Source organism: Coregonus lavaretus (genome assembly GCF_964263955.1).
Source record: "Coregonus lavaretus genome assembly, chromosome: 16".
In the NCBI taxonomy this organism is placed as follows: domain Eukaryota; kingdom Metazoa; phylum Chordata; class Actinopteri; order Salmoniformes; family Salmonidae; genus Coregonus; species Coregonus lavaretus.
This window is the reverse complement of record NC_140003.1, coordinates 22,735,602-22,807,690: the sequence shown is the minus strand read 5'-3', so window position 1 is coordinate 22,807,690 and position 72,089 is coordinate 22,735,602. Positions and strand designations below refer to the sequence as shown.

General features: G+C 41.8%; 2 protein-coding genes across 4 annotated transcripts; both read left to right on the top strand.

Moving 5' to 3' along the window:
• Nucleotides 1-5,995: 5,995 nt before the first annotated feature.
• On the top strand, nt 5,996-6,876 carry LOC311144109 (gamma-crystallin M3-like; the record flags this gene model as incomplete). The annotated part of the gene is made up of 3 exons (XM_084180082.1): nt 5,996-6,025; nt 6,211-6,453; nt 6,577-6,876. The coding sequence occupies 3 exons, from the start codon at nt 5,996-5,998 to the stop codon at nt 6,874-6,876; spliced, it is 573 nt and encodes a 190-aa protein (XP_084036208.1).
• A 26,120-nt stretch (nt 6,877-32,996) lies between these two features.
• LOC311144103 (gamma-crystallin M3-like) lies at nt 32,997-63,407 on the top strand (the record flags this gene model as incomplete). 3 transcript variants are annotated; one of them, XM_084180075.1, is made up of 3 exons in its annotated part: nt 32,997-33,026; nt 33,212-33,454; nt 33,577-33,876. In XM_084180075.1, the coding sequence occupies 3 exons, from the start codon at nt 32,997-32,999 to the stop codon at nt 33,874-33,876; spliced, it is 573 nt and encodes a 190-aa protein (XP_084036201.1). The 3 variants fall into 3 exon arrangements, with proteins under 3 accessions (XP_084036201.1, XP_084036199.1, XP_084036200.1); XM_084180073.1 differs by lacking the exons at nt 32,997-33,026; nt 33,577-33,876 and adding exons at nt 62,743-62,985; nt 63,108-63,407 and having other exon boundaries at nt 33,332-33,454; XM_084180074.1 differs by lacking the exons at nt 32,997-33,026; nt 33,212-33,454; nt 33,577-33,876 and adding exons at nt 62,528-62,557; nt 62,743-62,985; nt 63,108-63,407.
• Between the last annotated feature and the right edge of the window lie 8,682 nt (nt 63,408-72,089).

The window sequence follows — 72,089 nt, the reverse complement described above, 5'->3', positions numbered from 1 at the left end:
ATATCACAAGATTTCAGCATAAGTGACGGATGTCATGACACCCGGAGAGCAGTGTCCTCGAATTGTAATGTCTGCTCTAACCTCTTCTTCGTCCAGCATATACTTATAAACAATGCAAAAATATGGGTTGCTCCCTCTGCTGTCCAATCACCTGTCTCCCCTGGGGCGTCACCCTACAAATGGCTACTTTTGAACTAAGATAAACATCCCCTCTTTGTTCCTCTAGAATAGTCATAATCTTAATACACTACACCAGTCTCCAGACCCTAATCCCATAGAAAATCTGTGGAGGGAGCTGAAGGTTCGAGTTGCCAAATGTCAGCCTCGAAACCTTAATGACTTGGAGAATATCTGCAAAGAGGAGTGGGACAAATCCCTCCTGAGATGTGTGCAAACCTGGTGGCCAACTACAAGAAACGTCTGACCTCTGTGATTGCCAACAAGGGTTTTGCCACCAAGTACTAAGTCATGTTTTGCAGAGGGGTCAAATACTTATTTCCCTCATTAAAATGCAAATCAATTCATAACATTTTTGACATGCATTTTCTGGATTTTTTAAAATGTATTCTGTCTCTCACTGTTCAAATAAACCTACCATTCAAATTATAGACTGATAATTTCTTTGTCAGTGGGCAAACGTAGAAAATCAGCAGGGGATCAAATACTTTTTTCCCTCACTGTATATACAGGGGGTACCGGTACAGAGTCAATGTGCGGGGACACCGGTTAGTCGAGGTAATTGAGGTAATATGTACATGTGGGTAGAGTTAAAGTGACTATGCATAGATAATAAACAGAGTAGCAGCAGCATAAAAGAGGGGGTGGGGGGGGTCAATGCAAATAGTCCAGGTAGCCATGATTAGCTGTTCAGGAGTCTTATAGCTTGGGGTAGAAGCTGTTAAGAAGCCTTTTGGACCTAGACTTGGCGCTCCGGTACCGCTTGCCGTGCGGTAGCAGAGAGAACAGTCTACGACTAGGGTGGCTGGAGTCTTTGACAATTTTGAGGGCCTTCCTCTGACACCACCTGGTATAGAGGTCCTGGATGGCAGGAAGCTTGGCCCCAGTGATGTACTGGACCATTCGCACTACCCTCTGCATGTTCATCTGCATGTTCATTTGAGAAGCAGAGTCTAAGGGGTTAAGCGGGCCATATCGGAGCTAGCCAACATTCTCTGCCTTGTCAACTATAATCATCCTGTAATGATGAAATGTCATAGTATTGTGAGGACAGAGGTAGAGTTACTATATAAGTGGTTTGGGGCCATGAAGTCTACATTCCATTATGTCAAAGGAGATTACTGATGTTTAGGATAGCATGATTGATGGACAGGATACTGACTTTGGGTAAAGAGTGATGAACATCAAAGACAGGGAGTGCCCATGGAGACTTACCAGAAGTATGCCAGTAAGAGGGTAATAAAGGGTATATAAGGTAGAGTGTCTTCTTTGTTCAAGTTAGTTCGTAACACCAAAGGGGCAAAGCTCTGGTCATTGTTGTAACGAACCCGGTACCGATCATTAAACATTTGCATTAACTGTCTATAAAGTGTCTAAGTACATCCTTACATTCGTAATCACTTGATACCTAGAAACTCATCATAACACATCCTCAGTGTGGTTAGGTTCAACCTAAAACGTATCGTTCTTACAGTATGTCTCGCTCATCATGTCAAGTAAATCTCATCTATGTGTTATAGTTGCACATAGGATTTCATAACTGTTTTTGTTTTCTTAAAAATAGCCTACGTTTCTTATTGTCCTCTTACTGTTTAGGGGCCTGCTTCTTGTTACTTTGTTAGCACTTACTCTTAGTTCAAAATAGTCTACGGCTTTGTTTACTTATTGTTATGATGATTTGTGATATAAGATTCATTAATGTATGTAAAACCCATAAGCTGTATGTGGGACAGAGGACAAGGACACGCCATGTGGTATTGGTGTCATGGGTTAGGGACAGAAGGTCAGTGTGCCAAGATAGATTGGGGGCCACTTGTGATAATCTTAGAAGGTGTACGTGATGGAATGGCCTGGCTAGGGTGCCACACGATACCAAGTAGGTGGATGATATGGTGGTAGATGAGTGACACTCAATGATGGTTGGCAGATGTTGGACAGAAGTAGATCCGGAGAGCATTATATAAACTGAGAGATTTTGTATGGAAGTCATTCAGATGGCAGGAGGCTATGTCCGTACCACCTGTCATTGAATCCATTATTGTAACCATTAAATAATGACTGAACCAAATCTCCATCTGTGTACCATACTCTCTTGCATCCTGAACTTCTCAATACCAGAAACTCATCATAACACTTATATAATAATGTCAGACACACACCGTATACTCTAATAATCTAATGCACGTGTAAAGGGAGGGGGAGCGGGAGCAGGCATGACAAATTGATTGATATCCAGTATTACTGGGTACCATGTGGTAGCAGGAAGTTCAGTTAAATTAAGGAAGTAGTAGAGTACCCAAATATAGTGCCACAATAATTTGTACTTAGATACAATACTGAACAAAAATATAAGCAAAACATGCACAAAAAAATGTATTTTACTGAGTTACAGTTCATATAAGGATATCGGTCAATTTAAATAAATTTATTAGGCCCTAATCTATGGATTTCACATGACTGGGAATACAGATATGCATCTGTGGGTCACAGATACCACAAAAAAAGGAAAGGGCATGGATCAGAAAACCAGTCAGAATCTGGTGTGGCCACCATTTCCCTTAGGCAGTGCGACGCATCTCCTTAGCATAGAGTTGATCAGGCTGTTGATTGTGGCCTGTGGAATGTTGTCCCACTCCTCTTCAACGGCTGTGCAAAGTTGCTGGATATTGTCGGGAACTGGAACACGCTGTCGTACACGTCGATCCAGAGCATCCCAAACATGCTCAATGGGTGACATGTCTGGTGAGTATGCAAGCCATGGAAGAACTGGGACGTTTTCAGCTTCCAGGAATTGTGTACTTATCCTTGCGACATGGGGCTGTGCATTATCATGCTGAAACATGAGGTAATGGCGACGGATGAATGGCACGACAATGGGCCTCAGGATCTCATCACAGTATCTCTGTGCATTCAAATTGCCATTGATCAAACGCAGTTGTGTTCGTTGTATGTAGCTTATGCCTGTCCATACCATAACCCCACTGCCACCATGGGGCACTCTGTTCACAAAATGACAACGGCAAACCGCTTTCCCACACAATGCCATACACACTGTCTGCCATCTGCCCGGTACAGCTGAAACCGGGATTCCTCAATAAAGAGCAAACTTCTCCAGCATGCCAGTAGCCATTGAAGGTGAGCGTTTGCCTACTGACGATGAGCATGCAGATGAGCTTCCCTGAGACGGTTTTTGACAGTTTGTGCAGAAATTCTTCAGATGTGCAAACACACAATTTCATCAGCTGTCCGAGTGGCTGGTCTCAAATGATCCCGCTGGTGAAGAAGCCGGATGTGGAGGTCCTGGGCTGGTGTGGTTAAACGTGGTCTGCGGTTGTGATTCTCTAAAACGATGTTGGAGGCAACTTATGATAGAGAAATTAACATTAATTTCTCTTGCAACAGCTCTGGTGGACATTCCATCAGTCAGCATGCCAATTGCACGCTCCCTCAAAACTTTAGACATCTGTGGCATTGTGTTCTGTGACAAAACTGCATATTTTAGAGTGGCCTTTTATTGTCCCCAGCACAAGGTGCACCTGTGTAATGATCATGCTGTTTAATCAGCTTCTTGATATGCCACACCTGTCAGGTGGATGGATTATCTTGGCAAAGGAGACATTTTTATTTTATCTTTATTTAACTAGGCAAGTCAGTTAAGAACAAATTCTTATTTACAATGACGGCCTATGTAACAGCACTCTTCTTGCATTGTGTACAATCAATGATCAACACGAACTCCATCTTGTAACACCAGTCATGGAGCTTTATTCTGATAGGAACAGCACAAAATTGCACGTCATGCAATGCACGGCTCACCATCCAACTCTGCACTCACGCACGCTGGTTTGGTGCTTGTTCACTGGGCATGTAGTTACCAAAATAATACAATTACAATATAATATCTTTAACAATGTACCTGATAGGAAAAGCACAAAATTGCACGTCATGCAATGCACGGCTCACCATCCAACTCTGCACTCACGCACTGCACAAAATATACAAACCCCCCACCAGACACAGTAAGTTGCTAGCTAGTATTAGCTGGAATTCTCTACAACAAAATGCACAACAAATATTCACCAAAAAACGCTGCATCTTATGTGTGATGTTCGAATAACATTTACAAACAAATGTATATAAATTATACATTCACATCATCACTTGGGAGTATAAAAATCACTTTTGATGTACAGTGCTTTGCAACCAACAACTTACCGCTGGTATGGTGCTTGTTCACTGTGACGATTCTGACTGAAACATCCTCCCTCGTAAGCAAGCTACGCCAACCAGCCAATAAGATGCCATGTTGAGTAGGTGAAGGCAAGACAAAACCAAAAACCCATTGGCTTAACAATAAAGTGGCAAGGGGAATCACCAATATAACCCTGTTACACCTACACCGGCCAAACCCGGACGATGCTGGGCCAATTGTGCGCCGCCCTATGGGACTCCCAATCACGGCCGGTTGTGATACAGCCTGGAATCGAACCAGGGGGTCTGTAGTGACACTTCAAGCACTGAGATGCAGTGCCTTAGACCGCTGCGCGACTCGGGAGCCCCACTAACAGGGATTTAAACACATTTGTGCGTAACATTTGAGAGAAATAAGCTTTTTGTGCGAATGGAAAATGTCTGGGATATTTTATTTCAGCTCACTTTACATGTTGCGTTCATATTTTTGTTCAGTATAATATGAATTCCTGGTCACACTTTACAATAACTTATCCCTAAGACAGTTACAGGTGGTGGTAACTGACCATATAAAAGCAATCTCTTTATTTGAAAGTTATAAACAATTTAACTACTTTACTTGCAATAACTACAGTCTATAAAGTATTATTAACTGTTATTAACCCTTTACAGACCATTTATAAACCCATTATAAAGGGTTATTTAAGTGTTACCAAATTTATTTTTATAACCTAAAGTGATGCTAGAAAGGTTTTGAATCATTTTTGCCAGTAGTTTTGAAAGTAGTGCTCACGAGCCAAAATGGGTCACCGAATATAGTGCACAATTATGTACAACGTTATCCATTTCATATGTTATATTACATATTGGATTTATAAAAAAATTTATCCTGCAATTCGTATGATATGTTACGAATTCCAATTCATACAACATGTTACGAATTTGTAAGGGCTTTAGACCCCTTTCAATCTTTTCAAGAGAAATTAACAAATTGAAAGATAATTGATGTATTTCAAATATATATTTTTTTCAAAATACAATTTAGAGTTTTGTAACAGTTTCTCTAGTATCATGGTTATGAACCACGAAGGTTAGTTAAGTAGCAACTCACTTTTGATTATGTATTCACTGGTTAGGAATGTCTGTATACGTTAAGTCAGCACACTGTGAACAAAAGATGAGTAATAACACATAGTTTAACCTAACAGGTTAACCCCAGATTTTCTGCTAAATGTCTTAAATCAAATGAGTTTACTGTAACATTGAGTCATGTTACCAATATTTAATAAAAGGCATCTTTCATATAAGATTACAAAACTTAGGAATCTATGGAGAACCTTCAATTCCAAGACTATTACTAGCTATTGTAAACTCTCAAAAGGCTTTATGTCACTTTGTTTGAGAAACATCCAATTGAGAAACAGTCTTTCTAAAGACTGAGGGACCCAGTCCCTGAAAATGTGGACGTAACCTCTGTAGCCTCGGTAGGCCTCTACAGCATGATGCTGATTCAGGGGTTTGAACAATTGAGCTAGAGATTCTTTGGGTTTGGTCAGGTATAAAAGAAAGGGTTAAACCAGGTAGGAAGTCAGTTCAGGAGCAGCAACCAGCAGCATAGTGAGCAAACATGTCCAACACCAGCATGAACATGGGCAGGGTAAGCACTGGCAAGGTTTCTTAGAAGTTTTTTATATATACTTTAAATTTCATAGAGCTCTAATGCTCTAGCACCCCAAACTATCACAATAACCTGGTTACCAGTAGTGTGACTGAATAGCAATTCTAAAATGTTTGTTTCATACAATTGTTTAATTCATAGAAATCTTTCCCTTTTATTTTCAGGCCACCTTCTACGAGGAGAGGAACTTCCAGGGCCGCTCTTATGAGTGCAGCTCCGACTGCCCTGACATGTCCTCCTACATGAGCAGGTGCCAATCCTGCAGAGTTCAGAGCGGCTGCTTCATGGTGTATGACCGCCCCAACTTCATGGGAAACCAGTTCTTCATGAGGAGGGGAGAGTACTCAGACTACCAGAGTATGATGGGAATTACCGATGGTATCAAGTCCTGTCGCATGATCCCAATGGTAGGATGAAAATATGTAATCTTAAAATAGACGTATCTTGTCATTGAAAATAAAACTCTCATATTACAAAAGTTTATACATAATTTCTCTGATCAATAAAACCTGTTATTTTACCGCTAACAGCACAGAGGAAACTTCAGGATGAGGATCTATGAGAGGGAGAACTTTGGAGGTCAGATGCATGAGATGATGGACGACTGTGACTCCATCATGGACCGTTTCCGCATGTCCGACTGCCAGTCCTGCAACGTGATGGACGGTCACTGGCTGATGTACGAGCAGCCCCACTACAGAGGCAGGCAGATGTACATGAGGCCCGGAGAGTACAGGAGCTTCAGAGAGATGGGCATGGGAATGGGAGGCATGAGCGGTGGCATGAGGTTCATGAGCATGAGGCGTATCATGGACAGCATGTCTATGTAATTTCCTCAAATGCTTTTTGTGATGATTTACTCAGGACACTTAATGTTTAAGCGTTTCACTATTTCACTCCCTACATCTTTAACATTTCAAAGTTTCTGTGTAGATAGGATTGTGTACAATAGCTGCATGCTGGATGTAAAGTAATATCCAATGATATCTCAGAGCTTTAATTTAGAAAAGATTACTGCCCTGCTATTTTGCAATGCACAATTTTAAGGATTTTCAAATAAACTCACTTTACAAATTAAGATAATAGAGTCATCTAAAACAATAATTATATGGTGAAATGAAGGTTAGCAACCATTCATTTGCATTGGCTTACAAATCTTATATTTTCACAACTAATTTACTTGATGGCACAAGCGGGGAGCCCAGCCAACAGCAAGTTGCAGTAGTCCTGACGGGAGATGACAAGTGCCTAGATTAGGACATGTGCCACTTCCTGTGTGAGGTAGGGTCGTACTCTACGGATGTTGTAGAGCATAAACCTGCAGGAGCGAGTCACTGCTTTGATGTTTGCAGAGAACAACAGGGTGTTGTCAAGGGTCACGCCAAGGTTCTTTGCACTCTGGTAGGGCGACACTGGAGTTGTCAACCGTGATAGAGAGGTCTTTGAGTGGGCAGGCCTTCCCCGGGAGAAAGAGCAGCTCCATCTTGTCAAGGTTGAGCTTGAGGTGGTGGGCCGACATACAAGCTGAGATATCTGCCAGGCACGCAGAGATGCGTGTCGCCAGAAGGGGACTGGCCACCCCTCAGAGCCTGGTTCCTCTCTAGGTTTCTTCCTAGGTTTCTGCCTTTATAGGGAGTTTTTCCTAGCCACCGTGCTTCTACATTTGCATTGCTTGCTGTTTGGGGTTTTAGGCTGGGTTTCTGTATAGCACTTTGTGACATTTGCTGATGTAAAAAGGGCTTTATAAATACATTTTATTGATTGATTGATTGATTGATCGATCTGGGTGTCAGAAGGGGGGGTAGGCGAAAAGTAGTTGAGCGTCATCCGCATAGCAATGATAGGAGAGACCATGTAAAGATATGACGGAGCCGAGTGACTTGGTGTATAAAAAGAAGAGGCGTGCGCCTAGAACTGAGCCTTGGGGGACACCAGTAGTGAGAGTATGTGGTGCAGACACAGATCATCTCCATGTCACCTGGTAGAAGGGATACAGTTCTATAGTTTTTGACTGACATTTTTTAAGTCAGAGGGGATGCAGCCAGTGGTCAGGGATGAGTTGATGAGTGAAGTGAGGAATGGGAGAAGGTCTCCAGAGATGGTCTGGAGAAGCGAGGAGGGGATTGGGTTGAGCGGGCAGGTTGTCGGGCGGCCAGACCTCAGTCGCAGGATTTAATCTGGAGAGAGTGGGGAGAAAGAGGTCAAGGCGTAGGGTAGTTCTGTGTGAGTGGGACCAGTGGACTCAATAGGCTGAGTGAATGAGGGAGCAGATGTCATCAACCTTCTTTTCAAAGTGGTTGACAAAGTCATCCGCAGAGAGGAAGGAGGGAGGGGGTGGAGGATTAAGGAGGGAGGAGAAGGTAGAAAATAGTTTCCTAGGGTTAGAGGCAGAAGCTTGACATTTAGAGTGATAGAAAGTGGCTTTAGCAGTGGATACAGAGGAAGAGAAGGCAGAGGAGGGAGTGAAAGGATGATAGGTCCTCCGAAAGTTTAGTTTTCCTCCATTTTTGCTCAGCTGCCCGCAGCCCTGTTCTGTAAGCTTGCAATGAGTCACTCAGCCACGGAGAAGGAGGGAAGGGCCGAGTCATAGGATGCGGAAAGGAAGGATTGTAGGGTAGAAGAGGCAGAATCAGGAGACAGGAGGTAGAAGGATTTAGCAGAAGGGAGAGATGATAGGATAGAAGAGAGTAGTGGGAGAGAGAGAGCGAAGATTGCGATGGCGCATGACCATTTGGGTAGGGGCTGAGTGGCTAGGGTTGGAGGAAAGGGAGACAGAAAAGGAAACAAAGTAGTGATCAGAGACTTGGAGGGGGGTTGCACTGAGATTAGTAGGCAACCAGCCTCTAGTAAAGATGAGGTCAAGGGTATTGCCTACCTTGTGAGTTGGAGGGGATTGGGAAAGAGTGAGGTCAAAAGAGGCAAGGAGGGGTAAGAGAGAGTTGGATAGAAATTAATCGAAGGCAGACGTCGGGAGGTTAAAGTTGCCAAGTACGAAGAGCGGTGAGCCATTGTCAGGAAATTTGCTTCTCAGGGTGTCAAGCTCATTGAGAAACTCTCCAAGGGCACCTTGTGGGCGATAGATGACAACAATGTTAAGCTTGAGTGTTCAAGTGACAGTGACAGCATGGAATTCAAATGAGTAGATGGACAGGGGGAGAAAAGCGAAAATCTCCAGTTAGGAGAAATGTGTAGCCCTGTTCCACCACCTCGACGACCAGATGCTCTTGGACTATGAGAGAAAAAGTCAGATGAAGAGAGAGCAGCTGGAGTAGCAGTGTTCTCTGGGGTGATCCATGTCTCTGTCAGGGCCAAAAAGTTGAGGGACTGAAGAGCAGCATAGGCTGAAATGAACTCGACGTTCTTGACCGCAGATCGGCAGTTCCAAACACTTCTAGAGACCCAGAATTCCACATGGGTTGTGCGTGCAGAGTACACAAAATTAGAAGGGTTGCAGCCAAGGGGTGGAGACCGTCTGTAAAGCCTACAGGGAGAGGAGCGAACAGGTATAGAAAACAAGAGCAAAATGAGATAATCAGAAAATAACTAGATACTCAAGTGAGAGAGTGGTGTGGAGCCTTCCTCTAAGAACTCTGCAGAACAACTGCAGAACAAAGAACCGTCATTGTTTCGGTGACAGTCTTAGTTTTGCCGACGAGACCGCCACTGGCACGACCGCCCCTTACAGCTGCCGCTGAGAAACCAGGGGAGACTGAAGTACTAACACTAATTGCTAATTGCCTAGCAGAGGTAAAGTGCACACCGCCCTGTACTAATTGCTGATTGCCTAGGACAACAACAGTCCCAAATTGCCCTGCCCCTTAATCCTGGTTGATGTGTCAACAATCACCTGCAAGTTATGAGCGGTCAGCAGTTCACACACCAAGTAGGCTACTTGGAGCCTGAGAAGCTGGTTATATACTCAGAAAATAGGTGAAACCACACCCCCTCCAATACACCCACTGATTACCAAAAACAAGTCACAAATTGCCCTGCCCCTTGATCCTGGTTGATGTGTCAACAATCATCTGCAAGTTATGAGCAGTCAGCAGTTCACACACAAAGTAGGCTACAGGGAATACAGGCAGCACTTAAAGTAGATGGCCCTAGCTAGCAAAAAGACAGTACTAGACAACAGATAAAGACAAAAATTATACTTATCACTTATTAGTCCTCTAGCTATAGAATGAAGCACACTGGGATGGAGCCTGAGAAGCTAGTTATATACACTCAGAAAATAGGTGAAACCACTCCCCTTCCAGTACAGCCACAGATTACTAAATCACAAATTGCCCTGCCCCTTGATCCTGGTTGATGTGTCAACATTTATATGCAAGTTATGAGCAGTCAACAGTTCATACACTAAGTAGGCTGCTGGGAAGACAGGCAGCACTCAAACAGAAAGTACCAGTGACTCACTCTTTATGGAAGTGGTCCGACGAAGCGGACGCTAAGCTACAAGACTGCTTCGCTAGCACAGACTTGAATATAAATTCAGGGATTTATCCGAGAGACAAAATAAATGGATTACAGGCATTATCCACGCCGGGCTAAAGGCTAGAGCTACCGCTTTCAAGGAACGGGATAGGACATGGACGCATACAAGAAAGCCCACTACGATCTCCGACAAGCCATCAAACATGATAAAGGTCAATATAGGACTAAAATTGAATCGTACTGCACCGGCTCCAACGCTCATCGGATGTCGCAGGGTTTGCAAACTATTACGTATTACAAAGGGAAACTCAGTGACACAAACCTCCCAGACAAGCTGAATGCCTTCTATGCTCACATGGAGGCATACAACACTGAACCCGGTATGAGACCTCCTGCTGTCCCGGACAACTGTGTGATCATGCGCAGACCAGCTGGCAAGTGTCTTCACTGACATTTTCAACATCTCCTTGTACCAGTCTGTAATCCAAGCAGACCACCATTGTCCATGAACTCAATGATCACCTGCCTAAACGACCATCATTCCATAGCTCTCACACCTGTAACCATGAAATGCTTTGAAAGGCTGGTCATGGCACACATCAATACCATCATCCCAGACACCCTGGTCCCAATCCAATTTGCATACCGCCCCAACAGATCCACCGACGACGCAAACTCTATTGCACTCCACACTGCTCTCTCCCACCTGGACAAGAGGAATACCTACTGTATGTGAGAATGCTGTTAATTGACTACAGCTCAGAGTTCAACACCATAGTCCCCTCCGGATTAATCACCAAGCTCAAGACAATGGGACTGAACTCCTCCGTCTGCAACTGGATCCTGGACATTCTGACGGGCCACCCCCAGGTGGTAAGGGTAAGTAACAACACATCAGCCAAGCTGAGCCTCAACACCGGGGCCCCTCAGGTTGTGTGTGCTTAGTCCCCTCCTGTACTCCCTGTTCACCCACGACTGTGTGGCCCCACACGACTCCAACACCATCAACGAGTTTGCGGATGACACGACGGTGTTAAGTCTGATCACCGACAACGATGAGACCTGGCAGTGTGGTGCTAGGACAACAACCTTTCCCTCAACGTAAGCAAGACAGAGGACCTGATCATGGACTACAGGGAAAGCGGCAAGGCGAGCACACCCCCATCCACATCGCCAGAGCTGTAGTGGAGGTCGAGAGCTTCAAGTTCCTCTGTGTCCACATCACCAAGGACTTGACATGGTCCTCTCACACCAGCAGAGGTGTGAAGAAGGCACGACAGTGCCTCTTCCCCCTTAGGTTGAAAAGATTTGGCATGGCCCCTCAGATCCTCAAAAAGTTTTACAGCTGCACCATTGAGAGCATATTGACTGGCTGCATCACCACTTGCTATCAATCGCAAGGTGCTACAGAGGGTGGTGCAGACAGGGCCGATCTCCCTGCCAACCAGGATCTCTATACCAGGCTGTGTCAGAGGAAGGCCTGGGAAATTGTCAAAGACCCCAGCTATCCAAGCCATAGATTGTTCACGCTGCTACCGCACGGCAAGCACTACCAGAGCGCCAGGTCTGGGACCATGAGGCACCTGAACAGCTTCTACCCCCAAGCGATAAGACTGCTGAACAGTTAATCAACTGGCTACCCGGACTATTGCATTGACCCTTTTTTGCAATGACTCTCTTACACTGACTATGCAAACTCATTGGACTATACCCACACACTCACACTCCAACACACACACACACACACATACTACATACGCTCACACACACAAAACACACACACACATATGCATATTGATGCCACACACACACACCATGTCCACATACGCTGCTGACACTCTGTTTATTACAGTGCCTTCAGAAGGTATTCACACCCCTTAACTTTTTCCCTATTTTGTTGTGTTACAGCCTGCATTTTAAATGGAAGAATTAAGTGTAAAAATAAAAAAGCAGACGCTGAATATCCCTTTGAGCATCGTGAAGTTATTAATTAGGCTTTGGATGGTGCATCAATACACCCAGTCACTACAAAGATACAGGCGTCGTTCCTAACTCAGTTGCTGGAGAGGAAGGAAACTGCTAATTGATTACAGTGTTTAATGGTTGTAATATGAGAAAACTGAGGATGGATCAACAAGGTTGTAGTTACTCCACAATACTAACCTAAATGACAGAGTGAAAAGAAGAAATCCTGTACACAATAAAAAATATTCCAAAACATGCATCCGTTTTGCACTAAGTATTACTTAAGTAATACTGCAAAAAATGTGGCAAAGAAATGACATTTTTGTCCTGAATACAAAGCATTATGTTTGGGGCAAATCCAACACAACACATCACTGAGTACCACTCTTAATATTTTCAAGCATGGTGGGTATGCTTGAAAATGCTTGTCATCGGCAAGGACTAGGGAGTTTTTTGGGATAAAATGAAACGGAATACAGCTATAAGCACATGCAAAATCCTAGAGGAAAACCTGGTTCAATCTGCCTTCCATCAGACACTGGGAGACAAATTGCCTGAAGTCAGCGCAGCCTGCCCCGGGACGTCTTCCTGGGGGCTCGGAAGTTGCCTCGGACCTCACCGCCATTCCCGCAGAGTACCAGGACCTCCGGGAAGTGTTCAGTAAGGCCGGGGCCACTTCGTGAAGATGGCGTTGGAGGAGTGGAGGCACTGGCTGGAGGGGGCGGAACATCCGTTCATTGTGTGGACAGACCACAAGAACTGGGAATATCTCCGCACCACCAAGCGTCTCAATTCCAGGCAAGCTAGGTGGGCCCTGCTTTTCACCCCATTCAACTTCTCCCTCTCATACCAACCGGGATCCAAGAATGTCAAGCCAGATGTGCTGTCATGCCGCTATAGCCCCGAGGCTACACCCCCGGAATCTTAGATCATCCTTCCCACTTCATGCTTGGCGATGGCACTCAGTTGGGGAATAGGGAAGCAAGTCCGGGTGGCGCAGTGTTCCCGGCCGAACCCCGGGTGGGACCCAGATAACCGGATGTTTGTTCCTGACGCTGTCCGCTCCTCGGTCCTGGAGTGGCCCACTCCTCCAGGCTTGCCTGCCACCCGGGCTCCCGTCGGACCCTGGCCTTTGTGCGACAACGCTTTTGGTGGCCTACCATGGTTCCTGACGTCTTTGCGTTCGTCACCGCCTGCACGATCTGTGTGCAGAACAAGACTCATCGGCAAGCTCCGGCTGGTCTCCTCCAACCTCTGCCTTTTCCTCACCGTCCCTGGTCTCACGTATCCCTGGACTTTGTCACGGGTCTTCCCCCATCTGATGGCAACACCGACATCCTGACAGTTATGGACCAGTTTTCCAAAGCTGCCCACTTCATTCCTCTCCCCAAGCTACCCTCCGCCAAAGAGACGGCCCATCTCATGGTGCCGCACGTCTTCTGGATCCATGGACTCCCAGTAGACATGGTCTCCGACCGGGGTCCTCAGTTCTCGTCCCGGTTCTGGAAGGCGTTCTGCACACTCATTGGGCCGTCGGCCAGCCTGTCCTCTGGTTTCCACCCTCAGTCCAACGGCCAGTCGGTGCGAGCCAACCAAGACTTGGAGATGACTCTGCGCTGCCTTGTCTCCGCCAACCCCACCACCTGGAGCCAGCAACTAGTGTGGGTTGAATACGTCCGCAACACCCTTCCCTGCTGTGCCATGGGTCTTTCGCCCTTTGAGTGTTCCCTGGGTTATCAGCCCCCGCTCTTCCCGGAACAAGAGGAAGAGGTCGGCATACCCTTGGCCCAGATGTTTGTCCGACTGCTGTCATCGTACCTGGAGGAGAGCCTGGTCGGCTCTTCTCAAGACCACCTCCAGGTATCGACGACAAGTGGACCGCCACGGGATCCCGGTCCCCAGTATCGTCTCGGGCAGAAGGTATTGCTTTCCACCCGAGATCTGCCCCTCCGGGTGGAGTCCCGCAAACTTTCCCCCTGGTTTATCGGCCCTTTCCCCATCTCCAAGATCATTAGCCCCTCTGCTGTTCATCTTCTATTGCCCTGTACCCTCCGTATACATCCCACTTTTCATGTGTCTAGGATCAAACCCATGTCTCACATGCTCCTGTCTTTCTCAAGTTCCTGTTTTCTAGCTTTCCCGGTTTTGACCATTCTGCCTGCCCTGAACCTGAGACTGCCTGCCATTCTGTACCTTTTGGACTCTGATCTGGATTACTGACCTCTGCCTGCCCTTGACCTGTCGTTTGCCTGCCCCCTGTTTCTGTAATAAACTTTTGTTACTTTGACACTGTCTGCATCTGGGTCTTCTCCTGAAACGGGATAGACACAGAGTTACCTCTGCTGCAGAGGATAAGTTCATTACATAAATGCTTCACAGAGTTCAAGTAAGAGACACATCTCAACATCAACTGTTCAGAGGAGACTGTGTGAATCAGGCCTTCATGGTCGAATTGCTGCAAAGAAACCACTACTAAAGGACACCAATAATAATAAGATACTTATTTTTTTAGGATTTTTTTTGTGGGGGGGGGTAGATCAGCTTAATATTGCAGATAGATTGTAACTTCCATCAATGTAATTGTCTGCATCACTTCCAATCCCCCATGTTTTATATATATATATATATACACATACACATATACACACACACACACACACATACACACACATACATACATACACATACATATCCTTTTTTTAAATATATATATTCCCCTTTATTACTTTCCAACCCCGCCACCCTTTCCCCACTTGGAGTAAACTAGTGAACAACAATAAGAAGAGACTTGCTTGGGCCAAGAAACACGAGCAATGGACATTAGACCGGTGGAAATGTGTCCTTTGGTCTGGAGTCCAAATTTGAGATTTTTGGTTCCAACTGCCGTGTCTTTGTGAGACGCGGTGTGGGTGAACGGATGATCTCAGCATGTGTATTTCCCACCGTAAAGCATGGAGGAGGAGGTGTTATGGTGTGGGGGTGCTTTGCTGGTGACACTGTGATAGTACGTATTTTATACAGTATTAGTTCATGTTTGGAATAATGAGAGCTGCATAAGGATTTGGAGGATGAAGACATTCCATGTATTTATTTATGTCACTGGTGGGTGCCAGAAGGTATGCGGGCCAAGATAGATTGGGGGCCTCTGGTGCTAATCTTAGATGGAGTACATGATGGAATATACTGACTAGGGTGCAACATGATACCATATAGGGGGATCCTATTGTAGGTGATGAGTGACACTCAATAATGGTTGGCAACTGTTGGATGGAATTAGCTCGGAAAGCATTATATAAGAGCGTCTGCTAAATGACGTAAATGTAAAATGTAATAAACTAAGAGGTTTTCTATGTAATTCATTCAGATGACAATAGGCTACGCCCATACCGCTTGTCATGTGAATCCGGTACTGTAATATTAAATACTTTTAATCAACTCTCCATGTAAGTGTTTAACTATTCTCTTACATCCTGAATTACTCGATGCCAGAGAAACTCGTCATAACAAATTGGCGTCTAAATGAACAGGATGCAGTTTACAGCCGAAATAACAAGTAAGCAGACTTTCATTTTATTGATTATGTCAAATTATGCTTATCTGTGGTAAAGCTGAGCTGTAACAAACGTTTAAAATTAAACATTTTTTTGAGGGGAATAGATGAGTGGTATTCAAGTACGTAAACAGATGTAAGGAGAAATATCAAATTATGACATGGTGCTATGACTCTAAACAGGGTTTGTTCAGAGTAATGAGTAAAAAACAACAGAGGAGAAGGAGAGTGGGTTTAACAAGATTGGGCGTAGGGTCTTTTACAGTTTTTCTCAATTGCTAAAACACTAAAACCCATTGGCTGAACAAAGTTCTCAGTTGCCTGGACTCATGTAGCTAATTATGCAGTCTGTTGTCAAAACCTTAAACCATTTCACATGGTAAAACACAATTTGCTGATCTCACTTAGACTTTTCAGCAAAACTCTAAACACATTCTCATTCTCAAAACACATTCTGCACTCTAATGCACATGTCATCCATACTGGTAAACACAAGTGGCAACAATCAAATACAAATAGAGAACAAATGTCATTGATTGAACACAACCACTAATAATTGATTTAACCTGTTTCAAATGATGCGACACAACCAATATAAGCCAGTTCAGAGAGCAAACAGGTTGTTGAAGGTGGGAAGGAGAAAGTCTGAGAATGGATAGAATAAACAATGTGAGAGGACAAGGACGAGTGCGTATGCGAGGTGGGCGACGAGGAGGAAGAGGAGGAGGAGGGCAAGAAAGAGGAAGAGGAGGACGAAGAGGAAGAGGAAGACAAAGAGTGGAAATATCTGATGAAATTCGAGCAACAGTCATAGACCATGTTCTTGTCCATGGACTGACAATGAGGGAAGCAGGACTTAGAGTGCAACCCAATTTGAGCCGATTTTCTGTGTACACCATAGTAAGGACATTCAGAGAAGAGAACAGGTACAGTATACTACTGTATTTTTGTAATTGCAAATTTACTGTACCACACTATATGCAGCTGTTTCAATAGACATTTGTAAAGTTAATCACTGTATGTATTGTACAGCATAAATATGTTTTGTAACTGCACAACTACCTTTTGTAGAATTGCAAGGCTGCCACATGTAGGTGGAAGGACAGCTATATTCACTCGAGAGCAAGAGGCCGTTATAGTTGGCATGGTCCTTCAAGATAATGCAATACGACTCAGAGAAATCCAGGAACGAGTGATACAAAACAACACACACTTCCAGGGAATCGACAGTGTGAGCATTTCCACAATTGACAGTGTCCTCCATCGTAACAGGATACGAATGAAACAAGTATACAGAGTACCTTTTGAGCACAACTCACCAAGGGTGAAAGAACTGCGAGCTCAGTATGTGCAAGTAAGTGTACATTCAGAAACATTTACTGTAATACAGATTGTCTACAGTACTAATACATACTATGTGAATGACATTACTCTTCAGTACATACAATGTATGTGAATTAGAAGTGCATACAGTAGGCCTAATTGTACTCTACAGTATAGCACTGTCTCTGTACGACTCACAAAATCCTACATACAGTATATTGTATTTCTACACAGACAATATTTGACTTGGAATCCTTGGACAGACCCCATGAGTTCATCTTTGTCGATGAAGCAGGCTTCAATCTAACAAAGAGGAGAAGGAGAGGCCGAAACATGATTGGACAGCGGGCCATTGTTGAAGTCCCTGGTCAACGAGGTGGCAATGTCACAATCTGTGCTGCTATCAGCAACCATGGTGTTCTACATCACAATGTTACACTCGGGCCAAATAACACCCAGCACCTTCTAAGATTTATTGCCAATCTAAGAGATATTTTATTTGAGCAGCAGGTTCAAGAGCAGCAGGGTCAAGACCTAAATGAGAATCCCATTCCCACCTATGTGATAGTGTGGGACAATGTCAGTTTCCACCGAGCTGCTCAGGTAAGGGAATGGTTTAACATCAATGGGCAGTTTATGAACTTGTACCTCCCTCCATACTCGCCTTTCCTGAATCCGATTGAGTTTTTCTCCTCTTGCAGATGGAAAGTGTATGATAGACAACCCTACACCAGAATAAATATGCTGCAAGCCATGGATTTAGCCTGTGGTGATATAGGTGAGGAATCATGTCAGGGCTGGATACATCTACATTTACATTTTAGTCATTTAGCAGACGCTCTTATCCAGAGCGACTTACAGTTAGTGAGTGCATACATTTTTCATACTGGCCCCCCGCGGGAATCAAACCCACAACCCTGGCGTTGCAAGCGCCATGCTCTACCAACTGAGCTACAAGAGGCTTCTTCCCCCGTTGCCTCAGGAGGGACAATATTGCTTGTGATGTCGACAAAGTGCTCTGGCCTGACCCAGCCCAAAGACAAGAAGAAGCACATTGATCACATGTTTACTCCTTAGATATTTGTCCCTTTTAGTATTGTATACTGTAGTACAGTGCATTGTAGGCTGTATACTGTACAATGGACAAATTGTATGGCCCTGAACATTGTGCTTTCCATTTGTTAACAGTACTGACTGCTCAATAGATTTTGACTGGTTGCAGGTTCATATCAACAAAGAACAAGAATGTGTTCTTTATAAATGTGTATGACATTATAAAGATAGAGAGTAGTGAGGTTTGAGTCCTGATATGAGGTTTTTATAGTATTATGGGAAAGTAGGTTAGAGTTAGTGGATAAGTGGCTTGGTGCCACAGAGTCTGCATTCCTTATGTCAAAGGAGATTACTGATGTTGATCTTAGAATAATTGATGGACAGGATATACTGACTTGGGGTAAAGGATAATAACATCAAAGAAGGTAATGCCCACTGATGGGTACCAGATGTTCGTGAAGAAACGTGTAACAGAGTGTATACAGTGAGGGAAAAAAGTATTTGATCCCCTGCTGATTTTGTACGTTTGCCCACTGACAAAGAAATGATCAGTCTATAATTTTAATGGTAGGTTTATTTGAACAGTGAGAGACAGAATAACAGCAAAAAAATCCAGAAAAACACATGTAAACATTTGTATAAATTGATTTGCATTTTAATGAGGGAAATAAGTATTTGACCCCTCTGCAAAACATGACTTAGTACTTGGTGGCAAAACCCTTGTTGGCAATCACAGAGGTCAGACGTTTCTTGTAGTTGGCCACCAGGTTTGCACACATCTCAGGAGGGATTTTGTCCCACTCCTCTTTGCAGAGCTTCTCCAAGTCATCAAGATTTCTGGCTCCCAGGTGTCTTTTATACAGGTAACGAGCTGAGATTAGGAGCACACTCTTAAAGGGAGTGCTCCTAATCTCAGTTTGTTACCTGTATAAAACACACCTGTCCACAGAAGCAATCAATCAATCAGATTCCAAACTCTCCACCATGGCCAAAACTCACTTATGCCATCGGAATAGCGAGACGATTTCGAGGTAGTAATTTTTTGAGTTGCTAGTTTAAACTACTGTGAATTGGGTCGTAATGTCAATCAATAGATTGAATATTAATAATATGGATATAAATTAAATGTATGATCATACAAAAACAGTGGATGTTTGTTTTTCTACCTGTAGCCAAATCAGAAAGGACAGTTACCTAGATATGCTGACTTCTAATAATGGCGGATTGGTGGTTTCATAAGAGCTGTGGCTATGATCTTGGTCCTCTGTAGCTCAGCTGGTAGAGCACGGCGCTTGTAACGTCAAGGTAGTGGGTTCGTTCCCCGGGACCACCCGTACACAAAAATGTATGCACGCATGACTGTAAGTCGCTTTGGATAAAAGCGTCTGCTAAATGGCATATTATTATTATTATTATTATTATCTTAGTTGATAACAGGGGAAAATAAGGGTAAAGTGCCGAAGCACAGGAAAGCGAGTGTCTTATCTTAATGGGAAGTGAAGCAAGGGGACAAAGAGAATAAAAATAGTATTAAAAAACACCAGGGATAAAAAAAGCAGTGTTAGAAAGAAGCAGAGTAGGAAATATACCATTAACTGAGGAATATAGAAACTTTTAGCTGAGATCACTACAGAAATATTACTGACCCAATATCGTAACAGAGACACTGAACCAAAACATGAAGCTACAACAGCAATCTAGGATTGTGAAAGTTGTCAAGTTCGTTTTTTAACCCTATGATAGAGGTAAATGCAGAACGCTGTTTGAGAATGGGTTTTATTTTTTGTCTGGAGAGTTTCCAGGTGTTGGTCTGTGGGTGTTAGCAAATGGGGCTTGCTAATCTCGAGCGAGCTTTAAGGGACATAATGGGTTAAGTTTGGTGTAGTGGGATCACTGGTTGCTGCAGAAAAGGAGGAAGTCAAAGGGGGGTGAGTGTAACCGGTGTGAAATGGCTAGCTACTTAGCGGTGCGAACTAGTAGAATTTCGATTGGTGACGTAACTCGCTCTGCGACCTTGTAGTAGTTGTTTGCCTTGCTCTGCAAGGGACGTGGCTTTTGTGAAGCGATGGGTAACAGTGCTTCGAGGGTGACTGTTGTCGATGTGTGCAAAGAGTCCCTGGTTCATGCCCAGGTAGGGATGAAAGCAAAACTGTTACAGTGATGCTGTTGACCCGGATCACTGGTTGCATTGATTAGATTATACAAAAGGGATTGTCCTACCAACGCATGGCGGCCTAGGATAACATAATAATTAAAGTGGCATCCCTGTGAATAGGTGTTTTGTTTGTTTTGAATGCAATTTAACAATAATTTGGCACCTGCTAAAGTAACGTTAGATGGAAAGACAGAGGTAGAGGATAATAGAGATTGTAGAGGGTTTCCTGGGTTAAAAGGAAAGTAGGTTAATTGAGAAATGAGAAATGTCAAATTGGATTGTTTGAGTAGACTGGTATTAAAAAAATGCTTTCTATTAATTTGAATGCAAATAGGTTATTAGGTAGTAGTGGTTTGTGGATAGAATTTACTAATGCCATTATTTAGTCAGCGGGTGAAAGAGAGTCATGCCAGCTGGGCTCTATCGGGATGTAAAGGACGCAGGGGGTAATGTGAGGCAGAGATCTGAATAGTTGAATAGGAAACGTTCTTTTACAATTTTTAATTATTATTATTCAATTCTATAGTTTGCGTAACATCAGTGAGTTATGCAGACAGTTAATTAATTATAAAAACGATAATCTGTTCCTAGTACGTTGAACAATGGGAGGTAGTTTTGACTATTACGCTGATGGGGAAGTATACATTTTTTGTAAGTTATGGATTTATTAAACAATAGGTTTATATTTTAATACATCAATGCAATAGGTTGCGATGATTACAGTACCGGAAAGATGTTATAGGTTTATATTAGAAGGTGTAGTCAACTTAATGAAACGTGGTATTATCTGATGTGTTTTGAGTAGGATTTTTTATTCTAGGATTGGTGGAAGTACCCTACTTGTACTTGTTTGTATGTTAAGGAAGATGTAGGAGATCACATATCACTGATTATTTACGCGTAGTAATTTATTATATTCGCGAATTACTAAATATTACATTTAGAGGGGTGACAGGAACAATCTAAGGTGAAATAGATATTACCTATGTCGTTGGACAGTGATCCAGTAACGATACCATGATGATTTGATATGGGATCAAATGGAGACGATTTTGGGGTTTAATAATCATTGTGAGAATTAAAAAGAATGAAGTCTAAAGGGTAATCAATTAAAAATAATCATTGTAAACTCAGAGAACCTTGAGTGGTTTTCATCTTTTGAGAGGGTTTATGTCATCTTCTTCTGGAGTAGTCACGAGGAATTAATTTCAAACAAACGATTAATGAGTTAAGGGAAGAGAGTGGAATTATCGTCACCATGCTTGTTGATGATTAAGTGTAAATGTTAACAATTTGTTAACTTTATTTTCCAGGAGAAAAGGGCTTTCATTATCTTTTACAGATGTTCCCGTGTATATGATCTTGTGAAGAGGTGTTAGTTACATTCGGCAGTTTGATAAGTATGAAGATATTGAGATTAGGTCGTAAGAGGCAGCTACCAAATTAAATAAGGCCTGGCCATTTTTGTTTGTTGTTTTCCAATATGGTTTTTCAAATAACCACACACAACCCACCTATTATAATGGTTATATAGGGGTTTTATTTTGATTTTAGGGGGTTTTAACGGGTTAGAGATGATAAGTCTTAAAGGGGCACACACATGGAGTTCTCTGAAGTTTTTTGTTTTATGAGTGAGTTTTGGGTAAACACGTGATTTATTTTGAGAAGAAATGTAATGAGGACTTACTGTACACTTGGGATACAAAATGTATGAAATGTTTTGACTGTTGTTAAATAATTCGTCCACTATAGAATTTAACACTTCTTTGAAGGGTTTGATTGACCTCTGAACTCTGTCCTGACTTTCTAGTGTGATTTGATCACCCACACTGGAAAACCGAGAGACATAGGATGAGGAATTTAAGGTAATTTATTATACCGAGTTAAGTGTCATTTATAATACTGATAATTATGAAGAAGTTTATAGTTTGGCAATAGTCCTATATATGATTCGGACCATAACAAGGACAGAGTGCGAGAGCTAGTCCTGAATGAGGGACACCTGTCGCTAGTAAATTTTACTATTCCTTGAATTAAGTTATGGGATACAATTAAGTTAAGGTATTATCAAAGGTTGTCATTTTAATTTCATTTATTATTTTGGTTTAACAGGCAACATTGTTTTGTTTTTTGAACGCATGAATCACGATGTGAGTCATGTGTCCAAAGGGGGGAAGTACTGGTCTATTGGGACTTTTTGGTAAATATGCTAATTGTACTAAGAATATGAGCAGTAGTAATTAATGTGTTATGGGTTAGATTAAATGTTTTATGTGCAAGTGTATTTGTAGTAGGAGGCAGGGTGTAGAAGAGGCCTGTCTATGAAACTAGTGGACTGCAACAAGATGCAAGAATGTGCACTTCCTAATCTCAAGGCTTTTCCTAACTGATGAGAAGACATGGTACAGTAGCATACTGTGTCTCACCTAACAATGTTCTTAAGACTTTCTTCCCACTGGTGAAGACTTCTCTGCCCAACCTAGCAGGAGAATAGGAGCATTGTCTGCGCCCTGGAGACTGGCGGTAAATGATTACAGAAGTAAGAGATGGACAAAACCTAGGTGGAGAGGTCAGTACTAGGAGTTGCTGGCTACATCGATGGAGGGGAAAGTAGCAGAGAGAGATACCTGCATCCATGTGTCCCACTGTAGGAGTGTTCCAACCCAGAGGAGGAAGATGGCACCGCCAATGCGGAGCATTGTTTTATTTTGTGTCTGTCTATGTGTCTTTGCAGCAGTGACTCTCAACATCCCTATTGGTACGCTGCCAGAAGGACACACTCCACAGAACGATGTTGATAAATGGAGAAGGACTGCATGATCCGAGACTCTAGTGACGGAAGAAGGTTCAGAGCTAAAGGGACCATACATCATCACCCAGGCTACACCAACAGATGTAGGGATAGAGGGGAGATCGACCTGGTATCATCTAAACCACTGCAACAGAGTACTACGAGGAAACCGACGACCTAGAGATGAGGGAGCTGAGGACTGTCACGTTCGTTGAAGGACGGGTCAGACCAAGGCGCAGCGTGATATGCATACATGTTTATTTTAACTTAATAAACACTCGACAAAACAATAAACGAAACGAAACGTGAAGTCCAAGGTAGCACACACAACATACCTTACACGGAACAAGATCCCACAACCCACTAGTGCCAATAGGCTGCCTAAGTATGGTCCCCAATCAGAGACAACAAACGACAGCTGCCTCTGATTGGGAACCACACCAGCCAACATAGAACCATACATACTAGATCGTACAACATAGAACATACACAACAAAGAATATACACACCCTGACTCAACATATAAGAGTCCCCTGAGTCAGGGCGTGACAAGGACGCTGGAGCTAACCAGAATCAGGTGATGGGAGACGATGGCAAGGGGAATGCTACTAATGAGCTACATGCTTTGGCTGATTCCCTCGGCGGAGGGACAGACCTCCAAGAACATCCAAGAACTTCAAGATCTTCCAGAAGTTCAAGAATCACCTGACTTTCACACCATTAATTTCTCTGTCTGTGGAGGGTTTCCCTAACAGAAATTGAGGTCTAACTTCCCGATCCTGTGAATCTGCGGTGTAGTTGATAGGGTGATAAAGGGAGTATATTAGAAATTATTATTAAGAATAATTGGTAAAACATAATAATTTGTCATATGCTTATATGGATTTCTTGGATTAGAAATGAACTCAACTAAACTGTTATGTTCTGTCTTCTCTTGAGGTAAATATGGATGGTGTCTTGATGCATAGCAGGGATCATTCGGCCTGGAAAGAAAATCAGCTGCAGATTAACATTAGAGGCATTGAAGTATTGGTATTTTACCAAGAAGGAGAGTGATGGAGTGCTGCATCAGTTGACCTGGCCTCCACAATCCCCCGACCTCAACCAAATTGAGATGGTTTGGGATGAGTCGGACCGCAGAGTGAAGGAAAAGCAGACAACAAGCGCTCAGCATATGTGGGAACTCCTTCAAGACTGTTGGAAAAGCATTCCAGGTGAAGCTGGTTGAGAGAATGCCAAGAGTGTGCAAAGCTGTCATCAAGGCAAATGGTGGCTATTTGAAGAATCTCAAATATAAAATATATTTTGATTTGTTTAACACTTTTTTGGTTACTACATGATTCCATATGTGTTATTTCATAGTTTTGATGTCTTCACTATTATTCTACAAAGTAGAAAATAGTAAAAATAAAGAAAAACCCTTGAATGAGTAGGTGTTCTAAAACTTTTGACTGGTAGTGTAGTTGTGGGGACTTCTGATCCCCACAAGAATAGTAAACTAACACAAAATGTACCAACTGGAGACATTTTGTTAGTCTCCACAAGGTCAAATGCTATTTCTAGGGGGTTTAGGGTTAAGGTTAGAATTAGTTAGGCTTAGGAGATAGGGTTATTTTTAGGGTAAGGGTTAGGTTTAGGGTTAGGTTTAGCGTTAGAGAAAATCGGATTTTGAATGGGACTGAATTGTGTGTCCCCACAAGGTTAGTTATACAAGACTGTGTGTGTGTGTATGTGTGTTTGTGTTGTAAGATATACAATATATTGTGTAAAACATTTACCTGTGTACATTTTTATTACTAAGATCTATTTCTGCTCATGAACAATGGGCAACAAAAATGTGTAAAGAAGAAATGTGTATAAATAAACATAACATATAAATAATAAATACATGCCAAGTCCTTTTGATTAATTTGAACTGAAATGTGGGGTGGGGCGTTCTACTAATCTATATGGATTTTTTAAAGAAGGGCATACCAAGGATCATTTAGTTATTTGATTTTGAATTTTAAGACCTCATTAAGTATCAAAAAATATATTGTACAAATATTTGATGAAAATATATTTTTGGCCTTATTGCTATTAGCCCATACAAACACATTGAATAACAGATTCACTACATGGAACAACAGATTGTCTCCCTAAAAACTTCAAAGGAAGTTTGTTCTGAAGTGTCTGTCCTATATATGAGAGATATAAGAAAGATAAGGAAACTTTATTTAACCCCTTATTTTTGCCACTAAACAGTCTCCATACATAATTCCATTAATTTTTTCAACTGGTACCGGGGGACCTTCAGACGAGTCCTGTGAGGCCTGTGGGGGTCATAGAGTCTCATCTTTCCATAGAGGGGTCATAATAGTTTTTAGGCCAAACCGTTCGGACGCTTCAGACAATTTTGTGAGAAGACCGATTTTTGGGATGTCTCATGGTCTGACAAACACCGCTCTAGCTCAGTCATACAACAATTATACTTAAATCCGAACTGGTTCTCTAGCAAACTAGTAAGATTGTCTCACCCAATGTTCAAGAAGGGACTTTTTCCCTTTATTCAGATTACAACCCCTCACTTTCAGGTATTTGAAAAGGAAATCATTACCGCAAAAATGGAAGAGGAAAGTGGAAGGAGGAAAAAGTAAGGAACTTGTCTGTCGGCCTTGCATTAAAGAACATAATTGGTTAAAGAAAATTGTGACAGCCGTCCCATATAGATTGCAAAATAGTTGGGAAGAGATTTTTGACGTACCAATTCCATGGCATAGTGTTTATGAACTGATACGCAAAACGACGCCGGATTCAAAACTTGCTACCAATAGAATGTTATTTGTATGGGGGATACAATCTTCCCAGCTCTGCAGATTTGGCTGTGAAGAGAGAATCATTAGATCATTTGTTTTGGTACTGTCCATTAGTATCTTGTTTCTGGACACAGGTACAGGAATGGCTGAAGGATTGCAATATTTGCATGGAACTGACAGTGCAGATAGCACTACTGGGTGATCTGAAAAGTCATAGTCAATCGATCAATAATATAATAATACTTTTAGCAAAAATGTTTATTTTCAATTCACAAACTGTAGAAACAATGAGAATAGAAAGGTTCAGAACTTTTGTAAAACATCACAGTACAGTTGAAAAATATATGGCAAATAGAAATCTAATATGGATGGTGTTAAGAGATAGATGGGAGGTGTTGAATGGAGCTGAAGGATGGGACTAATAACAACAAATAATAACAACAAGATAACTAGTGTAAGACATGCTGTGTCCATAATAAGTATATTGGTTATATATTGTGAGCTTTTGTGAAAGAGCACAGTTAGAAAGATATGGCATATAGAAGTATACCAGATGGACATCATGAAAATGATCGGAGGAAGTTCAGGAGTAAAAACAAACAAAATATAATTATTGACTGTGTCCATAAAATGTATATAGTATGTATAAGCATGAAGTAGAGGCCTAAGCATTGTTGTTCACTAGTTTACTCCAATTAGGGAAGGGATGGTGGGGTTGGAAAGTAATAAAGGGAAATATATACAGTGAGGAAAAAAAGTATTTGATCCCCTGCTGATTTGGTAAATTTGCCCACTGACAAAGAAATTATCAGTCTATAATTTTAATGGTAGGTTTATTTGAACCGTGAGAGACAGAATAACAACAAAAAAATCCAGAAAAACGCATGTAAAAAATGTTATAAATTGATTTGCATTTTAATGAGGGAAATAAGTATTTGACCCCCTCTCAATCAGAAAGATTTCTGGATCCCAGGTGTCTTTTATACAGGTAACGAGCTGAGATTAGGAGCACACTCTTAAATGGAGTGCTCCTAATCTCACCTTGTTACCTGTATAAAAGACACCTGTCAACAGAAGCAATCAATCAATCAGATTCCAAACTCTCCAAATGTATGTATGTGTATATATATATGTATGTGTATATATATATATATATATATATATATATATATATATATATATATATATATATATATATATACAGTGGGGGAAAAAAGTATTTAGTCAGCCACCAATTGTGCAAGTTCTCCCACTTAAAAAGATGAGAGAGGCCTGTAATTTTCATCATAGGTACACGTCAACTATGAAAGACAAAATGAGAAAAAAAATCCAGAAAATCACATTGTAGGATTTTTTATGAATTTATTTGCAAATTATGGTGGAAAATAAGTATTTGGTCAATAACAAAAGTTTCTCAATACTTTGTTATATACCCTTTGTTGGCAATGACACAGGTCAAACGTTTTCTGTAAGTCTTCACAAGGTTTTCACACACTGTTGCTGGTATTTTGGCCCATTCCTCCATGTTTTGGGGCTGTCGCTGGGCAACACGGACTTTCAACTCCCTCCAAAGATTTTCTATGGGGTTGAGATCTGGAGACTGGCTAGGCCACTCCAGGACCTTGAAATGCTTCTTACGAAGCCACTCCTTCGTTGCCCGGGCGGTGTGTTTGGGATCATTGTCATGCTGAAAGACCCAGCCACGTTTCATCTTCAATGCCCTTGCTGATGGAAGGAGGTTTTCACTCAAAATCTCACGATACATGGCCCCATTCATTCTTTCCTTTACACGGATCAGTCGTCCTGGTCCCTTTGCAGAAAAACAGCCCCAAAGCATGCTTCACAGTAGGTATGGTGTTCTTTGGATGCAACTCAGCATTCTTTGTCCTCCAAACACGATGAGTTGAGTTTTTACCAAAAAGTTATATTTTGGTTTCATCTGACCATATGACATTCTCCCAATCCTCTTCTGGATCATCCAAATGCACTCTAGCAAACTTCAGACGGGCCTGGACATGTACTGGCTTAAGCAGGGGGACACGTCTGGCACTGCAGGATTTGAGACCCTGGCGGCGTAGTGTGTTACTGATGGTAGGCTTTGTTACTTTGGTCCCAGCTCTCTGCAGGTCATTCACTAGGTCCCCCCGTGTGGTTCTGGGATTTTTGCTCACCGTTCTTGTGATCATTTTGACCCCACGGGGTGAGATCTTGCATGGAGCCCCAGATCGAGGGAGATTATCAGTGGTCTTGTATGTCTTCCATTTCCTAATAATTGCTCCCACAGTTGATTTCCTCAAACCAAGCTGCTTACCTATTGCAGATTCAGTCTTCCCAGCCTGGTGCAGGTCTACAATTTTGTTTCTGGTGTCCTTTGACAGCTCTTTGGTCTTGGCCATAGTGGAGTTTGGAGTGTGACTGTTTGAGGTTGTGGACAGGTGTCTTTTATACTGATAACAAGTTCAAACAGGTGCCATTAATACAGGTAACGAGTGGAGGACAGAGGAGCCTCTTAAAGAAGAAGTTACAGGTCTGTGAGAGCCAGAAATCTTGCTTGTTTGTAGGTGACCAAATACTTATTTTCCACCATAATCTGCAAATATATTGATTACAAATCCTACAATGTGATTTTCTGGATTTTTTTTCCTCAATTTGTCTGTCATAGTTGACGTGTACCTATGATGAAAATTACAGGCTTCTCTCATCTTTTTAAGTGGGAGAACTTGCACAATTGGTGGCTGACTAAATACTTTTTTCCCCCACTGTATATATATATATATATATATATATATACAGGGGTGCACATAACTTTTTCAGTGAGTTACTCAGGTGAGTACCAGCAGATGGTGTCTGGTACTCACCCCATAAGTAGCGTGGTCTTAATAAGTGCAGTCTTCCTCACTGTCCTCCTCAGTGCCGCCACCACTGTCCTCTGCTTCAGCTTCCTGCATGGTAGATGATGAAGATGCTGCAGATGCACCTCCCTGTCCTTGGTTGAGCCTCCGATTAGCTGTCTCCGTCCACAGGTCAACAGCAGGCTTTGGGTCAAATGTCTCTATGGTCTGCTTTGACAGGTGAATGTGCATCAGGGCTGAGAGACGAGCATGTGACAGACGAGATCTGTACTTGGTTTTTATTATGTTGAGATGTGAGAATCCCCTCTCACAAGCTGCACTGCTTAAAGGCAGTGTAAGAGATAGCTTAACCACCTTGTTGATGTTGGAGTAAGCATCTGGGTTACTTGTATTTACTATTTGGACCAAGTCATACACAGAAGAGGCTCCCAGGCGTTTTCCTGCCTGCTTTAAGCACATCCATTCTGTCACAGTGGTATCTTTGTCAAGTTGCAATGTGGCCTCATATTTCTTGAGAATGCTGCAAACGGTTGTGTTTCCTAAACTGTGGAGGTCTTGCATTTCCTGAGGCCATGTTGAAGGATCAAATACTAAGAAATGATCACATGACTTGAGGGAGTCATATCTGATTTCAAACTCTTCAATTAACCAATCAATCAATCAATTTTATTTTATATAGCCCTTCTTACATCAGCTAATATCTCGAAGTGCTGTACAGAAACCCAGCCTAAAACCCCAAACAGCTAGTAATGCAGGTGTAGAAGCACGGTGGCTAGGAAAAACTCCCTAGAAAGGCAAAACCTAGGAAGAAACCTAGAGAGGAACCAGGCTATGAGGGGTGGCCAGTCCTCTTCTGGCTGTGCCGGGTGGAGATTATAACAGAACCATGCCAAGATGTTCAAAAATGTTCATAAGTGACAAGCATGGTCAAATAATAATCAGGAATAAATCTCAGTTGGCTTTTCATAGCCGATCATTAAGAGTTGAAAACAGCAGGTCTGGGACAGGTAGGGGTTCCATAACCGCAGGCAGAACAGTTGAAACTGGAATAGCAGCAAGGCCAGGCGGACTGGGGACAGCAAGGAGTCACCACGGCCGGTAGTCCCGACGTATGGTCCTAGGGCTCAGGTCTCTCAGTTGGCTTTTCATAGCCGATCATTAAGAGTTGAAAACAGCAGGTCTGGGACAGGTAGGGGTTTCGTAGCCCCCTGAGTAAGTGTGTCTTGTCTCTGTCAGCATCAGCATCAGCATTGGAAACAGTGTGTGCCCTGTGGCTTTCACCATCAAGCAGAAGTGTGAACTGTCCAATGGCCACCATCATCCTTACATTCTCCAATGGTCAGCTTTTCCTTCTGAAACCTAATGGATGTGGTCTTCAAAATGTTGCAAATGTCAAGCATGTTTGACAGAAAGCACTGAAAACGCTCTGTGCAGATATGCTGCAAGTCACTGTTATCACTCGTAACCAGTTGCATTTTAATGGCTGGCAATAGTCTTGATATTTTTAACAGTGTTTCATGCCTCCATGCAGACCATCTGATATTATGAAACTTACCCAGTTTCACAAAGGAGATCCCATTTTCTTCACATAGCTTATTCAGTGCAGCAGTTTTTTGCTCCACCTTTTTGTAAATAAAACTGCAGCAGCTTGACCACAGAGCGATTAAATGTCTCACAGTAAGGAACGTTGCGATCAGCTGATTTCGCGCAATTCTCCAGTGTGTGTGCGGTGCACAGAATGTGCACAAGGGAGTCTCCAACCGCAGCAAGTTGCCGGAGTTTTGGCACAACGCCGTTGTAGATACCTACGTTGACAGCAGCCCCGTCTGTGCACACAGCGACCAACTTTGTTGTCCAGTCATCCAAGCCTGTGTCCTGGAAAAGTCTCACAAGTCCGTCTGTTATGGCCTGCGCGGTTCGGTCAGCACCCAATTCAATCAGTCCAATAAAGTCCGAAGTAAACTCTCCGTTGCTGGACACAGACACAATGTAAACGATTTCCTGCTCAGTTTTTTTGATGTCCTCAGATCCATCAAAAAGCAGCCCCCAAAATTCAGCAGACTGCAACTTGGCTCGTAACTCCCCGCTGATGGTGTGAGCGATGCTCTGCATGATCCGTGTGCCCCCTTCACGTGAATGATATGCATTTACTCCTAGCCGCTTCAGTAAAGGAACATCCTCAGAATAGGAAGACATGGGACGTGCGTGTTTAGCTTTATGAAAGGCGAGGAGAAAAATATTAAACAGAGCTTGCCGCTGTTCTTCATTCAGCTTGTCTCGCCATCTGGCAAGTGGGCGACTGGACATTTCTTATCGGCTAGCTTGTTTAGCAATGGCTTGCGCCACATTCGTGTGGTCCTTGCTCTTTTCATGTTTGTCAAATAAAGGATGGTTGAAATTCTTTGAGCCTTTATAAAATGCACCTGTTTTGTCTGCTAGATGTGGATTTGAGAGGAAAATATTGCACCACATTTCAGTGCGCTCATCGTTAGCTTCAAGCCTTGGACATCTTGAACACCTTGAACATCTTGGAGCCACTTTTCCGAAAAAAGTAATTATTCGGCTCTGGCTCCAGTTGGCGTTTCTTTGTAGGTGGTGAAACGCCAAAGAAGCTGCTTAATGTCTGTTGCTTTTTGGACATCCCTGACAGTAGTTGACAAGCAACATGTCATGTGTAAGGTTAGATGAGAAGATCGGTCAAGTACGCAAAGGCGCGTAGTAACACAAGTGGCATTACGCATTCCTGATTTTTGTCGCGCTTGCGTACCTGCGTACCAGTTATGTGCACCCCTGTATATATATATATATGCAAGAAATAAAAAAACATATGGGGGATTGAAAGTGATGCAGACAATTACATTGCTGGACGTTACAATCTATCTGCAATATTAAAGCTGATCTAGCCCCCCCCCCCCCCCCCAAAAAAAAAAAACAGCTCTAGCTCTGTCACCTTTCACCACAGACCCGGAAGTGTGACATACTTAGGCGGATCCAGTGGAGTGAGACGCATCCAATGCAAAACAACTGATATCTCTAGCTATAACTGACAGGTTTTTATGGGGATATTTTTATTATGCTAATAAAATTTCCGCAGGGCCCGGACATCGACATTAGGGGGTGTTAACCCTTTACAGACCCTTACCTAAGTGTTACCTAATTTATTTTTGTAACTCTTGTTTTATGTAACTTAAAGTGATGCTGGAAAGGTATGGTATAATTTCTGCCAGTAGTGCTCACGAGCCAAAACGTGTTCCCGAAAATTGTGAACAACGTCATCCGTTAAGTCTTGAAAAAATATTACCTGCAATTCGTATGATATGTTAAGAATTACAAATGTGTTAAATATGTTAAAAATGTGTAAGCGCTTAAGATCCCGTTCAATGTCCTTAAGAGGAATTACAAAATGTAAATATTATTGATGTATTTTTTATCTTTTTAAAATAGAAAATACAATTTAAAGTTTTGTAACAGTTTCTCTAGAATCATGATTATGAACCACAAAGGTTTTGATTATGTATTCACTGGTTAGGAATGTCAGTCTACGATAAGTCAGCACACTGTGAACAAAACATGAGTAATAACACATCGTTTAACCTAACAGGTTAACCCCAGATTTTCACTCTTAAGTCAAAATGTGTGATTTCCTCTACTATAACATTGAGTCATTATACCAACATGTAATAAAAGGCATCTTTCAAATAAGATTAAAAACCATAGGAAAGTATTGCACGATGTATGGAGAACCTTCCATTTCAAGGCTGTTACTAACTGTTGTAAACTCTGAAAAGGCTTTGTTACTTTGTTTGCGAAACAGTCAATTGAGAAACAGTCTTTCTAAAGACTGAGGGACCCAGTCCCTGAAAATGTGGACGTAACCTCTGTAGCCTCAGTAGGCCTCTACAGCATGATGCTGATTCAGGGGTTTGAACAATGGAGCTAGAGATTCTTTAGGTTTGGTCAGGTATAAAAGAAAGAGTTAAACCAGGTAGGAAGTCAGTTCAGGAGCAGCAACCAGCAGCACAGTGAGCAAACATGTCCAACACCAGCATGAACATGGGCAGGGTAAGCACTGGCAAGGTTTCTTAGAAGTTTTTTATATATACTTTAAATTTCATAGAGCTCTAATGCTCTAGCACCCCAAACTATCACAATAACCTGGTTACCAGTAGTGTGACTGAATAGCAATTCTAAAATGTTTGTTTCATACAATTGTTTAATTCATAGAAATCTTTCCCTTTTATTTTCAGGCCACCTTCTACGAGGAGAGGAACTTCCAGGGCCGCTCTTATGAGTGCAGCTCCGACTGCCCTGACATGTCCTCCTACATGAGCAGGTGCCAATCCTGCAGAGTTCAGAGCGGCTGCTTCATGGTGTATGACCGCCCCAACTTCATGGGAAACCAGTTCTTCATGAGGAGGGGAGAGTACTCTGACTACCAGAGTATGATGGGAATTACCGATGGTATCAGGTCCTGCCGCATGATCCCCATGGTAGGTTGAAAATATGTCATCTTAAAATAGACTTATCTTGTCATTGAAAATAAAATTATCTTATTACAAAGGTTTATATATAATTTATCTGATCAATGAAACCTGTTCTTTCCCACTAACAGCACAGAGGAAACTTCAGGATGAGGATCTATGAGAGGGAGAACTTCGGAGGTCAGATGCACGAGATGATGGATGACTGTGACTCCATCATGGACCGTTACCGTATGTCCGACTGCCAGTCCTGCAACGTGATGGACGGTCACTGGCTGATGTACGAGCAGCCCCACTACAGAGGCAGGCAGATGTACATGAGGCCTGGAGAGTACAGGAGCTTCAGAGAGATGGGCATGGGAATGGGAGGCATGAGCGGTGGCATGAGGTTCATGAGCATGAGGCGTATCATGGACAACATGACTATGTAATTTCCTCAAAGGTTGTACGAAAATTGTTGATTAAATTTATTTAAAGCTAAATTGACTTCTTTTTGTGATTGTTTTACTCAGAGCACTCCATGTTTAAGCATTTCACTATTTCACTCCCTACATCTTTAACATTTCAAAGTTTCTGTGTAGATATGATTGTGTACAATAGATGTATGCTGATGTAAAATAATATCCAGTGATATTTCAAATCTTTAATTTAGAAAAGATTACTTGATCCTGCCATATTATTTTTGCAATGCACAATTTTAAGGATTTTCAAATAAGAGTTATCTAAAATAAGAATTATAGGCTGGGAGGAAGGTTAGCAACAATTAATTTGTATATCTATAAAACCACGTCAAGGTGTAATTACACATACAGCAAACAAGTATAAAAGTTGTACTAACAATGTGTACCTAAATGAGTACCTAAATACTTATGTATTAATGTGCACTTGTATTAGAAGAGTCCTGTGTAGCTCAGTTGGTTGAGCATGACGTTTGCAACGCCAGGGTTGTGGGTTCGATTCCCACGGGGGGGCAGTATGAAAATGTATGCACCCACTAAAACTGTAAGTTGTTCTGGATAAGAGTGTCTGCTAAATGACTAAAATGTAAGAATGCCAATACAAGTGTACATTGTTAAGCAACCTATTTTCACAACTCATTTATTTACTGTTGTATGTTATCATAATCAGCCATATAGGCAACAACACAATATATATTTGTAAACTATATACGTAAGAATTGAAGAATAATAAGATGGCGCCGACAGAGATGGTCGACATCTTACGTGTTCCAACCCCACTTTGCTATTTTGTGACTTTCTTCGTGTTTATCCATAATTTTTCTGTACAGAAAGCTCACACCATTATCACCTATGACAGCCAAGACACTTTTGAACTACAAATCGACAGCTACTAACCTCGACTTCGACCTCGATTTCGGCTCCTACTTTAACTCCGACTCAGCTGTTCCCTTTTTTACACTGGACCCTACTCCATTGTTCGGGCTACCAAAGCGCAGCAAGTGATGACGCGGGAGGAGGGCTGGAGTCATTGTTAGACTCAAACGCAGACAAAATCGTCGGGCACTCCCTTCCGTTTAAGTGGCAAATGTCCAGTTACTTGAGAGCATTTCCTACCAATGGGACGTGAAAAGCTGTAATATTATATGCTTTTCAGAAACTTGGCTGACGGGCGATATGGACATAAAACTCAAGGATTTCTCCATGCTTCGTCGCAACCGGACAGCGGACTCGGGCAAAATCAAAGGGGGAGGGGTATGCCTTTTTGTAAAAAACAACTGGTCAGCTGCTTCAAGTGTGAAGGTAGTCTCGAGCTTTTGCTCACCTGAACTAGAATACCTCATGGTAAATTGTATACTTTTTTATCTACCAAGAGAGTTCTGTAATCATCACTGCTGTCTACATCCCACCACAAAATGAGAATGGCACTAAGCAGGCACTCAGCGAGCTGTACACGGCCATAAATAAACAAGAAAACACACACCCAGAGGCAGCATTTCTAATGGGCAGAGACTTTAACGCTGGGAGACTGAAATGCATTTTGCCCCACTTTTACCAACACGTCTCCTACACGATAAGATGCGCTAACACTCCGGACCACCTTTACTCTACCCACAGAAATGCATACAAGGCCCTCTCTCGACATTCCTTTGGAAAATCCGACCACGACTCCATCTCCTGCTTCCTATTTACAAGCAAAAACTCAAACAAGTTGTCCGACGAAGCGGACGCTAAGCTACAAGCTTCGCTAGCACAAATGGGAATATGTTCAGGGATTCATCCAATAACATTGAGGAGTTTACCACATCAGTCACGGGCTTCATCAATAAGTGCATTGACGATGTCATCCCCACAGTGAATGTACGTATGTGCTTTAACCAAAAGTTATGGTTTACAGGCAGTCTACCGCTTTCAAGGAACGGGACACGGACATGGACACTTACAAGAAAGCACGCTACTACCTCCAACAAGCCATCAAACATGAAAAAGGTCAATATAGGACTAAAACAGATTCCTACTACACCTGCTCCGATACTCGTCGGATGTGGCAGGGTTTGCAGACTATTACGGATTACAAAGAGAAACCGAGCCGTGAGGTGCCCAGGGATGCAAACCTCCCAGACGAGCTGAATGCCTTCTATGCTTGCTTCAAGGCAAACAACACTGAGCCAGGCATGAGAGACCCTGCTGTCCCTGACGACTGTGTGATCTCGCTCTCTGTGGCCGATATGAGTAAGACTTTAAAACAGGTCAACACTCACAAGGCCGCTGGGCCAGACTGAATACCAGGGCGTGTTCTCAGAGCATGCGCAGACCAGCTGGCAAGCGTCTTCGCTGACAATTTCAACATCCTTGTCCCAGTCTGTAATCCCAACATCTTTCAAGCTGACCACCATTGTCACTGTTCCTAAGAACTTAAAGGTAACCTGCCTAAATGACTTTCGTCCCGTATCACTTACATTTGCAAGCATGAAATGCTTTGAAAGGCTGGTCATGGCACACATCAATGGCATCATCCCAGACACCTTGGACCCACACCAATTCACATACCGCCTCAACAGATCCACAGACAACGCAATCGCTATTGCACTCCACACTGCTCTCTCCCACCTGGACAAGAGGAAAACCTATGTGAGAATGCTGTTCATTGACTACAGCTCAGTGTTGAACAGCATAGTCCCCTCCAAGCTCATCGCCAACCTCTAGACCCTGGGACTGAACACCTCCATCTGCAACTGGATCCTGGACTTTCTTCCAGGTGGTGAGGGTAGGTAACAACACAACTGCCACGCTTTCCCCTACTGTACTCCCTGTTCACCCACAAATGTTTGAACACGCATGGCTCCAACACCATCATCAAGTTTGCTGACGACACGAAGATGTTAGGCCTGATCACTGATGACGATGAGACAGCCTACAGGGAGGTGGTCAGAGACCTAGTAGTGTGGTGCCAGGACAAAAACCTCTCCCTCAACGTCAACAAGACAAAGGAGCTGATTGTGGACTACCGGAAACGGAGGGGCGAGCACACCCCCATCCACATCGACGGACCTGTAGTGGAGTGGGTCGAGAGTTTCAAGTTCCTTTTGTCCACATCACCAAGGACTTAACATGGTCCGCTCACACCAGCACAGTCGTGAAGAAGGCATGACATTGCCTCTTCCCCCTCAGAAACTGAAAAGATTTGGTATGGCCCCTCATATCCTCAAAAAGTTATACAGCTGCACCATTGAGAGCATCTTGGCTGGCTGCATCAAGATTGGTATGGCAACTGTACCACCCTCGATCACAAGGCGCTACAGAGGGTGGTGCAGATGGCCCAGTACTTCACTGGGGCTGAGCTCCCTGCCATCCAGGACCTCTATACTAGGCGGTGTCAGAGGAAGGTCTGGAAAATTGACTGTGTGTGTGTCTGTATGTGTGCGTGTGTGTGTGTGTGTGTGTGTGTGTGTGTGTGTGTGTGTGTGTGTGTGTGTGTGTGTGTGTGTGTGTGTGTGTGTGTGTGGTGTGTGTGTGTGTGTGTGTGTGTGTGTGTGTGTGTGTGTGTGTGTGTGTGTGTGTGTGTGTGTGCATGCGTGTGTGTTGTAAAATATACAATATATTGTGTAAAACTTTTACACGTGTACATTTTTATTACTACCTATAAACATTTCTGTTCATGAACAATGGCCAAAACAAATGTGTAAAGTGTGTAAATAAATATCATATGTAAATAAATAAATAGCAAGTCCTTTTCATCAATCTGAATTTATATTATGACATTTCAGATGTAAAGACATATCTGATATTACGAAGCTATTTTAAAGTGTACGCATCATTGACGTAATTAATGTGACTTTGTGTTTGCTAGGTTGCTAGCTAGCTACTTAATTAAAATCAAATCACATATTACACAGTTTACAGCAGATACACTCTTAGAAAAAAAGGTGCTATCTAGAACCTTAAAGGGTTGTTCAGCTGTCCCCATAGGAGAACCCTTTGAAGAACCCTTTTTGGTTGCAGGTGGAACCATTTTGATTCCAGGTAGAACCCTTTTGGGTTCCATGTAGAACCAGGGTTATACATGGAACCCAAAAGGGTTCTACCTGGAACCAAAAAGGGTTCTCCTATGGGGACAGCCGAAGAACTCTATTGGAACCGTTTTTTCTAAGAGTGTATAAAAGGTGCAACGAAATGCTTGTGTGCTAGTTCCCTCATTTCTTGGAGGACAAGGAGCTCGCCCAGTGGTGCATTGCGGCGTCCGCAGCACTATCTGTAGAGCCTTGCGGTTGAGGGCTGTGTACTGTAGTTGCCGTACCATCAAATCAAATCAAACGTATTGGTCACATTCACATGGTTAGCAGATGTTATTGCGAGTGTAGTGAAATGCTTGTGCATTACCATGCAGTGATGCAGCCGGTCAAGATGCTCTTGATTGTGCAGCTGTCGAACTTCTTGAGGATCTTAGGGCCCATGCTGAATTTCTTCAGTCACCTGAGATTGAAGAGGCGCTGTTGTGCCTTCTTCACCACGCTGTCGGTGTGATTGGTCCATGTCAGGTCCTCTGTGATGTTATTCTAACAAGGAAGGAAGGATAAGCTAACCAGCATGGCAGTGTAAACAATCTGCTAAGTCACTGAACAAATGTAGCTGATATACTGTACTGCCGAGGGACTCGCTGCACAACCCCATATTTAACAATCACAACGCCAAGAAATTAGCTTTATGAGCAGCAGTGGGCGGCCCCAGAACCAACTTGTTTGCTGAGCCACAAGGTGTCCCTAGAGCCACTGCACAGCATTACAGTGCTGTGGGCAGGAGCTGACACAGGAAATACAGAGGCAAACAGTTTGTCCCAATGCCCTAATTGAAAGATTACCAAAATACACACTTTGTAGCTATATTTCAGTGTTCAACGTGCTTGATAAGAAGCCAGACAAAGTTGCTTTCTAGCTAGCTAGTCTCGTAACATTTGCTATCAGATAGCTATCTAATGTTAGCTATTATAGCGACATGATTTATAGTTCAGGATTAGATTTAATCTTTGACCAGGATCCCTGTTGGTGTCTATCTGTGTGAGGTATCATGCAGAGAATCATTTTAATATCCTGAATTTTAAATATGTTTTATATTACTTCTGTGTATTTATAGGCTTTAAAATATTCCTAATGTCATTTGGGTCCTTTACTTTACGGCACAGAAATAAACAGATAATTGCTTAGAAATTATTTTGTAAAGTGGTATGTAGTGTCTAAAAGACACACCTTTGCTGGTCCATGCTTGTGATGATAAGGAATCCGCCGACACTGTACTCTGTTTTCAAAGGTTTATTATAACAAAGGTTCCAGCATCGGAATTTGACAGATTCTGCAGATATCTGTGAGACAGCACAGCCAATCAGTAATTTGCTATTCTCCCCTTCTATTGTTCAAGACATGATTTTATACAATTTATGACGTAATATGGTGTGATTCTAAAAACCAATCCCTGGTCTTTTTCACCTCTCTCCCCATATCATCTTTCCATGAACCACAGTAATGTTTTCCAGATGTTTTCCAGCACTGTAGAGTACAGTTCATCCGTTGCACCATTTTGCCACATCAGCAAAATCTTAGAGCCAAGTTTCCTACTTTTTGCAACGGTCAGCATTTCTAGACTCTTAAGATACTACATATTCCCCCCTTCGAGACTAATTAAGTCTCGAAAACAAAAAGAATAGGATTATGACAAATAACAATTCTTGTTCTTGAGTAACTTTAACAATAAACCAAAATTTATGGAGATTAAACACATGTTTATATAGACACATTTTTGTATGTAGTGTAAATACATTATTATGGAGTGTAAATAAATTGTTATGGAGTGTAAATAAATTGTCATGGAGTGTAAATGAATTGTCATGGAGTGTAAGAGCGAAAAACCTGTCTGGCAGCTTTCATTCCAAATATCCATCAGTCAGTCAAGACAGGAAAATTCTCTCACGGCCCCTCTGCCCTAGGCGACCACCTAAGTACTCCAGATCAATTCACACATCTTCATGAATACATTTTAAGCTATGATGCAATTGAATACATATGAAAACCCCAGCAAACAAAATACAATCAAAATGTCCACATTCAGGCTGGTCGACCCATCGGACCCTCCTGTGGATTCTCTCTTTCCTTGCCTAGACCCCATATCCCTAAACTTCAACGAAATAAACAAAAACATCTGAGGTCCCCACATGTACCCAACACAGAAAACATAATTGTTCAAAAATTAATACAGAAAGAATATAACACTGGAATGTAGTCCACTACACTTCATCTCCTCCACAGTGTCGACTTTCAATGCGACGTCGATGATGGAATCGGAACATTTCCACTCCTTCCTTGTTCCACTTCCTCCAGTCCATTCATATTGTCCATGTTTGAGTATTTGAGTCCCTCTACATATTCCCCCATATACTTCTGGAAAAAAAAGAAAATACCAAACAGTATCTTTTGCAAAACAACACATGCAAATTAAAATATCAATGTCAACTAAAATTGATATATAAAATTAGATATAAAATGAATGACATTCCATTTCCCCCTTTGATTCATATCAAAACACTAAATATCACAATAATATGTAAAGACGTGAAAAATGATCGGATATTTAAAATGGATATCTATCCATCAATACTCCATCTAGCCCTACTTGTTTATCTCCATCCAGTTCAGTAACAGCTAACAACGGCATCTGAGTGTTGTCCCCAGGCATCACAACTCCAACCCATCTCAATATCATAGCCTTCGCAAAAGTCAACAACAGAGTACAAAAACAAAACATTACACACAGCGCTATAAGAGCTGCTACTAAAATCTGAACTATCACTGCTCCCACTGGGCCCAACTGATCTTGCAACCAAGCCTTCGCTGACCATCCAGCTCCTTCGGATTGACCAAACGCATCCCTTATACTCTTCAATGCATCTATAACACTAGTGATATTATCGGAACTATCGGGGATCAAAGTATAACAATCATCTCCCGTCAGATTCATAGCCACACATAAGCCACCTTGTTTGGCTAAGATATAGTCAAGAGCCATGTCATGTTTCAACAACGTTAGTCTGTGACTTCTCTGAGTATTTGACAGAAGATCAAACCCTCGTATTGTTTCATTTGCAAAACCCTGCAAAGTATAGGTAATATTATCAATGTGATCTGCCAAAAATGTTACACCATACCATGGAAAAAGTCCAAGTCCCCACTTCTCTCCTAGACTTATCCTCCAATGGTAGGACTCCAAACTATTAAATTGTGCCATTTCCCTTTTCACCCTATTTCCAGACCTAGAATCAGATTTAGCAGTGTCCGATGCCTTTCCCTTTTGGATAGTATAGACCTCATATGGAAGTTTCAACGTCGACATGTAACAACATCCTGTCCATCCATAGGGTAAGAATATATATGCTTTATCACCACAAACCCACCAAATATCTCGAAAATTCCCAATAGTCACATTTCCAGGCAAAAGCTGATCTTTTACCATCAAAGTCCTTCTAGTCTTACTAAATGGAACATAAAAAATTACTTTATATGTCTCACCACTAACCTTACGTTCATGCTTATCCAAAGTCATCATATACTCATCACAATCTGATATTCCCATAAACATACCTGGTCCATCATATGTTTTATTTGAACAAAAACAGCTTCTAGCCCTTATTGGTTTCACCTCCAATGCTTCAGGAATCGCTGTTAACTGATTTTCATTCTGATCTAACAAATTGACATAGGGTAATTCATTTAACCAAGAGCAATTAAACTTAGGCCTAAACAAATGCCTCGACAATGACATCATCATATCTGTTACTGATTGTTGCTGATACAACAACCATGATAAAGCATAAGATTGACACGCGGTTGATAGAGGTTGAGCCACTGTCTCTAAGATTGAACCCCATGTGCCTGGTGATGGAATTCTCAGCAGACATGGACCCTCAAGATTCCTCACTGATCTTACAGAATGAGTTAACTGCTGGAACCATAGATTCCTACCTGCCCATCCGTCTTTAATTTGAAAAAAACAGAAGAGTCAAATCCATATGCTTTCCATTTAGTTTCTCTCTTCCCTAACGAGCGGTATTGATCAGATATATGTTCTTGTCTTCCATCAAAATCCAAGAACTCATCCTGTACCCCCGGGATAGTATTCTCCACTATTTCAGATGAATGTACATGATTCACTGCTACCATCTGTTCTCCTATTTCAACACTATCCTTACTACCATTTACAGCACTCTCCATCTGTATCACAGACTTCTGAGTCACGTTCACTACATCCTTTAGTTTCAGGAAAGTTGTTATTGGTGTCTGTGTCACATTTCCGGGGCTTGTTATCGCTGTTGTAACATTCATTTCTTCCAAAGTTATTGTTAAAATAGTGGCTTTAGTTGATGTATTAACACTTTTGATTAGGTCCAGTGGCAAAGTTACAGATGTCCTCTGTGTATTATTTATTGTTGGAGTAGCTACTGTAGTATGCTGCTCCTGAACTCCTTTGGTGACTGTGGAAACTTCAACAGACTTTAAAGTTTCTATCATAAGCGTCACCTTACGGGTTACATAGCCTTCTAACCAGTAATTCTTAACCGGAACAAATTTGAATGCTGGCTCTAAATAAGTACAAGTATATTCTCCCTGATCTTCCCATGTAATATTACGCAAAATGAGTGAGCAATCACTCATAACCCTTTTCCATTTCATATCGTTGTACAAAATATACTTCCTTTGGCTAGGTGGCACAGCTTCTACTTCTAGTCCTGATAACAACAATTCTTCTCCATAATTATCTCTCCACGTGGGAGGAATATCACCACCCCCACTCCGTCTCTCACATCTACAAGGAAGATGAGCTGTACCACCCATCCTAGCCCTAATGACAATATTTTTGTCTAAAATTGGTGTTGGAACGAGTTTCTGAGGCGCCATTGTAATGAAATGTGATACATTTATAGCTTTAACAGCTGTCAATGTTGAAAGAGTTGAATTGCTTCTTACTGTTGTTGCATTAGGTTGGAGTGTTGATGTAATAGTTGTGGATTCATCTATTTTCCCTATACCTTGGAGTTCTTTACTTATATTTCCATCTATCACCACTAGTGTCACTACATTAACTCTCAGTCCCGACTTTAATCCCTCACTTTCAAACTGTGGATTATAAAAAATACATTTATAATCACCTTGATCCTCCTGCTGGGAATTGTACACATAGAGAGTACAATCACCCTCAATCTTCATTCTTCTCTTATCATTCAGCAACGCATACTTTCTCAATGCAACTGCTCCTAATAGATCTAGACTCCTGCCATGGTTGTCTTCCCACTGAACTCTAAATTTCCCTTCACCACTGTTCTCTCTCGTGCACTGGCATGGAAGCTGAGCTGACTTTCCTAGGGTTACTTCTACCCTAGTTTTCGTAACGTTTTGGTCTGACTTTTCTCCTAGCTGGTCTGGGCCTACTTTGTCTAACTGAATCATCAGCTTCTCCTGTAACAGAGTTGCCCTTGGTGATCTCCGTGGTTTCACAGTCCACTGAAATATTCCCTGTTGTGTCTGGGACGTATTGAAAGTCAATGTCCCCAAATCTCTTTTCCTTCCCATCCATTGCAGAGTCATCTCTGGCATCATCAGAAGTGTACACATTATCATCAATGTTGTCCACAACATGAACAATCTCTCCTTCTGGGTGTTGACTCTGGATATTGTCAGACATCTCTCCTTCCACCTGTTCTTCCCTACCGTCATCCTGCTCTCTTGAGCCTTCAACATCCTGTCTCTCTGTGCGTGGCACCACTTCTCCAGGCGCTTTAACGCAATGTGACAAATGATACCACGTTGGAGATCCTTTAACCTGCACAGCTGTTCCAGTACTACGAACAACTTCAAATGGTCCCTCACGACGTTCGTTATACCACTTCCTTCTAAATACCTTCACGAACACCTTGTCCCCCGGTTGCACTGTACTCCTTTTTTGCTCATCAAGCTTCTCCTGCACCTCTTCTTTTCTTTGCCTGTCAGAAACATACGTGGACAGCTTTTTATGAAAATTGGCCATATATGTAACGTATGCTCTCATTTCGTCTTCCAGGAGAGCCAAGCTTGGACCCTTTCCGCTTGTTCTCAAACAAGGCGTAGGCATCCTTCTTCCTGTGACCAGTTCATGGGGTGTCATACGTAGATCACGCAACTCACTTGAGCGACACACCATTAATGCTAAAGGAAGCGCCGCTATCCAGTTTAGACCCGTATGCTGGCAAATTTTGATAATGCGATTTTTCAAGACACCGTTCATTCTTTCACAAATCCCTTGACTTTGTGGGTGATAAACTGCTCCTAGACGTTGCTTAATTCCCAATTTTTGCAACGTCAATTTCACTGATTTATCCACAAATTCTTTCCCATTGTCTGAGGATATTTGGTCGGGAAATCCCCACCTGCTTATGACTTCTTTGCACAAGAACTTAGCAACCGACTGAGCATCTTTTCGCTTGGTTGGACAGGCCTCCGGCCATCGTGAAAATCTGTCTACAACCACCAACATGTATCTTTTCCCATCAACTGGTTTTATCATATCAACAAAGTCGATAACCAACTCACGCATAGGACCTCTCGGTGTAGGAATGTGGCCAGGAAGAACAGTCACACCCCGGCGAACATTGTTTTTCAGACAAATTGTGCACCTGCCTATGACATAGTCAACTTGTTCAAGCAAATATGGTGCCCAACAACCATACTCCTTTGTGATCTTTCTTTTAACCTCCCCCCTTGCAACATGAGCTAACCCATGTGCTTCCTGAATCATCAGACCTAATAGGTCTGGAGGCGCTACTATCAACCCCTCATGGTTTCTCCAAAGACCAGTAGCATCTTTGACGGCACCTCTGTCTAGCCATAACTGTTTGTCGATTGTAGAAGCAGCTTCCTGCATCAAAATCACATCCTTAAGCGTAATTTTGTCTTCCAAGTCCACTGCATGAGTGACCAGAAAAACTTTGCCCAATTTGTCCGCTCCTGTGACGGCTTTTGCAGCTTCATCAGCAGCTTTGTTCCCTTGTGTAACTTTCGACACATCTGTCCTATGAGCTGCACACTTAGCTATCGCTATCTCTGTAGGCTTCATCATAGTGTGTAACAGTTTCATTATTTGCGCATGATGTTGTATCGGAGAACCATCCGTTTTCTTAAACCCTCGACCTTTCCACACTGCTCCGAACAGATGACATACACTATGTGCATATGCTGAATCAGTGTATATCGTCACTCGCTTTCCTTCTGCTAACAAACATGCTTCTGTTAGCCCCACAAGTTCAGCAAGTTGTGCAGACGCAGGCTGTGGTATTACTTCAGCCTTCTCGACGACAAATCCAGTTCCTTGGGCTTTGACTACTGCATAGCCAGCGCACAATTTGTCTCCCACACGATAACAAGACCCATCAGTCCAATACTCCAGGTCTGCTTCACGTAATGGAAAGGCTTGCAAATCTGATCGAAGCCTTGAGTATTTCTCTGCTTCCTGGACACAATCATGTGGCTCACCATCCTCTGAAGTTGGCAAATTCTCGGCTGGATTCACCGTATCACACCTTACTAGGGTGACATCTTCCTGCTCTAAGAGCCTGTGATAGTCTCTGAGCCTAGGCATAGTCAATGTATATTTCCCAAAGTTCAGAAGATTTCTGAGACTATGATGGGTAAGAATTGTTACTGGGTAACCCATTGTAACAGATGATGCTTTGTTATACATTGAATATACTCCCACCATTGCTCTGTAGCACAGTGGTAGTCCTAGTTCTACTTCTGAATAGGCAGTAGAGTAGTAGGAAATAGGCTGAGGATTCGTCCCTGTGCCTGTCGGCTGACAAAGAACTGCACATGCATATTTACCTCCAGTAGAAGTAGACACATATAGCAAAACATTCTTAGAGTAGTCTGGTAATGTAAGTGCAGGTGCCTCCTGCAACCTCTGTTTGATCGTTTCAAATGCCACAAGGCCTTCCTGTGTCCAGGAAAGATTGCTATGGAGTTGACCATTTCCAGTATCCTTTACCATAGCTCTCAAAGGTCCTGTCAAACTAGCATAGCTCTCAACCCAAGCTGAAGAATATCCAGCAATACCAAGAAATGTCATCATCTCTCTGACAGTTCTAGGCTTCGGAGCCTTACGAATAGCTTCCAATTGACTATCCGAAATGCTTCGATTTCCGTGCGTTATTGTCTGACCCAAATAGACAACCTTCTCCTGGCAATATTGCAACTTTTTCTGTGAAACCTTATGTCCCTTTTCTGCCAATACCTGTAGCAATTTAATTGAGTCTCTATGACATGTTTCCTTATCCTGTGAGCAGATAATTATATCATCTACATACTGAATGACAGTGCTTTGCAATATCTGATCTATCCCTACCAAATCTTCCTTCAATACTTTATTGAAGATGTGCGGGCTGTGCCGAAAACCCTGTGGTAAACGATTGTACTCATAGAACTGTCCCTTATATGTGAACCCAAATAAACCCTGACTCTCTACACTAAGTGGAACACTAAAAAATGCACCACATAAGTCTAACACCGTAAAATGTGTCGCATCAGGAGGAATTTGGGCCAACAAAGTATGCGGGTCTGGCACTTCCGCTGGAAAGTCGGTTACTACCTCATTCACTGCTCTCAAGTCATGAACCACACGATAAGTTCCATCTGGTTTTTTCACAGGTAACAAAGGTGTGTTACTCTGAGGATTTTTTGTTGTCCTTAAAACAGTTGCTTTCGAAAGTCCTTCAATTTGTGGTTCGATCCCTTGGATTGCTTCATCTTTCAATGGATACTGATTCTTCCAAGGAGGTCTGGCTCCTGGTCGAAGTTCAACTTTCACCGGTTGGGCTGATTTCACAAGTCCAATATCGGTACTGTGTTGAGACCACAGAAATTCTGGAACTTGTTGCAACATCTCCTCTTTCATAGGGTCTGAATCCATCTTCACACTGCAAATAGATTCGTGTGTTATCCGTACAGCTTGTGGCTCTCCTTGTCCTTGAGCCGAAATCATGATTTTGAGAAATCGATGATCTTCAGTCCTCCAGATCGCCAAATTCTCTTTCATCGGTATGAAAACAGCTTTCTCTGCTTCTGTCATCATTTCTCCTATTTGCTTCTGCTCATAGCCTTCAGAAACCAACAAGGTCACATGTGGCACACTCTTCTCAATCTCAAATTCTTTATCCAGATAATCGTCTGTGTTTATCTTCATAGCTGCTCCTTGTGGTCCTAAAATTATGCAACATGAGGTAAGTTGAACTTTCTTTGGTTGACGACTCAGCCATTCCTCTGAGTCCGATTGGGCAGTATTCTTGAAATACTTGAGCGTACAATGAGATGGATATTCCGGAAGCCTCGCATCTGGCATGTTTGTCACAATGAATTTCTCCCATATCTTAGCCTGCTTCAAAAAATCTTCACTGAGATTTCCAATCCAAAATACTGAAGAAGAATCCATCTCTGTCGTCATCGACAGTTGGTAAACATTTTCCTTTGGCACCTCTACCAGACAGCCGTCTGGTGTACATTTTATTGTACAGTTCAATTTACACAATGCATCTCTTCCCAACAATGCAATAGGTGTATGTTCTGATACTAGTATGGGTATTGTAATTTTCTGATTTTCATAGCAGAGCTCAATTGGTTCCGTAAGAGGAATCAGCTGTTTCACTCCCTCAAATCCGATTGTCCTAATTAGTTGATTGGACATAGGGAGATGTGTAGCATCTTCAGGCCGAACACAGGTAAAAGCAGCTCCGCTATCCGCCATCACTTCCAATGGTCGTTTGTTTACTTTCACCTCAATTGTTGGATCTTTTTCCGGTCCTGATGCTACCAGCTGACACCCCCCTTTCGGATCTTCTGGGCACCTCTAGAATCCTTGCTCCGGGCCCCTATAAGGGTTCACCGGTCCTCCAGATGATCTTGACTGGCTCCTGTATCTTCCTCTGAAATTCCCTCTGGTGTTTCCTTCTGGCCCATTACACTCACGGGCAAAATGACCAACCTGTCCACAATTATAACACACTTCTGAAGATTGCTGGAAGTGTGGCTTGAATCTTCCTCCTCTTCCTCTTCCTGAACCTTCTCGTCCTCTTCCTCTCCAATTCTGTCTCTGTCCAGAAACTGGCTGTGGATATGAAACAACTGGTACCGCTATTGGTGTCTGGTACAATTGTGGTTGGAACTGGTTCGGTTGAAGCTGTGGCAGTGATTGTTGATTTGGTTTACCCTGATTCTGCATAACCAGAGCTTGTTTTTTCTCCTTCTTATTCTCCACCAGTTGTATTTGATTGAGTTTTCTGAGAGTTTCTTGGTCCTGTTCTTTCTGGTTGTGTTCCTTTTTCCGGTACAGATCCACTTGATGGGCTATATGATCTGTATAGACACCTTTTGTCATGCTCCCAAGTCCAACCACTTCTGCCAGTTTGCTCCTTACCGGTAAGGGCAGTCCCATCTGTAGTTTAGCTCTCAAGATTGACTGCTCAATTTGACTCACATCTGGATCATTTCCGGTAATATTTCTCCACACTTGATGAACTCTTGACACGTAGGCTCTCGGATTTTCTTGTTGTCCTAGTGGGTCAATCAGAATGTTGTCAGGATGCACATTTGTTGGAAACGTATCTTTCAGTGCTCTCCACAGCCGATTCCTGCTTGCAGCCAACAATTCAGGATCATTCACAGCAGTTCCCACATATCTATGAAGTCCAGCTCTCTGAAAAATTTCTTCCATGCCTGGAATCCCAAGGAGATTAGCCAAAAGTCTCTTAATGTCTCCTATGGCAGACTGTGTTCCCACCGTAATTTCTTCCAACTTTGAAATCCAAGGATATGCTCCATCTTGAAGAGTAGGCAGCTTCTCAAGTATATCTGACATATCGGTATTCTGCAAAGGCTTATATTCTAGGTTTTGTCCTCGAATGATCACCGGCATAATTTTCTTACTAGTGCCATCTTTCCTTGGCCTCAATGTATATCTCTTCTCAGATTCTTGGGATTCTTTTCTCAGCAGCTTCTTCTCCTTCGTCTTCAGCTTCTTGAGTTGATCTTCCAGTTCTTTTACTTCTTCTAAGTTATTGGCCTTATACAGGTATGATACGCATCGGTCTATATCTCTTTCTATTTCTTCTGTGTTAGTCATTGGAGGATAAAATCCTCTTGAATATGAAGCACCTTTAGTCTCCAAATCTTCATCGCTGTCTCCATCTTCATTTTCACCAGCACTCGAATCACTTGTATTCTTCTTCTTCCAACTTCCATCACCCCTTCTTTCCGCTCTGGCCAACCTCTGTCTGATGACAGGGTCATATCCACCCATGATCTCTTCTGAATCACTCTGATCATCATCATCATCATCATCATCATCAAGTTCCATCCTCCTTGACCTCACTCTACCCTTAGTCTCCAGACGTCTCGTTTTGTTCCTGCTTTTGGAGTTTGGATTCATCTTTATGGTCGTTTCTGCTTGTCCTCTCTCTATTATTTGTTCATCTTCATCTCTGATGCAATAGTCACCCTCCTGAATGATCACTGGAAGCTGAGGATAAACGTCCTTAAACTTGGCTTCTTTCTCATAAGGTGGGGGTGTTTTTGCTGAATCCATATATGAGAAAGGTGTATTGACTTCTGCCATTAGTTTTTCTGTCACCTTCACCTCTTTGGCCATTTTCTCTGTACCTCTGTCTCTCTTATCTTTTGTATCTTTTATCAGTTTTTGTCCTTCATTTTCAAAAAGCTTAAGAACACCCAGCTCTCTTTGTCTTTTTTCTTTACGAAGTTTTCCTTTCTTCCCCTTCTTTTGATCTGCCTTATACGTGGATACAAGCACTTGCATTATCTTGATGACGTCTGGATTAAGCGTGCCTTCCAATGGCCATGGTTGTTCAATGTCAGGCCAACGTTTATTCCATTTTTCAGATAATTTTGCTATACCATTAACTAGAGGATTACTATTCTGTACTACATGAAGAGGAGTAATTGCTTTTTGCAGTTTTGATGTCCTTTTTCCCCATTGTAATGACTATGTTATGTGTTTCCCTCTTGTTTCCCTCTTTTCTTTTTTTTTTTTTTCTTTTTTTATTAAAAAAATAATTAATCAATTAATCCAATCAATCAATTAACCCAATCAATCAACTAATCAATCAAATCAATCAATCAATCAAATCAATCAATCAATTAATCCAATCAATCAACTAATCAATCAAATCAACCAACCAATTCAACCAATCAATCAAATCAATCAATCAATTAACCCAATCAATCAACTAATCAAATCAATCAATCAATTAATCAAATCAATCAACTAACCAATCAAATCAATCAACCAATTACTAATCAAATCAATCAATCAACTAATCAATCAAATCAATCAATCAATCAATCCAATCAAATCAATCAATCAATTACTAATCAAATCAATCAATCAACTGATCAATCAAATCAATCAATCAATCAAATCAATCAATCAATTAATCCAATCAATCACCCAATCAATCAACTAATCAATGAAATCAATCAATAAATTAATCCAATCAATCAACTAATCAATTAAATCAATCAACCAATCAACTAATCAAATCAATCAATCAATTAACTAATCCAATCAAGTCAATCAATCAATCACTAATCAACTAATTCAATCAATCAATCAATCAATCAAACCAAACAAATCAATAAATCAATCAATTACTAATTATTCTGTGAATTTTATTTTACCAAATTATTGATTAGTGCCAATCTTACCACATCCGATGAGGAAGAGTAAAGGAAAGTAGTCAACTCCAGAGCAATTCCAAAATAAAAGACCTGTACCAGCAACACTACCCAATTGCTTAATAAGCAATTAATTACCTTAATTTTACAGAATAATGTCAATGCTGGATTTCCAACACAACTCTAATCAAAACAAGTCATTGACAAAAACTCTAATGTGCAATTATCAATTACATCAATTCATCAGTCTGTTGCCAAGTTCCTGTGAAATGGTCACAACATGAAAAATTCTATGTAGACACAATGTATCAATTAAATCCTGTAAGGGAAAGTAGGTTTTGTGGATAAGTACAGTACTGGCCTTAATTTGGCTGGGTGGTTGTCATCGATGCCAGCTGATGTTAGCACCTCCTCTCTCTCTCTCTCTGTCTCCTCCTTCTCGTCTCTCGTATGACAGAAGGACAAAAGAACAAGCAAGAATTTAGTTCATCATTATTTATATATATATATATATTTTCTTTTCACATTCACGCTAAGAAATAAGCAAACAGCTTAACTCAGGAATATTATAAATAGCTCAATAACATTTTATTTTATTCATTTATTTTATTATTATTATTTTTAATCCGTTAATATATCTCTCATTCACCAACTCAACCGATTATCAACCAAACAGTTTTACAGTCAAGCAATAGTTAATTCAAGAGAACATTTCACTTGTGTGCAAAATTCCCCCTCCCGTTTTCTTTTTTGTCTGCACTGAAAACGGACTCTCCCAATCAGTTCAGTGCAGGGGAGTGGCTAAACTCATAAATCCTACGCGTGCGCAGTTCAGTCACCAATGTGATTTCAGAGTGGAAGGAGCTATAAACAGACCCGCTGTTGCTCCGTTCTCCGCTCCCACAGACAATAACAAGACTCTGCAGAACATACAAACAAACACGAAACACACAGAACACAAATCCCACTTCCAAGTTATGTTATCTTTCACTTATCCTAGTTTGCAGATTGATAGTTATGCTGTTATCAATTACAAAACATCTCTATACACTCTTAAAAAGTCCTCCCTGTAGGGTCATGCTATTCTAATAGTTAATGAACATTCTCCTTTTTATAGAGAATCATAAGGTTTGACCTTAACTAACATATTTCCTTACAAAAGAGTAAAGCTCCTGTAGTCGACACACATCTGGAAGTAATCAGAGACGCAGCCCCCCCCTTCACTCTGTTTCACACACACACAGAGAGAAATTGGCTGTCGTTCTCTCACACACACACACAGAGAGAAATTGGATCCATTTATACAAAGCAAGCCTGCTTATCGCCGTTCCTATTGTCTTTTATATTCCTTTTGCTAAATTTCTGCTACCTTCAGGTTTTAGACATTCAAAAGAGAGGATTACTTCAGACAGATGTTTCGTCAAACAAATTCAGAGCGGTAAACTTACAATTGAATATATTGTCTTAAACCAGCAGTTCCGAGAACTGACTTGAGAGTTAATCTAATAACTATCAAGATTTATGGCCCATCTTTAATGATCGCCTCGTTTGAGGGCTTCCTTAAATTAACGGCGTTCTAAAGTATACTGTTACTCATTTCAAGCGTTATCCTCTAAGCCTTTCCTTGGACACTCCTTGCACTTTTATTCAAGCCAAAATATCGGTGTCCTGTCGGTGTCCCCTACAGACACTCCCAACTTTTTGCGTTGTTCTCAACGCAAACTAATTTAGAAAATTTAGAACGGAATTCCTATCACACAGCAAAAAAGAACCAGCAAAACGCACGCATAGATACTTTGACGGTACATCTTGAACACACACACTCTCTGGACTCACAAAACGGCCAGCGCCCAATATTAGTGAAAAGAGCTCACCTTTTTTGTTTTTGCCGGCTTCTTTGAGCGGTAGTCACTTTGTAGCCCAGGAATGGAATGTTGAGATAAGACGTAGCACGACCCAAAAAATAAAATAAAAATAAAACTACCTCGTCGCCATTAATGTAGTGTCTAAAAGACACACCTTTGCTGGTCCATGCTTGTGATGATAAGGAATCCGCCGACACTGTACTCTGTTTTCAAAGGTTTATTATAACAAAGGTTCCAGCATCGGAATTTGACAGATTCTGCAGATATCTGTGAGACAGCACAGCCAATCAGTAATTTGCTATTCTCCCCTTCTATTGTTCAAGACATGATTTTATACAATTTATGACGTAATATGGTGTGATTCTAAAAACCAATCCCTGGTCTTTTTGACCTCTCTCCCCATATCATCTTTCCATGAACCACAGTAATGTTTTCCAGATGTTTTCCAGCACTGTAGAGTACAGTTCATCCGTTGCACCATTTTGCCACATCAGCAAAATCTTAGAGCCAAGTTTCCTACTTTTTGCAACGGTCAGCATTTCTAGACTCTTAAGATACTACAGGTATCTTTGATATCCAGTATTACTGGGTACCATGAGGTACCAGGAAGTTCAGTTAAATTAGTACCCAAATAAAGTGCTACAATAATTTCTACATAGATACTAATATGAAATCCTGTTTACACTTTACAATAAGTTATTCCTAAGACATTTACAGGTGGTGGTAACTTATTTTGTGGTTATAAACGACTTGACTATTTTACTTGCAATAACTACAGTCTTTTTTTGTAACTCTTTTTTTGTAACTTAAGGTGATGTTAGAAAGGTTTTGGAATGGGTGGCATGAGCGGCCACATGAGTGGCTTGAGGTTCATGAGCATGAGGAGTATCACTGATATGTGCTAGATATCTTATGTTGACCATATAAAAGTGATTGGTAATCCGTAACAATTGCGTGTGCTACGTCATTTCAATATTTGGGCGTGAGGATCATGAGCACCAGGCGTATCACCAACAGATGTAGGGATAGAGGGGAGATCGACCTGGTATCATCTAAACCACTGCAACAGAGTACTACGAGGAAACCGACGACCTAGAGATGAGGGAGCTGAGGACTGTCACGTTCGTTGAAGGACGGGTCAGACCAAGGCGCAGCGTGATATGCATACATGTTTATTTTAACTTAATAAACACTCGACAAAACAATAAACGAAACGAAACGTGAAGTCCAAGGTAGCACACACAACATACCTTACACGGAACAAGATCCCACAACCCACTAGTGCCAATAGGCTGCCTAAGTATGGTCCCCAATCAGAGACAACAAACGACAGCTGCCTCTGATTGGGAACCACACCAGCCAACATAGAACCATACATACTAGATCGTACAACATAGAACATACACAACAAAGAATATACACACCCTGACTCAACATATAAGAGTCCCCTGAGTCAGGGCGTGACAAGGACGCTGGAGCTAACCAGAATCAGGTGATGGGAGACGATGGCAAGGGGAATGCTACTAATGAGCTACATGCTTTGGCTGATTCCCTCGGCGGAGGGACAGACCTCCAAGAACATCCAAGAACTTCAAGATCTTCCAGAAGTTCAAGAATCACCTGACTTTCACACCATTAATTTCTCTGTCTGTGGAGGGTTTCCCTAACAGAAATTGAGGTCTAACTTCCCGATCCTGTGAATCTGCGGTGTAGTTGATAGGGTGATAAAGGGAGTATATTAGAAATTATTATTAAGAATAATTGGTAAAACATAATAATTTGTCATATGCTTATATGGATTTCTTGGATTAGAAATGAACTCAACTAAACTGTTATGTTCTGTCTTCTCTTGAGGTAAATATGGATGGTGTCTTGATGCATAGCAGGGATCATTCGGCCTGGAAAGAAAATCAGCTGCAGATTAACATTAGAGGCATTGAAGTATTGGTATTTTACCAAGAAGGAGAGTGATGGAGTGCTGCATCAGTTGACCTGGCCTCCACAATCCCCCGACCTCAACCAAATTGAGATGGTTTGGGATGAGTCGGACCGCAGAGTGAAGGAAAAGCAGACAACAAGCGCTCAGCATATGTGGGAACTCCTTCAAGACTGTTGGAAAAGCATTCCAGGTGAAGCTGGTTGAGAGAATGCCAAGAGTGTGCAAAGCTGTCATCAAGGCAAATGGTGGCTATTTGAAGAATCTCAAATATAAAATATATTTTGATTTGTTTAACACTTTTTTGGTTACTACATGATTCCATATGTGTTATTTCATAGTTTTGATGTCTTCACTATTATTCTACAAAGTAGAAAATAGTAAAAATAAAGAAAAACCCTTGAATGAGTAGGTGATCTAAAACTTTTGACTGGTAGTGTAGTTGTGGGGACTTCTGATCCCCACATGAATAGTAAACTAACACAAAATGTACCAACTGGAGACATTTTGTTAGTCTCCACAAGGTCAAATGCTATTTCTAGGGGGTTTAGGGTTAAGGTTAGAATTAGTTAGGCTTAGGAGATAGGGTTATTTTTAGGGTAAGGGTTAGGTTTAGGGTTAGGTTTAGCGTTAGAGAAAATCGGATTTTGAATGGGACTGAATTGTGTGTCCCCACAAGGTTAGTTATACAAGACTGTGTGTGTGTGTATGTGTGTTTGTGTTGTAAGATATACAATATATTGTGTAAAACATTTACCTGTGTACATTTTTATTACTAAGATCTATTTCTGCTCATGAACAATGGGCAACAAAAATGTGTAAAGAAGAAATGTGTATAAATAAACATAACATATAAATAATAAATACATGCCAAGTCCTTTTGATTAATTTGAACTGAAATGTGGGGTGGGGCGTTCTACTAATCTATATGGATTTTTTAAAGAAGGGCATACCAAGGATCATTTAGTTATTTGATTTTGAATTTTAAGACCTCATTAAGTATCAAAAAATATATTGTACAAATATTTGATGAAAATATATTTTTGGCCTTATTGCTATTAGCCCATACAAACACATTGAATAACAGATTCACTGCATGGAACAACAGATTGTCTCCCTAAAAACTTCAAAGGAAGTTTGTTCTGAAGTGTCTGTCCTATATATGAGAGATATAAGAAAGATAAGGAAACTTTATTTAACCCCTTATTTTTGCCACTAAACAGTCTCCATACATAATTCCATTAATTTTTTCAACTGGTACCGGGGGACCTTCAGACGAGTCCTGTGAGGCCTGTGGGGGTCATAGAGTCTCATCTTTCCATAGAGGGGTCATAATAGTTTTTAGGCCAAACCGTTCGGACGCTTCAGACAATTTTGTGAGAAGACCGATTTTTGGGATGTCTCATGGTCTGACAAACACCGCTCTAGCTCAGTCATACAACAATTATACTTAAATCCGAACTGGTTCTCTAGCAAACTAGTAAGATTGTCTCACCCAATGTTCAAGAAGGGACTTTTTCCCTTTATTCAGATTACAACCCCTCACTTTCAGGTATTTGAAAAGGAAATCATTACCGCAAAAATGGAAGAGGAAAGTGGAAGGAGGAAAAAGTAAGGAACTTGTCTGTCGGCCTTGCATTAAAGAACATAATTGGTTAAAGAAAATTGTGACAGCCGTCCCATATAGATTGCAAAATAGTTGGGAAGAGATTTTTGACGTACCAATTCCATGGCATAGTGTTTATGAACTGATACGCAAAACGACGCCGGATTCAAAACTTGCTACCAATAGAATGTTATTTGTATGGGGGATACAATCTTCCCAGCTCTGCAGATTTGGCTGTGAAGAGAGAATCATTAGATCATTTGTTTTGGTACTGTCCATTAGTATCTTGTTTCTGGACACAGGTACAGGAATGGCTGAAGGATTGCAATATTTGCATGGAACTGACAGTGCAGATAGCACTACTGGGTGATCTGAAAAGTCATAGTCAATCGATCAATAATATAATAATACTTTTAGCAAAAATGTTTATTTTCAATTCACAAACTGTAGAAACAATGAGAATAGAAAGGTTCAGAACTTTTGTAAAACATCACAGTACAGTTGAAAAATATATGGCAAATAGAAATCTAATATGGATGGTGTTAAGAGATAGATGGGAGGTGTTGAATGGAGCTGAAGGATGGGACTAATAACAACAAATAATAACAACAAAATAACTAGTGTAAGACATGCTGTGTCCATAATAAGTATATAGGTTATATATTGTGAGCTTTTGTGAAAGAGCACAGTTAGAAAGATATGGCATATAGAAGTATACCAGATGGACATCATGAAAATGATCGGAGGAAGTTCAGGAGTAAAAACAAACAAAATATAATTATTGACTGTGTCCATAAAATGTATATAGTATGTATAAGAATGAAGTAGAGGCCTAAGCATTGTTGTTCACTAGTTTACTCCAATTAGGGAAGGGATGGTGGGGTTGGAAAGTAATAAAGGGAAATATATACAGTGAGGAAAAAAAGTATTTGATCCCCTGCTGATTTGGTAAATTTGCCCACTGACAAAGAAATTATCAGTCTATAATTTTAATGGTAGGTTTATTTGAACCGTGAGAGACAGAATAACAACAAAAAAATCCAGAAAAACGCATGTAAAAAATGTTATAAATTGATTTGCATTTTAATGAGGGAAATAAGTATTTGACCCCCTCTCAATCAGAAAGATTTCTGGCTCCCAGGTGTCTTTTATACAGGTAACGAGCTGAGATTAGGAGCACACTCTTAAATGGAGTGCTCCTAATCTCACCTTGTTACCTGTATAAAAGACACCTGTCAACAGAAGCAATCAATCAATCAGATTCCAAACTCTCCAAATGTATGTATGTGTATATATATATATATATATATATATATATATATATATATATATATATACAGTGGGGGAAAAAAGTATTTAGTCAGCCACCAATTGTGCAAGTTCTCCCACTTAAAAAGATGAGAGAGGCCTGTAATTTTCATCATAGGTACACGTCAACTATGAAAGACAAAATGAGAAAAAAAATCCAGAAAATCACATTGTAGGATTTTTTATGAATTTATTTGCAAATTATGGTGGAAAATAAGTATTTGGTCAATAACAAAAGTTTCTCAATACTTTGTTATATACCCTTTGTTGGCAATGACACAGGTCAAACGTTTTCTGTAAGTCTTCACAAGGTTTTCACACACTGTTGCTGGTATTTTGGCCCATTCCTCCATGTTTTGGGGCTGTCGCTGGGCAACACGGACTTTCAACTCCCTCCAAAGATTTTCTATGGGGTTGAGATCTGGAGACTGGCTAGGCCACTCCAGGACCTTGAAATGCTTCTTACGAAGCCACTCCTTCGTTGCCCGGGCGGTGTGTTTGGGATCATTGTCATGCTGAAAGACCCAGCCACGTTTCATCTTCAATGCCCTTGCTGATGGAAGGAGGTTTTCACTCAAAATCTCACGATACATGGCCCCATTCATTCTTTCCTTTACACGGATCAGTCGTCCTGGTCCCTTTGCAGAAAAACAGCCCCAAAGCATGCTTCACAGTAGGTATGGTGTTCTTTGGATGCAACTCAGCATTCTTTGTCCTCCAAACACGATGAGTTGAGTTTTTACCAAAAAGTTATATTTTGGTTTCATCTGACCATATGACATTCTCCCAATCCTCTTCTGGATCATCCAAATGCACTCTAGCAAACTTCAGACGGGCCTGGACATGTACTGGCTTAAGCAGGGGGACACGTCTGGCACTGCAGGATTTGAGACCCTGGCGGCGTAGTGTGTTACTGATGGTAGGCTTTGTTACTTTGGTCCCAGCTCTCTGCAGGTCATTCACTAGGTCCCCCCGTGTGGTTCTGGGATTTTTGCTCACCGTTCTTGTGATCATTTTGACCCCACGGGGTGAGATCTTGCATGGAGCCCCAGATCGAGGGAGATTATCAGTGGTCTTGTATGTCTTCCATTTCCTAATAATTGCTCCCACAGTTGATTTCCTCAAACCAAGCTGCTTACCTATTGCAGATTCAGTCTTCCCAGCCTGGTGCAGGTCTACAATTTTGTTTCTGGTGTCCTTTGACAGCTCTTTGGTCTTGGCCATAGTGGAGTTTGGAGTGTGACTGTTTGAGGTTGTGGACAGGTGTCTTTTATACTGATAACAAGTTCAAACAGGTGCCATTAATACAGGTAACGAGTGGAGGACAGAGGAGCCTCTTAAAGAAGAAGTTACAGGTCTGTGAGAGCCAGAAATCTTGCTTGTTTGTAGGTGACCAAATACTTATTTTCCACCATAATCTGCAAATAAATTGATTAAAAATCCTACAATGTGATTTTCTGGATTTTTTTTCCTCAATTTGTCTGTCATAGTTGACGTGTACCTATGATGAAAATTACAGGCTTCTCTCGTCTTTTTAAGTGGGAGAACTTGCACAATTGGTGGCTGACTAAATACTTTTTTCCCCCACTGTATATATATATATATATATATATATATACAGGGGTGCACATAACTTTTTCAGTGAGTTACTCAGGTGAGTACCAGCAGATGGTGTCTGGTACTCACCCCATAAGTAGCGTGGTCTTAATAAGTGCAGTCTTCCTCACTGTCCTCCTCAGTGCCGCCACCACTGTCCTCTGCTTCAGCTTCCTGCATGGTAGATGATGAAGATGCTGCAGATGCACCTCCCTGTCCTTGGTTGAGCCTCCGATTAGCTGTCTCCGTCCACAGGTCAACAGCAGGCTTTGGGTCAAATGTCTCTATGGTCTGCTTTGACAGGTGAATGTGCATCAGGGCTGAGAGACGAGCATGTGACAGACGAGATCTGTACTTGGTTTTTATTATGTTGAGATGTGAGAATCCCCTCTCACAAGCTGCACTGCTTAAAGGCAGTGTAAGAGATAGCTTAACCACCTTGTTGATGTTGGAGTAAGCATCTGGGTTACTTGTATTTACTATTTGGACCAAGTCATACACAGAAGAGGCTCCCAGGCGTTTTCCTGCCTGCTTTAAGCACATCCATTCTGTCACAGTGGTATCTTTGTCAAGTTGCAATGTGGCCTCATATTTCTTGAGAATGCTGCAAACGGTTGTGTTTCCAAAACTGTGGAGGTCTTGCATTTCCTGAGGCCATGTTGAAGGATCAAATACTAAGAAATGATCACATGACTTGAGGGAGTCATATCTGATTTCAAACTCTTCAATTAACCCCCTGAGTAAGTGTGTCTTGTCTCTGTCAGCATCAGCATCAGCATTGGAAACAGTGTGTGCCCTGTGGCTTTCACCATCAAGCAGAAGTGTGAACTGTCCAATGGCCACCATCATCCTTACATTCTCCAATGGTCAGCTTTTCCTTCTGAAACCTAATGGATGTGGTCTTCAAAATGTTGCAAATGTCAAGCATGTTTGACAGAAAGCACTGAAAACGCTCTGTGCAGATATGCTGCAAGTCACTGTTATCACTCGTAACCAGTTGCATTTTAATGGCTGGCAATAGTCTTGATATTTTTAACAGTGTTTCATGCCTCCATGCAGACCATCTGATATTATGAAACTTACCCAGTTTCACAAAGGAGATCCCATTTTCTTCACATAGCTTATTCAGTGCAGCAGTTTTTTGCTCCACCTTTTTGTAAATAAAACTGCAGCAGCTTGACCACAGAGCGATTAAATGTCTCACAGTAAGGAACGTTGCGATCAGCTGATTTCGCGCAATTCTCCAGTGTGTGTGCGGTGCACAGAATGTGCACAAGGGAGTCTCCAACCGCAGCAAGTTGCCGGAGTTTTGGCACAACGCCGTTGTAGATACCTACGTTGACAGCAGCCCCGTCTGTGCACACAGCGACCAACTTTGTTGTCCAGTCATCCAAGCCTGTGTCCTGGAAAAGTCTCACAAGTCCGTCTGTTATGGCCTGCGCGGTTCGGTCAGCACCCAATTCAATCAGTCCAATAAAGTCCGAAGTAAACTCTCCGTTGCTGGACACAGACACAATGTAAACGATTTCCTGCTCAGTTTTTTTGATGTCCTCAGATCCATCAAAAAGCAGCCCCCAAAATTCAGCAGACTGCAACTTGGCTCGTAACTCCCCGCTGATGGTGTGAGCGATGCTCTGCATGATCCGTGTGCCCCCTTCACGTGAATGATATGCATTTACTCCTAGCCGCTTCAGTAAAGGAACATCCTCAGAATAGGAAGACATGGGACGTGCGTGTTTAGCTTTATGAAAGGCGAGGAGAAAAATATTAAACAGAGCTTGCCGCTGTTCTTCATTCAGCTTGTCTCGCCATCTGGCAAGTGGGCGACTGGACATTTCTTATCGGCTAGCTTGTTTAGCAATGGCTTGCGCCACATTCGTGTGGTCCTTGCTCTTTTCATGTTTGTCAAATAAAGGATGGTTGAAATTCTTTGAGCCTTTATAAAATGCACCTGTTTTGTCTGCTAGATGTGGATTTGAGAGGAAAATATTGCACCACATTTCAGTGCGCTCATCGTTAGCTTCAAGCCTTGGACATCTTGAACACCTTGAACATCTTGGAGCCACTTTTCCGAAAAAAAGTAATTATTCGGCTCTGGCTCCAGTTGGCGTTTCTTTGTAGGTGGTGAAACGCCAAAGAAGCTGCTTAATGTCTGTTGCTTTTTGGACATCCCTGACAGTAGTTGACAAGCAACATGTCATGTGTAAGGTTAGATGAGAAGATCGGTCAAGTACGCAAAGGCGCGTAGTAACACAAGTGGCATTACGCATTCCTGATTTTTGTCGCGCTTGCGTACCTGCGTACCAGTTATGTGCACCCCTGTATATATATATATATGCAAGAAATAAAAAAACATATGGGGGATTGAAAGTGATGCAGACAATTACATTGCTGGACGTTACAATCTATCTGCAATATTAAAGCTGATCTAGCCCCCCCCCCCCCCCAAAAAAAAAAACAGCTCTAGCTCTGTCACCTTTCACCACAGACCCGGAAGTGTGACATACTTAGGCGGATCCAGTGGAGTGAGACGCATCCAATGCAAAACAACTGATATCTCTAGCTATAACTGACAGGTTTTTATGGGGATATTTTTATTATGCTAATAAAATTTCCGCGGGGGCCCGGACATCGACATTAGGGGGTGTTAACCCTTTACAGATCCTTACCTAAGTGTTACCTAATTTATTTTTGTAACTCTTGTTTTATGTAACTTAAAGTGATGCTGGAAAGGTATGGTATAATTTCTGCCAGTAGTGCTCACGAGCCAAAACGTGTTCCCGAAAATTGTGAACAACGTCATCCGTTAAGTCTTGAAAAAATATTACCTGCAATTCGTATGATATGTTAAGAATTACAAATGTGTTAAATATGTTAAAAATGTGTAAGCGCTTAAGATCCCGTTCAATGTCCTTAAGAGGAATTACAAAATGTAAATATTATTGATGTATTTTTTATCTTTTTAAAATAGAAAATACAATTTAAAGTTTTGTAACAGTTTCTCTAGAATCATGATTATGAACCACAAAGGTTTTGATTATGTATTCACTGGTTAGGAATGTCAGTCTACGATAAGTCAGCACACTGTGAACAAAACATGAGTAATAACACATCGTTTAACCTAACAGGTTAACCCCAGATTTTCACTCTTAAGTCAAAATGTGTGATTTCCTCTACTATAACATTGAGTCATTATACCAACATGTAATAAAAGGCATCTTTCAAATAAGATTAAAAACCATAGGAAAGTATTGCACGATGTATGGAGAACCTTCCATTTCAAGGCTGTTACTAACTGTTGTAAACTCTGAAAAGGCTTTGTTACTTTGTTTGCGAAACAGTCAATTGAGAAACAGTCTTTCTAAAGACTGAGGGACCCAGTCCCTGAAAATGTGGACGTAACCTCTGTAGCCTCAGTAGGCCTCTACAGCATGATGCTGATTCAGGGGTTTGAACAATGGAGCTAGAGATTCTTTAGGTTTGGTCAGGTATAAAAGAAAGAGTTAAACCAGGTAGGAAGTCAGTTCAGGAGCAGCAACCAGCAGCACAGTGAGCAAACATGTCCAACACCAGCATGAACATGGGCAGGGTAAGCACTGGCAAGGTTTCTTAGAAGTTTTTTATATATACTTTAGATTTCATAGAGCTCTAATGCTCTAGCACCCCAAACTATCACAATAACCTGGTTACCAGTAGTGTGACTGAATAGCAATTCTAAAATGTTTGTTTCATACAATTGTTTAATTCATAGAAATCTTTCCCTTTTATTTTCAGGCCACCTTCTACGAGGAGAGGAACTTCCAGGGCCGCTCTTATGAGTGCAGCTCCGACTGCCCTGACATGTCCTCCTACATGAGCAGGTGCCAATCCTGCAGAGTTCAGAGCGGCTGCTTCATGGTGTATGACCGCCCCAACTTCATGGGAAACCAGTTCTTCATGAGGAGGGGAGAGTACTCTGACTACCAGAGTATGATGGGAATTACCGATGGTATCAGGTCCTGCCGCATGATCCCCATGGTAGGTTGAAAATATGTCATCTTAAAATAGACTTATCTTGTCATTGAAAATAAAATTATCTTATTACAAAGGTTTATATATAATTTATCTGATCAATGAAACCTGTTCTTTCCCACTAACAGCACAGAGGAAACTTCAGGATGAGGATCTATGAGAGGGAGAACTTCGGAGGTCAGATGCACGAGATGATGGATGACTGTGACTCCATCATGGACCGTTACCGTATGTCCGACTGCCAGTCCTGCAACGTGATGGACGGTCACTGGCTGATGTACGAGCAGCCCCACTACAGAGGCAGGCAGATGTACATGAGGCCTGGAGAGTACAGGAGCTTCAGAGAGATGGGCATGGGAATGGGAGGCATGAGCGGTGGCATGAGGTTCATGAGCATGAGGCGTATCATGGACAACATGACTATGTAATTTCCTCAAAGGTTGTACGAAAATTGTTGATTAAATTTATTTAAAGCTAAATTGACTTCTTTTTGTGATTGTTTTACTCAGAGCACTCCATGTTTAAGCATTTCACTATTTCACTCCCTACATCTTTAACATTTCAAAGTTTCTGTGTAGATATGATTGTGTACAATAGATGTATGCTGATGTAAAATAATATCCAGTGATATTTCAAATCTTTAATTTAGAAAAGATTACTTGATCCTGCCATATTATTTTTGCAATGCACAATTTTAAGGATTTTCAAATAAGAGTTATCTAAAATAAGAATTATAGGCTGGGAGGAAGGTTAGCAACAATTAATTTGTATATATGTGCTCCTGAGTGGCGCAGTGGTCTAAGGCACTGCATCGCAGTGCTAACTGTGCCACTAGAGATCCTGGTTCGAATCCAGGCTCTGTCGCAGCCGGCCGCGACCGGGAGACTCATGGGCGGCGCACAATTGGCCCAGCGTCGTCCAGGGTAGGGGAGGGAATGGCCGGAAGGGATGTAGCTCAGTTGATAGAGCATGGCGTTTGCAACGCCAGGGTTGTGGGTTCGTTTCCCACGGGGGGCCAGTATATTTAAAAAATATATATGTATTCACTAACTGTAAGTCGCTCTGGATAAGAGCGTCTGCTAAATGACGTAAATGTAAATGTATATCTATAAAACCACGTCAAGGTGTAATTACACATACAGCAAACAAGTATAAAAGTTGTACTAACAATGTGTACCTAAATGAGTACCTAAATACTTATGTATTAATGTGCACTTGTATTAGAAGAGTCCTGTGTAGCTCAGTTGGTTGAGCATGACGTTTGCAACGCCAGGGTTGTGGGTTCGATTCCCACGGGGGGGCAGTATGAAAATGTATGCACCCACTAAAACTGTAAGTTGTTCTGGATAAGAGTGTCTGCTAAATGACTAAAATGTAAGAATGCCAATACAAGTGTACATTGTTAAGCAACTTATTTTCACAACTCATTTATTTACTGTTGTATGTTATCATAATCAGCCATATAGGCAACAACACAATATATATTTGTAAACTATATACGTAAGAAGTGAAGAATAATAAGATGGCGCCGACAGAGATGGTCGACATCTTACGTGTTCCAACCCCACTTTGCTATTTTGTGACTTTCTTCGTGTTTATCCATAATTTTTCTGTACAGAAAGCTCACACCATTATCACCTATGACAGCCAAGACACTTTTGAACTACAAATCGACAGCTACTAACCTCGACTTCGACCTCGATTTCGGCTCCTACTTTAACTCCGACTCAGCTGTTCCCTTTTTTACACTGGACCCTACTCCATTGTTCGGGCTACCAAAGCGCAGCAAGTGATGACGCGGGAGGAGGGCTGGAGTCATTGTTAGACTCAAACGCAGACAAAATCGTCGGGCACTCCCTTCCGTTTAAGTGGCAAATGTCCAGTTACTTGAGAGCATTTCCTTCCAATGGGACGTGAAAAGCTGTAATATTATATGCTTTTCAGAAACTTGGCTGACGGGCGATATGGACATAAAACTCAAGGATTTCTCCATGCTTCGTCGCAACCGGACAGCGGACTCGGGCAAAATCAAAGGGGGAGGGGTATGCCTTTTTGTAAAAAACAACTGGTCAGCTGCTTCAAGTGTGAAGGTAGTCTCGAGCTTTTGCTCACCTGAACTAGAATACCTCATGGTAAATTGTATACTTTTTTATCTACCAAGAGAGTTCTGTAATCATCACTGCTGTCTACATCCCACCACAAAATGAGAATGGCACTAAGCAGGCACTCAGCGAGCTGTACACGGCCATAAATAAACAAGAAAACACACACCCAGAGGCAGCATTTCTAATGGGCAGAGACTTTAACGCTGGGAGACTGAAATGCATTTTGCCCCACTTTTACCAACACGTCTCCTACACGATAAGATGCGCTAACACTCCGGACCACCTTTACTCTACCCACAGAAATGCATACAAGGCCCTCTCTCGACATTCCTTTGGAAAATCCGACCACGACTCCATCTCCTGCTTCCTATTTACAAGCAAAAACTCAAACAAGTTGTCCGACGAAGCGGACGCTAAGCTACAAGCTTCGCTAGCACAAATGGGAATATGTTCAGGGATTCATCCAATAACATTGAGGAGTTTACCACATCAGTCACGGGCTTCATCAATAAGTGCATTGACGATGTCATCCCCACAGTGAATGTACGTATGTGCTTTAACCAAAAGTTATGGTTTACAGGCAGTCTACCGCTTTTAAGGAACGGGACACGGACATGGACACTTACAAGAAAGCACGCTACTACCTCCGACAAGCCATCAAACATGAAAAAGGTCAATATAGGACTAAAACAGATTCCTACTACACCTGCTCCGATACTCGTCGGATGTGGCAGGGTTTGCAGACTATTACGGATTACAAAGAGAAACCGAGCCGTGAGGTGCCCAGGGATGCAAACCTCCCAGACGAGCTGAATGCCTTCTATGCTTGCTTCAAGGCAAACAACACTGAGCCAGGCATGAGAGACCCTGCTGTCCCTGACGACTGTGTGATCTCGCTCTCTGTGGCCGATATGAGTAAGACTTTAAAACAGGTCAACACTCACAAGGCCGCTGGGCCAGACTGAATACCAGGGCGTGTTCTCAGAGCATGCGCAGACCAGCTGGCAAGCGTCTTCGCTGACAATTTCAACATCCTTGTCCCAGTCTGTAATCCCAACATATTTCAAGCTGACCACCATTGTCACTGTTCCTAAGAACTTAAAGGTAACCTGCCTAAACGACTTTCGTCCCGTATCACTTACATTTGCAACCATGAAATGCTTTGAAAGGCTGGTCATGGCACACATCAATGGCATCATCCCAGACACCTTGGACCCACACCAATTCACATACCGCCTCAACAGATCCACAGACAACGCAATCGCTATTGCACTCCACACTGCTCTCTCCCACCTGGACAAGAGGAAAACCTATGTGAGAATGCTGTTCATTGACTACAGCTCAGTGTTGAACAGCATAGTCCCCTCCAAGCTCATCGCCAACCTCTAGACCCTGGGACTGAACACCTCCATCTGCAACTGGATCCTGGACTTTCTTCCAGGTGGTGAGGGTAGGTAACAACACAACTGCCACGCTTTCCCCTACTGTACTCCCTGTTCACCCACAAATGTTTGAACACGCATGGCTCCAACACCATCATCAAGTTTGCTGACGACACGAAGATGTTAGGCCTGATCACTGATGACGATGAGACAGCCTACAGGGAGGTGGTCAGAGACCTAGTAGTGTGGTGCCAGGACAAAACCTCTCCCTCAACGTCAACAAGACAAAGGAGCTGATTGTGGACTACCGGAAACGGAGGGGCGAGCACACCCCCATCCACATCGACGGACCTGTAGTGGAGTGGGTCGAGAGTTTCAAGTTCCTTTTGTCCACATCACCAAGGACTTAACATGGTCCGCTCACACCAGCACAGTCGTGAAGAAGGCATGACATTGCCTCTTCCCCCTCAGAAACTGAAAAGATTTGGTATGGCCCCTCATATCCTCAAAAAGTTATACAGCTGCACCATTGAGAGCATCTTGGCTGGCTGCATCAAGATTGGTATGGCAACTGTACCACCCTCGATCACAAGGCGCTACAGAGGGTGGTGCAGATGGCCCAGTACTTCACTGGGGCTGAGCTCCCTGCCATCCAGGACCTCTATACTAGGCGGTGTCAGAGGAAGGTCTGGAAAATTGACTGTGTGTGTGTCTATATGTGTGCGTGTGTGTGTGTGTGTGTGTGTGTGTGTGTGTGTGTGTGTGTGTGTGTGTGTGTGTGTGTGTGTGTGTGTGTGTGTGTGTGTGTGTGTGTGTGTGTGTGTGTGTGTGTGTGTGTGTGTGTGTGTGTGTGTGTGTGTGTGTGTGTGTGTGTGTGTGTGTGTGTGTGTGTGTGCGTGCGTGTGTGCATGCGTGTGTGTTGTAAAATATACAATATATTGTGTAAAACTTTTACACGTGTACATTTTTATTACTACCTATAAACATTTCTGTTCATGAACAATGGCCAAAACAAATGTGTAAAGTGTGTAAATAAATATCATATGTAAATAAATAAATAGCAAGTCCTTTTCATCAATCTGAATTTATATTATGACATTTCAGATGTAAAGACATATCTGATATTACGAAGCTATTTTAAAGTGTACGCATCATTGACGTAATTAATGTGACTTTGTGTTTGCTAGGTTGCTAGCTAGCTACTTAATTAAAATCAAATCACATATTACACAGTTTACAGCAGATACACTCTTAGAAAAAAAGGTGCTATCTAGAACCTTAAAGGGTTGTTCAGCTGTCCCCATAGGAGAACCCTTTGAAGAACCCTTTTTGGTTGCAGGTGGAACCATTTTGATTCCAGGTAGAACCCTTTTGGGTTCCATGTAGAACCAGGGTTATACATGGAACCCAAAAGGGTTCTACCTGGAACCAAAAAGGGTTCTCCTATGGGGACAGCCGAAGAACTCTATTGGAACCGTTTTTTCTAAGAGTGTATAAAAGGTGCAACGAAATGCTTGTGTGCTAGTTCCCTCATTTCTTGGAGGACAAGGAGCTCGCCCAGTGGTGTATTGCGGCGTCCGCAGCACTATCTGTAGAGCCTTGCGGTTGAGGGCTGTGTACTGTAGTTGCCGTACCATCAAATCAAATCAAACGTATTGGTCACATTCACATGGTTAGCAGATGTTATTGCGAGTGTAGTGAAATGCTTGTGCATTACCATGCAGTGATGCAGCCGGTCAAGATGCTCTTGATTGTGCAGCTGTCGAACTTCTTGAGGATCTTAGGGCCCATGCTGAATTTCTTCAGTCACCTGAGATTGAAGAGGCGCTGTTGTGCCTTCTTCACCACGCTGTCGGTGTGATTGGTCCATGTCAGGTCCTCTGTGATGTTATTCTAACAAGGAAGGAAGGATAAGCTAACCAGCATGGCAGTGTAAACAATCTGCTAAGTCACTGAACAAATGTAGCTGATATACTGTACTGCCGAGGGACTCGCTGCACAACCCCATATTTAACAATCACAACGCCAAGAAATTAGCTTTATGAGCAGCAGTGGGCGGCCCCAGAACCAACTTGTTTGCTGAGCCACAAGGTGTCCCTAGAGCCACTGCACAGCATTACAGTGCTGTGGGCAGGAGCTGACACAGGAAATACAGAGGCAAACAGTTTGTCCCAATGCCCTAATTGAAAGATTACCAAAATACACACTTTGTAGCTATATTTCAGTGTTCAACGTGCTTGATAAGAAGCCAGACAAAGTTGCTTTCTAGCTAGCTAGTCTCGTAACATTTGCTATCAGATAGCTATCTAATGTTAGCTATTATAGCGACATGATTTATAGTTCAGGATTAGATTTAATCTTTGACCAGGATCCCTGTTGGTGTCTATCTGTGTGAGGTATCATGCAGAGAATCATTTTAATATCCTGAATTTTAAATATGTTTTATATTACTTCTGTGTATTTATAGGCTTTAAAATATTCCTAATGTCATTTGGGTCCTTTACTTTACGGCACAGAAATAAACAGATAATTGCTTAGAAATTATTTTGTAAAGTGGTATCTTTGATATCCAGTATTACTGGGTACCATGAGGTACCAGGAAGTTCAGTTAAATTAGTACCCAAATAAAGTGCTACAATAATTTCTACATAGATACTAATATGAAATCCTGTTTACACTTTACAATAAGTTATTCCTAAGACATTTACAGGTGGTGGTAACTTATTTTGTGGTTATAAATGACTTGACTATTTTACTTGCAATAACTACAGTCTTTTTTTGTAACTCTTTTTTTGTAACTTAAGGTGATGTTAGAAAGGTTTTGGAATGGGTGGCATGAGCGGCCACATGAGTGGCTTGAGGTTCATGAGCATGAGGAGTATCACTGATATGTGCTAGATATCTTATGTTGACCATATAAAAGTGATTGGTAATCCGTAACAATTGCGTGTGCTACGTCATTTCAATATTTGGGCGTGAGGATCATGAGCACCAGGCGTATCACCAACAGATGTAGGGATAGAGGGGAGATCGACCTGGTATCATCTAAACCACTGCAACAGAGTACTACGAGGAAACCGACGACCTAGAGATGAGGGAGCTGAGGACTGTCACGTTCGTTGAAGGACGGGTCAGACCAAGGCGCAGCGTGATATGCATACATGTTTATTTTAACTTAATAAACACTCGACAAAACAATAAACGAAACGAAACGTGAAGTCCAAGGTAGCACACACAACATACCTTACACGGAACAAGATCCCACAACCCACTAGTGCCAATAGGCTGCCTAAGTATGGTCCCCAATCAGAGACAACAAACGACAGCTGCCTCTGATTGGGAACCACACCAGCCAACATAGAACCATACATACTAGATCGTACAACATAGAACATACACAACAAAGAATATACACACCCTGACTCAACATATAAGAGTCCCCTGAGTCAGGGCGTGACAAGGACGCTGGAGCTAACCAGAATCAGGTGATGGGAGACGATGGCAAGGGGAATGCTACTAATGAGCTACATGCTTTGGCTGATTCCCTCGGCGGAGGGACAGACCTCCAAGAACATCCAAGAACTTCAAGATCTTCCAGAAGTTCAAGAATCACCTGACTTTCACACCATTAATTTCTCTGTCTGTGGAGGGTTTCCCTAACAGAAATTGAGGTCTAACTTCCCGATCCTGTGAATCTGCGGTGTAGTTGATAGGGTGATAAAGGGAGTATATTAGAAATTATTATTAAGAATAATTGGTCAAACATAATAATTTGTCATATGCTTATATGGATTTCTTGGATTAGAAATGAACTCAACTAAACTGTTATGTTCTGTCTTCTCTTGAGGTAAATATGGATGGTGTCTTGATGCATAGCAGGGATCATTCGGCCTGGAAAGAAAATCAGCTGCAGATTAACATTAGAGGCATTGAAGTATTGGTATTTTACCAAGAAGGAGAGTGATGGAGTGCTGCATCAGTTGACCTGGCCTCCACAATCCCCCGACCTCAACCAAATTGAGATGGTTTGGGATGAGTCGGACCGCAGAGTGAAGGAAAAGCAGACAACAAGCGCTCAGCATATGTGGGAACTCCTTCAAGACTGTTGGAAAAGCATTCCAGGTGAAGCTGGTTGAGAGAATGCCAAGAGTGTGCAAAGCTGTCATCAAGGCAAATGGTGGCTATTTGAAGAATCTCAAATATAAAATATATTTTGATTTGTTTAACACTTTTTTGGTTACTACATGATTCCATATGTGTTATTTCATAGTTTTGATGTCTTCACTATTATTCTACAAAGTAGAAAATAGTAAAAATAAAGAAAAACCCTTGAATGAGTAGGTGATCTAAAACTTTTGACTGGTAGTGTAGTTGTGGGGACTTCTGATCCCCACATGAATAGTAAACTAACACAAAATGTACCAACTGGAGACATTTTGTTAGTCTCCACAAGGTCAAATGCTATTTCTAGGGGGTTTAGGGTTAAGGTTAGAATTAGTTAGGCTTAGGAGATAGGGTTATTTTTAGGGTAAGGGTTAGGTTTAGGGTTAGGTTTAGCGTTAGAGAAAATCGGATTTTGAATGGGACTGAATTGTGTGTCCCCACAAGGTTAGTTATACAAGACTGTGTGTGTGTGTATGTGTGTTTGTGTTGTAAGATATACAATATATTGTGTAAAACATTTACCTGTGTACATTTTTATTACTAAGATCTATTTCTGCTCATGAACAATGGGCAACAAAAATGTGTAAAGAAGAAATGTGTATAAATAAACATAACATATAAATAATAAATACATGCCAAGTCCTTTTGATTAATTTGAACTGAAATGTGGGGTGGGGCGTTCTACTAATCTATATGGATTTTTTAAAGAAGGGCATACCAAGGATCATTTAGTTATTTGATTTTGAATTTTAAGACCTCATTAAGTATCAAAAATTATATTGTAAAAATATTTGATGAAAATATATTTTTGGCCTTATTGCTATTAGCCCATACAAACACATTGAATAACAGATTCACTACATGGAACAACAGATTGTCTCCCTAAAAACTTCAAAGGAAGTTTGTTCTGAAGTGTCTGTCCTATATATGAGAGATATAAGAAAGATAAGGAAACTTTATTTAACCCCTTATTTTTGCCACTAAACAGTCTCCATACATAATTCCATTAATTTTTTCAACTGGTACCGGGGGACCTTCAGACGAGTCCTGTGAGGCCTGTGGGGGTCATAGAGTCTCATCTTTCCATAGAGGGGTCATAATAGTTTTTAGGCCAAACCGTTCGGACGCTTCAGACAATTTTGTGAGAAGACCGATTTTTGGGATGTCTCATGGTCTGACAAACACCGCTCTAGCTCAGTCATACAACAATTATACTTAAATCCGAACTGGTTCTCTAGCAAACTAGTAAGATTGTCTCACCCAATGTTCAAGAAGGGACTTTTTCCCTTTATTCAGATTACAACCCCTCACTTTCAGGTATTTGAAAAGGAAATTATTACCGCAAAAATGGAAGAGGAAAGTGGAAGGAGGAAAAAGTAAGGAACTTGTCTGTCGGCCTTGCATTAAAGAACATAATTGGTTAAAGAAAATTGTGACAGCCGTCCCATATAGATTGCAA